This window comes from Andrographis paniculata, unplaced genomic scaffold, assembly GCF_009805555.1.
Source record: "Andrographis paniculata isolate CXL003 unplaced genomic scaffold, ASM980555v1 Contig69END, whole genome shotgun sequence".
NCBI classification, from domain to species: Eukaryota; Viridiplantae; Streptophyta; class Magnoliopsida; order Lamiales; family Acanthaceae; genus Andrographis; species Andrographis paniculata.
The window spans coordinates 2,279,888-2,335,410 of record NW_026137605.1 but is presented as its reverse complement, the minus strand read 5'-3'; the positions used below and the strand labels follow the sequence as shown (position 1 = coordinate 2,335,410).

The 55,523-nt window shown below is 28.9% G+C and overlaps 6 protein-coding genes across 12 annotated transcripts; 3 read left to right on the top strand and 3 right to left on the bottom strand.

The window, feature by feature from the left end:
- Positions 1-897: 897 nt before the first annotated feature.
- LOC127263852 (probable E3 ubiquitin-protein ligase RHY1A) lies at positions 898-3,949 on the bottom strand. 2 transcript variants are annotated; one of them, XM_051293119.1, is made up of 3 exons: positions 3,681-3,949; positions 3,438-3,600; positions 898-1,375 (listed from the first exon to the last, which is right to left on the bottom strand). In XM_051293119.1, the coding sequence occupies exons 1-3, from the start codon at positions 3,868-3,870 to the stop codon at positions 1,090-1,092; spliced, it is 639 nt and encodes a 212-aa protein (XP_051149076.1). In that variant the 5' UTR covers positions 3,871-3,949; the 3' UTR covers positions 898-1,089. The 2 variants fall into 2 exon arrangements, with proteins under 2 accessions (XP_051149076.1, XP_051149077.1); XM_051293120.1 differs by having other exon boundaries at positions 908-1,375; positions 3,438-3,595; positions 3,685-3,949.
- A 16,874-nt stretch (positions 3,950-20,823) lies between these two features.
- On the bottom strand, positions 20,824-21,602 carry LOC127263764 (uncharacterized). Its single transcript, XM_051292969.1, has 2 exons — positions 21,243-21,602; positions 20,824-21,105 (listed from the first exon to the last, which is right to left on the bottom strand). Exons 1-2 carry the CDS (start codon positions 21,429-21,431, stop codon positions 20,986-20,988), a joined length of 309 nt encoding a protein of 102 aa, XP_051148926.1. The 5' UTR covers positions 21,432-21,602; the 3' UTR covers positions 20,824-20,985.
- Positions 21,603-27,777: 6,175 nt separating this feature from the next.
- Positions 27,778-28,452, top strand: LOC127263871 (uncharacterized). Its single transcript, XM_051293144.1, has one exon. The coding sequence runs from the start codon at positions 27,920-27,922 to the stop codon at positions 28,313-28,315; it is 396 nt and encodes a 131-aa protein (XP_051149101.1). The 5' UTR covers positions 27,778-27,919; the 3' UTR covers positions 28,316-28,452.
- Positions 28,453-38,985: 10,533 nt separating this feature from the next.
- LOC127264066 (uncharacterized) lies at positions 38,986-46,584 on the top strand. 4 transcript variants are annotated; one of them, XM_051293424.1, is made up of 10 exons: positions 38,986-39,472; positions 39,692-42,545; positions 42,743-42,936; positions 43,041-43,109; positions 43,244-43,396; positions 43,475-43,638; positions 43,913-44,060; positions 45,752-45,874; positions 46,046-46,133; positions 46,205-46,584. In XM_051293424.1, exons 2-10 carry the CDS (start codon positions 39,710-39,712, stop codon positions 46,432-46,434), a joined length of 4,005 nt encoding a protein of 1,334 aa, XP_051149381.1. In that variant the 5' UTR covers positions 38,986-39,472; positions 39,692-39,709; the 3' UTR covers positions 46,435-46,584. The 4 variants fall into 4 exon arrangements, with proteins under 4 accessions (XP_051149381.1, XP_051149379.1, XP_051149380.1 ...); XM_051293422.1 differs by having other exon boundaries at positions 39,692-42,653; XM_051293423.1 differs by having other exon boundaries at positions 39,686-42,653.
- Positions 46,585-48,715: 2,131 nt separating this feature from the next.
- Positions 48,716-49,474, top strand: LOC127264068 (uncharacterized). The gene has a single exon (XM_051293429.1). The coding sequence runs from the start codon at positions 48,799-48,801 to the stop codon at positions 49,258-49,260; it is 462 nt and encodes a 153-aa protein (XP_051149386.1). The 5' UTR covers positions 48,716-48,798; the 3' UTR covers positions 49,261-49,474.
- Positions 49,475-50,667: 1,193 nt separating this feature from the next.
- Positions 50,668-53,743, bottom strand: LOC127264067 (homeobox protein knotted-1-like LET12). Of its 3 annotated transcripts, none has more exons than XM_051293426.1 (6): positions 53,180-53,743; positions 51,791-51,911; positions 51,512-51,705; positions 51,313-51,444; positions 51,089-51,222; positions 50,668-51,002 (listed from the first exon to the last, which is right to left on the bottom strand). In XM_051293426.1, the coding sequence occupies exons 1-6, from the start codon at positions 53,690-53,692 to the stop codon at positions 50,963-50,965; spliced, it is 1,134 nt and encodes a 377-aa protein (XP_051149383.1). In that variant the 5' UTR covers positions 53,693-53,743; the 3' UTR covers positions 50,668-50,962. The 3 variants fall into 3 exon arrangements, with proteins under 3 accessions (XP_051149383.1, XP_051149384.1, XP_051149385.1); XM_051293427.1 differs by having other exon boundaries at positions 50,668-50,999; XM_051293428.1 differs by having other exon boundaries at positions 50,668-50,994.
- Positions 53,744-55,523: the final 1,780 nt, after the last annotated feature.

Here is a 55,523-nt window from a genome sequence, read left to right as displayed (position 1 = left end):
ATAAAGTAACTTATTATATATTATAAATATTTTTAAATTTACATCTATTTACTCGTAGCAGTGTATTAAAAAGTAGTGATTATAGATTTCTATATCATAAAAACAAAAAAATCATAAATTTCCACCGAACATCATTTATATAAATATCATCATATCAGATTAAAATACGAGGGTAAAAAAGTTTTTGCACTAATAAATATATATTGTTTTCGTCGCAATCCAAATAGTCTTTTGGATTTCTATAGTAGATTAATTGAAGTGTGTTAGATAATTTGGATATCTTTTACTTTAGTACTTTATATATTTATAAAATATATGTGAGATACTTCGGAGTTGGACAGTTATTTAGCAAATTTCCATATGTGGATGAGTCAATATTAGATTATTCAAAGTTGATTAGAAATTAAATAGATTGAATAGATTGCTCATGTCAACAATATGCATATTTCTTTTCGGGAGTCATACTAAAAGAATTTAGAGTTAAGCGTTCTTTCTCTAGAGTAATTTGAGGATGAGTGACCCTGATGTGCGTTAGTGAGGAGAGAAGTGTCCAGAACTTGTGTTAACATGTGAGGGGTCGTGGCTTGCGCCGGTGTGTCATAGTATGTATATGTATAGAGCGATATGTTTATAATTTATGAAAAAATTAAATGATATTTTGATTTCAGTGTGATTATTTTTTTATAATAGAAAATGAATACTTTTGAGACAAAACGACAAAAAGAGTACTTTCAATTGCTACGGATAGAATAATATTCCCTTCGTCTCATAACAAACTATCCATTTTTCCATTTTGGTCCGTCTCATAACAAAGTATTCATTTCATTTTTTAGTATCTGTACTATCTACCTAACATTATAAATACTCTTACAACTTACAATATATTACACAAATATCATTACATTTATATCACGCATTACTAATAAGGTTATTTTAGTTTTTTCTACTTTATTCCTACTACATATTAATATAATACTAATATATCTTAAACTACGTGTAAAAAACAAACGAATACTTATTTAAGGGGCGAAGGGAGTATATTTTATCCACTCACAAAAAGTCATGAAGTACAAATAAACATATTCTAAATTAAGTCGAAATTTCCATCCTACAACATGGACAATGTGCATTCCCGCGGCCCTCAAGCCATGGCATAAGACACTCGGTGTGGAACCGATGCCCGCACGGCACCTGCATTACCGTCGTGTTGCCTCGCCCCCCGCCCTGCAATAGCTCAAGGCACACTGCGCACTCCTCCTGCTCTGACGACGCCGACGACTTCCATCTCGTTAAATTTAGCCAATTTTTCTTCTTCTTCGCCTTTGGAATTAATAATGGCCTTCCAAGATAACTAGCAGCTTTCGATTCCGCAAAGCTGCCAAAAACAAAGGGTTTCTTTCTTTTGATGAGTTTGGAAAAAATTTGGTTTAGGTTTGATATAAAAATAATATTTGATGTTATGTTTTGTGAGATTCTGAAAACGCAGAGTCCAAATAATAAAATTTTGAAAATTTTTGCAAAAGAAACATACCCAAAGTGAAATAATTTTGATCTAATCATGTAGATACATAGAGTGTGTTTGTTTAATGTTTTAAATATGTCGGCAGTCATTGATTTGACCAAATCAGTAAATTAACTTATAATTAATAAATTATTACAACACAAATAGTATATTACTAAGTTAGCGCATTAATTTGAAACAATTAGTAAATTATCACAAGATATATGTTATATGTTGCCTTATATAGAAATATATGTTGTGTGAGTTATATTTTATACTAAAATCAGTATATATTATGCTACATGTAATTGTACACTATACTATTTAATATAGTGTATTAATACTTATTGCGTGCTAAAATCAAAATTATATTTTACTATATGTAAGTTTATAATTTGTTATATATTATATTAATATATGACATTTTTTTCTAAATATTTGTCGATTGAGTTAGAATATATTATATTGAAATCAAAATTATAATTTACTATATATTATATTAAAATATGTGTGATTTTCTTTGTAAATATTTGTTTATTAGAATGCTGATTTAATTCGAGTCTAAATATACACGTGTTTGGTGATTATTAAGAGGAGATTTGTTCTGAATTTGATGAGAAATGAGAACAAAACCCGCCAACAAGAACAATCCTATCCAACAATCGAATGAATGAAAATGAAAAAATATATATATTTGAAATTTGATTTCAATTTTTTAATATACAATTATTGTATATTCTTATAAAATTTATTATCTAATTTCATAAATACTATATTTAAATTACTATTTAAATTAAAATTAAAATCCTTAAATCAACTAAATAAATAATTTATCTTTGTTTACTTATGATTTCAAAATAATTTATGTAGTATTTATTAAAAAATATCTTTCTACAAATTTATAAAATTCAAAATACAAATTTAATTAAAATATTATAGATATGCAAAAATATTATATTTAACACTTAATTTATCCCCCATTAAATACTTATTTTCTGTTATAATATCACTATTTCAAAAAATCCAAGTCATAGGTAAATACCACAACATTTCTAACCACACCTTTTTTGTATAGGAAGTGGTAGGTAATACAAAATTGTTAATGTTTACAACACCTAATAATCCTAGTTAGTGTACCTAAAATGAAATGTTTGACTTATTAATTCATCAATCTTTTTCTACCAATCACTTTTTTTTTTTTTTTTTAAATTATACAAAATTCGGTTTCACGAAATTATGTCAAATTTCTATACTTCTAAAACTGCGTCAAATTTTCTCGTAGTTTCATAAACTTTACGTCTAATCCCCTCGGCGGTCCTTATTTAAGAGTATTTGACCTAAATGAGTCCAAATTGTGAATAAATTTTAGAATTTTAATTTCTAAACCATTAAAATTACAAATACATTATTTTTTTTTATATTTAACCTCAAAAAATAATAAAAATAAACTATTAAAACTTGAAAAAAATAACTATTTTTTAATATATTTATATTTTTTTAACCCAAATATAAAAAGAAAAATGAATATATTTGTAATTTTAGGGGTTTTGAAATTGATATTATAATATTTATTCATAGTTTGAGCGCATTTAGGTCAAATGAAGGGGTTAGACACAGAGTTTTTGAAACCACGAGAGAGTTTGATACAGTTTTAGAAGTATATGGATTTGATGCAATTTGACGCAATTTTGTGCAATTTATTTTATTTTTTATTTTTTTTTATAACGTGGAACCGCAACCACTATCCAAAAAATACGCACAGGGTTAATCTTAGCAGCACCTAATATCATGCAAACTAGGCCCGGCAGGTCTCTACCAATCACTTTTATTTTAAGCAATAATTAAGGTTCCAATAGATTATCAATTTTGGATGGGAAGAAGAAATCACAAAATATGATCATAAGATGAAACCAAATCAGATGAGATGAGTTTGTACCTTTCTGGTTGAGAATTGGAAGATGTGTGTAGATGTAGAATATGTAACCTCTGATCGAGCCTCTTCTTGGCTTCTCTGGCAGCTCCACAAAGTTCACTGCCACTCTCATCGTTACTACTGCTGCTTATTAATGTTCCCTTAGTCGTCGTCGTCGTCGTCTGCACTTTTTCACAGACATCAAATTAAATTAAATAATTAAACACAGATACAGAGATAGAGATAGAGATGTATGTATTTTTGTACCTACCGTAGAGGAATTGAAGGTGAGATAGCCTCTAATGGCGTAGAGGCAGAAAGCAGAGGAGCGTCTGGTGCAGCAGCCTGAAGAAGAAGAAGAAGAAGAAGTAGTTTGGGAATGAGAATGATTAGTAGCAGAGGTGTGGTGGAATCTTCGTCTCCGGGCAGCCTCGACTCCGGGGAGCATTCCAGCCATTGATTAATTACAGACTAGTTAATTTGATCGGCTGATTGAGAAAGTGGTCAGGTGAGACTAGGACAAAACTCCATTAAAGTTGAAGTTGAAGTTGAAGTTGAAGTGTAGTTATAACAATAATTGCCGTTAAGTCTTGTTTGGCTGCTTTCTCTATGATTTATTATTATTAGTACGGCTAAATTATATAATACCCCTTATATTAATATAGTAAAAATGCACAAAATATCATATATTATATTTATAGCATGAAAATTGATATTTGATTTTAAATAAAGATCAAAATTATGCGAATTTTATACAAATAAAAAATACAAAATGTTTTGAATTTTTATAAAATAAATGATTATTTATTTATTTATTTATTTTATTCAAAAAAAATTCAAATAAAAAACATGTCTGATTTAGGTTTTTATTTAAAATCAAACATAAGTTTTGTACAAGGAGGGTGTTTCGTGCAAACTTTAAATTTAACGCAAGGGGGTTTTGTGCATTAAATAAAACATATGGTGTTTTGTGCATTTTTATTCAAACACAATGCGATGTTATATAATTTATCGTCATTAGTACCTATGTTTCATATAAAATGTATTGTTTATTTTTTATACGTAATTTTTTTAATATTAGTATTCCTCCGTCCATTAAAATTAGCAAAATTTGGTCCGACAGGCATGGAATTTAAAAAAAAAATGAATATTTTTATTAAAAAAATGGTAGATAATTGGGGGTAGTTTTAGAAATTTAGTTAAAAATGAAAGTTATTAGAGACATAATTTAATAAAGTCAATGGTATTTGTTTTGAATGGAAGATAATAATTAAACGTTGATTTGTTGACTTTGTCAAAATTAGTAATGACATAAATTTAACGGATGGACTAAAAATAAAAGAGAGAATAAATTTAGTAGACGAAATGAGCTTTATATTAATTTATATTAAAAATGACAAAAAAAACTTCCATTAGTATTGTGTAATACTATAATAGTCTGGGTAAACTTCAAACGAAACCTAAGACAAGTCACGCTAGGCAAATTCTATATAGTAGATGAATTTTAAAACATCGAGAATTTGAATCTATGACCTGAAGGGCGTGCTCAGTGAATTATTTTAACTCCTGTTTGGTTTGATAATAACGTGTAGTTTAAATACTCAAAATTGGTTGTACATTTTAGTGTTAGAATTATTTTTTTTAATTTATATTTTGTCATTTAAATATTTTAAAATTTTAATTTAAATAATATTTAACATACTATTTCATAAATTTAAATAGTACTATATTTTTATTAAAAGCTTTATAAATTGAAGAGTAAAAAATATATGTTTAAAACTGTGTATTTTTATAAAAATATTATTATTCTTATTCTTGGTCTGTACCTGTTAAAAAAGGAAAATAAACCATTTGTGTTTGGAAAAAAAAAAACTAATAAAATAAAATATTATACTTTTTTTCAATTAAAATATTTTTTTATCATTGTTATTTATTACAATCTAAAGTTTTTTTAAAAAAATGTAAAAATAATTATATATTAATATCAAAATATTTTTATTTTTTACATAAAATACAAATAATAAAAATATTAAAATTATTTAACATACTTCCAAAGTATTTTTAAATTTATTACAAAAATCTTAAGAGTACATATAATACAAAAGACAAAAAAACTGCTCCCTCCGTCTCACATTCTAGTCACTTTCTTTTTTTAAAAAAAAATATTACACACTTTAATTTCATTTTAAACATTTTAATTTATTTTTTAATTTTAATTAAACTAATTAGTTATCTTAATCTTAATTTATAATTATTTATATTATAAAATAATTATTTTCACTAATACATTCTTAATTATCTACTAATTACACTCCTCCTAAAATATAGTGTCTACAATGTAGAGTAATAAAATATTACTCTCTCCCTCTATAGTTCAAATTTATACTCACTTTTCTTTTGGATTATCATAAAAAAAAAATATTCTCGTTTTTTTTTTTAAGCAAAAAATTATTATTTTTTTGTATTTTTTTTACTATAAAAAAATTATTATTATTATTCACTTTTATTAAAATTCATACTTGATAAATGACCACAGATTTACACGACGGATAGAGTATTATTTTTTAATATTTATAATTTACTTCAAGATAATTTCTACGATCGATGGTGTTTCGAGATGCCCACCCAAATATTTTGTGAAATATCCTAAATACCCTCCAATTTGAATATATGCTCGAACAAGTATAATTTCCCCCACGAAGGAGATAAGAAAATCATGCCTGTGTGAAAGAATGTGACTGTCGCTATAGTGGGGTGGATGGTTCAGCACCTGCAACAGGGACAAAATGAGTATATATTTTTATTATTTATAAAAAAAAAAAAAAAAAAAATCATGACATACGAATATTGGAACTTATTAGAAATTTAACCTAAGCCCAAATCTACCTTATTGTAATAATTGAGATAAAAAAAAATTAAGTAAAATAAATCTAGCCTTATTCCTCAGCATAGTCTTAGATCTGCAAATAATGGAAGATTTTGTGTTCTTCAAGCCTATGGCGCAACTCCTCCTGAGAAAATCGTTAGGGTTTCTGCCGTTACTCCCATGGTGAGATATGAAACGTAATGGATGTTGCGTCTAGACCTGATATCACAACCATATTTATATCTCTTATTATTAATTGGTCCATCACCCAATTAATAATTTACTGGGTTTTCTGCATATTGGAGGAGGTCTACACTTACTAAATACATTTAAGCCCAATAAATTTATAGATCACTTAATATAGGTTTAATCAAACTGATAGCACAAATAGTTACATTTAACCCACAATTGAATTTTTAATACAACAACCAAATCAAATATTTAATTTATATTTTTATATTATATTAAAATTTAATTTTTTATTAAATATATCACATTTTCATCCCAATCCAAAACACTTTTTTTTATTATTTTTATTTGTTCAATTCACAAATATCGTTTTCACATTTTAGGAAAGTAATAAATATCTTTTAATTTTTACTTAAATTACAAATATATTGTTATAGATACAATTATTTTATACATAAAGTCAAATGGGCAAAAATGTTAAAAATTTATTACACACTTCTACTAACTAATAAAATACTATTATTTTTTAATATATTACAAAACTTTAAATGGCCCCTTTTGAGGGCGGGGGAGTAGCATTTTTGTAACGAAATTTGTAGCGAAATTTTTTCATGCCTAAATCTTTTTTTTTTTTTTTTTTATCCATAAAGTTTATGTAACTAATGTCAACTGTCTCTAAGTTTCATAACAAATATATTATTCCTTTTTAATGTTTATACCGATCAAGTAACTATTTTAATTCAAAAGTTTAATATTTAAAACTCAAACCTAACACCCAAGAAATCCAAACACGTGTTTGATTGTAATTTCAAATTTAAATTAATATAATTCATTCGATACGGTTCTTAGTAAAAATATATTACTTTTTTCTCATAAAATATTTCAATAAAAATTTAAATCAAACACTTAATTTCAAATTAATTTCAAACTAAGATCAAACAAACTCATTATAATTTTAGATTTTTTTGTTGTAAACTATATTAACTGGACAATCAGTTGTTGGACAATCAGTTGTTGTGTTGCCATTGAACCTATCGTCAATTATCAAATTTGATAAATAAAAAAAAAAAAAAGTTTATTTTATATATTTATTTTGATTTAAGTAAAGAATACATAAGAAGACTAGGAAGAAGAATGTAAATTGAGTGTCAATTAGAATTGGTTTAAAAATAGCCAGAAACCAAAAGTAGAAGTAGATGCAGAAGCCAAAAAATCATTATAAAACCAATTTTTTTTATCGGATTTAATAGAATTAAAAAATTACTCAAAATGACATTTTGTTAATATAATTATATTTATCTATAAATCTTACAATTTATTTTTAAATTTTATTAATTATATTTAAATATTTTAAATTAAAGTATAAAGAAATATGTTTAAAAAATTGGCTATTTCTATTTTAAAATATTAATTTAAGGATAATATATAAATTAAAAATAAAATTACAATCTACTATTAAATTATTTGCATTTACAATTTATTTTAGGATAAACTGTTTTTTAGTCTCGTACGTGATCCACTTTATCATTTTAGAACTTTAAGTGGACTTTGTATGAAAATAGTCTCGTAAGTAAAAAAAATTCGCTAAAATGGTCCTCTGGTGCCGGATTCGCCACGCTGTCCCGCCGTTGCTGAGATGACGCTGACGCGGCTGACATGTCATGGCCACGTAGACCCCACATCAGTGCCACGCTAGCAACAGCTGTCAGCTTGGCGAGTCCGGCACCGTAGGACCATTTTAGCTAAAAAAAATTATTTACGGGACTATTTTCAGAAATGGTTCACTTAAAATCCTAAAATGATAAAGAAAGTTAGATACGGAACTAAAAAAATAATTTATCTTTTATTTTAAAATTTTATAAATTATATTTAATAATTTTAATATAAATAAAAGATTTAGATAGTCCTATTAAATTTGGTGTCTCAATTATAATTTTAAATTTTAATTCAAGTATAAAATATAAATTAAAAATAATAATATAATTATATTTTTGAGTTTTTATTCAAATATAATACTATCTCTGTCTCCGCAAAGATGGTGTCATTTGTTTGAACACAAGAATTTAGATAGTATAGATTAATCATTTAATAATTAAAAGAAATTTAAAATATATATTTAAATATTTTTAATAGTTCATCTGTCTCATAACTATATATCTATTTGCTTTTTGCATGGAGTTTTAAAAATATTAATATTATATTAGGATATAGTAAGAATAAAGTAGAAATGACTAAAATGACCTTATCAGTATTGTGTGATATAAATGTAATAGTATTTGTGTAATATATTGAAAGTTGTAAGGGTATTTGTAATATTAGATAGATAGTACATTTACTAAAAAAAAAAATTGATATTTTGTTACTGGACATACTAAAATGGAAAAATGAATAGTTTATTATGGGACGGATGAAGTATTATATTTCAATAAAATATACTTATGTACAATATGAATCTCATTGTAAAAAATAAAATTTTATAAATACAAATAAATAGAAAATATATTTTTTTATTTATCATTACTATAAATTAATTTTATAAAAAATATGGAGTTTTAAAGGTAAATAAAAATATTTATTAATTAAAGAGATATATAGAAATAAAGAAGTTTGGAATGATCCTTGATTCTTCTTTTGTAGAACAAACAAAAAAAAATAAAAAGAGTCGACGAAATGGAGAGAATATATAAATTAATTATTTTTATATTAATAGTATTATATTTATTATTATTATTATTATTATTAAAAAAGTTAAAACAGTAATTTTAATTAAAAAATATTTCTGCTAATTTCAAAAATTACCCTCGTTGTGTTTTTAAATAAAACATTGTTCACACTTTTCAGCTCAAAAGTTGTTTTCTTCTAAAAAAATATTTTTCAGCTCAAAAGTTATTTATTTTTTTGAACATAAGTCAATGCAAATAGGTATAAAATATTTTCTTAGAAGTAGAAAACAAAAATGAATCGAAATGGGATCTTATTATTATAATTTTTTTTCCCAAATTTTAACAATGATTTGATTACTTCTAGATTATTATTTTATGATTTTTTTAATTAATCTCTGTAGAATTTGGTGTTAATTCGTGAAGTATAATATTATATTGTTATTATATGAATTTCTTTTCTTATTATATGAATTTGGTATTATATATTAAAACATATTCTTTTATTAGTTTATATTTAATATATAAATTTATTAACTTTTTATCTATTATATATAAGATATTAATTATACATATTTGAATAATTTTAAATAATTTTAGTTTATTTTTAAATTTTAAATAGTTCTTTTATTTTAAAAATATATAATAATTATATATATAATTTAGTTTATCATTTATTTCAAAAAGATAGGTTTGAATAATATTGTTGTTGATATTTAATAACTATGAATACTAATTAGTGTATTTATATCACTCTTTTCTTATTTACTAGAGTAAAAATTATTTTTGGTCTCATTTAATATTAAAATAATTAATTTTGGTCTCATTCAAAAAAAAATATCAATTTCAGTTCCACTCAAATGAAAATTTTTCAATTTTAGTTCCAAAATGGTTGATTGGGACTGAATACGGCTGTGTTGGCTTGAACACGGCCGTGTTGGATGACTCAGAAGGTGACTGGGCGTCCCAGACAGCCAACACGGCCATGTTGATTACCCTGCACTTCTGAACACGGCCGTGTTTCTGCCCGTGTTCCTACCCGTGTTCTGAACACATCCATGTTCCTGCCCATGTTCTCAACACAGTCATGTTCTAGGTCATGTTCCTGCCCATGTTCTCAACACAGCCATGTTCTAGGCCATGTTCACGACCATGTTTTCAATATAATTATATTGTAAGTTATATTTATTATTTTTTTCACTTTTTGGTTAAAATTATTTGATATATATATTTATAATTTAACAGAAATATTTTTTACAATTATTTTATAATATAAAAATAATCAATATTTAATTATTTTAAAATATTATTATTTTTAATATTTTTAAAATATTATTAAATTTATTAAAATATTAAAATAATTTTTACTCTATTTATTAAATTCGCAATATGAAATTAAAATAAATAATTATTTACTAATTTGAAAAAAATATATATAATAAAAGTAAATTTTCAAAACGCCAATTTTCTATTTTACATTAGTTCATAAATAGCTCAATTATGTCTCATATTTATTTTTTTATTTGATAATAATTCTATTAAATATATTGTTATACAATTATCATACAACATACACTTTATAATTAATTGTTTCAACTCATAATTTTTATTTTTTATTTTTTATATGAATATCAAATTCTTTTCATATTATTAGACAAATTAACCATATTGATTTCAAAATATTTGGACATATTGTATGTAACAATTGCAGAAATTTATGTGAAACTCAATTTACAAAGAATGTATATTTGCATTGTAACGATGTAATTGAAGTATGGATAATATATGATCTATCTTTATAAATAAATACATCGTAAATTTTTATTTATATTTTATATACAATTTTCAATATAGTTATGGTGCTAATTTGCGATGAAAAATGGTAGCGGAAATATGAAATTAAAATTATCACACAAATAATCTTAATTCATCTTTCGATATCAACCATCTTATTTCAAATATTTACAGGATCATGTATGTTTAAATATATAAATATATACATGTATATATTATTTCATTATTAATTATTTTAAAATATTATTATATCCTTTAAATACATAACAAAAAAATAATACTCCATCCGTCCACTTAATAAGTTTGCATTTACATTTTGTGTCATTATACTTAACATTAAAAATATTATTATATTTGTATAATTTTTTGTATAAACGTCTTTCTATTAGTATTATAAGACAATAATAGAAGTATTTTTGTCATTTTTCATTGATTTATACTATGTTTTGATATAATAATTAATATTTAAATATCAATACGAAGAAAAAATGGAAACTTTCAAAGTAAACAGAAAGAGTATATTATTAGTCTTTGAGTTTATTGACACTTTTATAAATTATGCTTATATATTTATAGTACTAACTCTATCTAATGGGCATGACAAAAAAATCAGCCATCTAACATATTTTATATTCTCTTATGTTATTCAAATTTATTTTATTTTATTTTATTTTTTGTCAAATAAATTCACTTTTTAGTAAAAATAAAATATCACCTATCCTACTTTTTCTTTACCCTAAAAATAAATATTTTTATTTTTATTTATTTTTTTAAAATACGTATCCAGCCAAATGGACATATATTTTAATGACAAAATAGAGTATTAATTGTTGTTAGAATTAAGAACATTTGTACATTTTACAAAATATTTATAAATATAATCAATTATTTATCTTATACTATTTTAATAATTTATACAAATTGTGCGCACCGGGGTGCTGCTAGTATAATATTCCATCGGTTTTCATTACGGTGTCACAGTTACTGTAGACACAAAAATTACAAGGGGTATAATTAGTAAATAATTAAAAATATTTTAGTAAAATTAATTATAATATAATAATAATTATATATTACGATTAAAATAACCAATTAATCTGATAAAAATTAAAACAATTATAAATTATAAATTTTAAAATATAATTCAAATGTAAAATACTTTTCTAAAATAAAAAAAAAATAATATAATATGTGGGATGAACCAAAATAAAAAATATAAAATAATATATGGAACGAAAGAAAGTATATATTAAACATTGTATTGTTAAAACTTTGATTGGACAAATAAGTTATGCATAGGAGTTTTGTGGACATAGGAAATATTTTATGTAATAAATTTATATAAAATATTATACAATTTATGTTTTAAATAAAATAAAATAAAAAAGTATTGGATACAATATGTTTTGTATAAAAAATTGATAGGTGTGTTTGGTTTGAGTTTCAAACTTAATCAACATTATTAATTCTGCATAATTTTTAATTAAATTATATTAATTTTTTTTTTATAAAATATTATACTATTTAAATTAAAATTCAAAATAAAACTAAACAAACCTGATATTTTTTATATGAATCCAATATTAGATAGTAAAACATTAGGAAAAGTATACTATATCATATAATAAAAAAATCAAAATTCAAATAAATAAAGTTTATATGTATTAAATAGATTATATATATTTTAGCCTTTTGAAAAGTTCTAAAGATTCACTCATTGATGAGATAAGAAGGATACCACTAATTTGCAACTCTGCCTGCATTATTAAAGGTGATCACACAATAAGAGCATATGACAAATAACCTAATTTTTTTTTTTTATTATTATTATTCAAATTTATTTTCGTTTCATTTTTTTTGGTAAAAAAATACTACTTTTTTTTACCAAAAAAATTGAAAATTTCTATTCTTACATATTTTTTTAAAAAATCCGTGCCCGATCAAATAAGCACACAATTGGATAGCGGAGGGAGTATTAAATTATAATAATCATCGGTCTCAGAAAAAGATATTATTTTCTATTTTTGTCATTCCCAAAATAAGGATATCATTTCTTAATTTAATAATTGTACTAGTACTTACATAACATAATAAATATCATTACAACTTACAATATATTACACAAATGTCATTACTTTTATATTACACCTTACTAATAGGGGTATTTTTATTTTTTAATTACAAACAAATATAATATTAATATTTAAAAATTTACGTGCAAAAAATAAACGATACTCTTGTTGCGGAACAGAGAGAATATATAGTCCATGAGAGAAATAATATTTTTTAAAAAAACATACACATGAAAAATATCTATCAACTATCATAATTTAGATGCGATATTTCATAAACTTCAAGTAAATATATAATCCCTCCGTCTCATATCTATATATCTATTTTTTTTTTTGCACCAAGTTTTAGAAATATTAGTATTATATTAGGATAAAGTAGAAATAAAGGTAAAAAGACTAAATTAACCCTATTAGTATTGTATGATATAAAGGTAATGACATTTGTGTAATATATTGTAAATTGAAAGAATATTTGTAATGTTAGATAGATAATACAATTACGAAAAAAGAAAATGAATACTTTGTTACGGGACGAACCAAAATGAAAAAATAGATAGATTGTTAAGCGACGGAGGAAATATTTTATACGTTTTTGTCAACATTGAATCATATTTCTATCACTATCAAAGATATACCTTATTTCATTTTCTACTATTCTATAACATACCTAATAGATAGAATTTCATAAACTATCATAATTTAGATGAAATATTTCATACCTATCAATTATCATAATTTAGATGCAATATTTCATTAAACTTCAAGTAAAATTGACAAAAATACCAAAATATTAATTATATTTATCAAATCAAAATACAACGTTGAATCATATTTCTATCACTATCAAACATATACCTGTTGAATATTATCTTACCTTGCTAAATGTGTGGAAACTCCCTAGTATATAAGGGTGAAAGACCACTCCACCTATCACTAATTGGTTTTACGTTAGAAGCTCGGATATCTTCTTAACATGGTATCGGAGCCATAGTGCCCGTTTCAAGATTAACAATGCCTTATTTCATTTTCTACTATTAAATAACATACCTAAAATTTCAAAACCACACTCTAGAATTTAACAAAACTTTTCTAATTGATTCTTTTTCAGAACTTTTTTAATACTGTCCGTAAAAAATCATAAATATATTCTTTTCTTTCGTCAAAATTTCGAACAATATAGCACATATATTAGGTATGTTGCTTTTCAATTTCTTATTATTATATTTTAAATAATTAATTAAATGTTATATTTTATAATTTTTTTATAAAAATCAATAAATATACGACAATAAAGAAAATGAAAATAAAAAAAAATTTAAAAAAAAAAAAAAAAAAACTTCAAACCAAGATTGTCTAACATAGCAATTAGCACCTACTAATTATATGTAGGTGCAATAATTCTTTTGCACAATTAAATTGTTGAAAGTATTGGGACCATTTTTTAAAATATTTTCTAAATACTCAAATAATTTCCTTTATTGGCCTCAATATTTTAGGATTTGTTTAGATATGATTTTTGGAAATTACTTGTTTTTTTAGTTTTTTATTTTATATTTTGGTTTAATTAATTATTTAAATATAATATTTTGTAAGATAAATTAATAGTATATTTTTATTTCAAAAAAAAACTTAGGTGTTTTAAGGTTTTTTTTTTAAAAATAATAATAAAAAGCAAACATTTGATTTATATATTTATTTTAAAAAATGATACAATAAATGTATAGTGCCGAAAATAGTTTTTTGAATATATTTGAAAACTATTTTCGTTTTTTTTTTAAATTAAAACATTTTGTGTTGAAAAAATGTATTTTAATGTATAATTTTAAATCAAATATATGTTTTAGATATAATATTTGTTGAATTGTGAAATTTGATTAAAGTTCAAAGTCTTGATGACTTGTGTTTCTTTTGGTAAGTTTAGAAAAATTAGTCACGATTTTTACCACATATTTATTGAATATAAGTCGGTATTGGAATGCAAATTAAATTTTATATTGCAAAATCAGAAGAACAATTTATCTTTTATAAGTTTCACATCTAACTCTACTAATATGACATTTTTTTTTAAGAAGTTCAAAAAAAAAAAAAAAACATCATACGAATTCAATCCAAAACGGATAATATCTATATTAGTGTTGAATTAATTCAGTTTGGTCGAAGGTCTATTAAATAATAGGCCACATAGGCTTCTATTGATCCACTAGAAACTATGCTATTGGCCCATATTCAATACAACTCCATTTCACCATGCATATAATTAAAATTTACAATTTTATTAATATACTTTTTTTTTCTTATGTTAGATTTTATTTGCACTATGACCATAGTTTATTATATATGAATTCAAATTTTATATTATTTATTCTATAAAACCTTCAATTTTATTCTTATGAAAAACACAAGAAAAAAAGTATTCCTTCCTTTTTCACCTACGATTTTTTTTTTTTTTACACCGTAGACGAAAGTATAATTAATGAATAATTAAAAATATATTAGTAAAATTAATTATTGTATAAAAAAATAATTATAGATAAAGATAAAGATAACTAACTAGTCTATTTAAAATTTTAAAAATTATATGTTAAAAAATTTAAATGAGATTGAAGTGCATTACTCCCTCCGTCCCAAAACTATAGTCTTAATTGGGTTTGGCACGAGATTTAAGGAATATTGGTATTATATTGGTAAAAAGTATGGATAAAAGATTTTTTTTGCTCTTGTGAGTGTATTATTGTAAAAAGTAGTGACAATTGTGTATAAAAATGAAAAAGTAAGAGTAGTTTTATGGCGATATGATTATTTATAGAAATAAGACTATTATTTTAGAACGAACAAAAATGGTAAACAAAATTATTGTATTGGAAGGGAGAAAATATTTTCTTAAAAAATGACAAAATATGTAAGAAACAAAAATAAAAAAATAGACACGTGAAACGGAAGAGTATTTAAAAAGTTTGGGGAAATTTGACTATATTACTCTCTCCGTCCTATATTTTGTGTTCAGTTTACCGTAAATATGAAAATTTAGGTAAAATATAATTAATAAATAATTAAAAATATATATTAATAAAAATAATTATTATATGATAAAATTAATTATATATTAAAATTAAGATAACTAAATAATATAATTAAAATTAAAAAATTATAAATTATGAAATTTAAGATGTGATTAAGATGTATAATTAATTATATGTCCTAAAAAGAAAAAGACCAACAAAGTGTGACGGAAATAAAAATAGTTGACGAAAAAGTACTCCCTCCATCCTGCGAAAGATGGAGCCTTTTGTTAGGGAGTATTTTAGATACTATAGGTTATTAAATTATTAATAATAAGTTAAGATAATATTTCATTATTTTTTATATGTGTAGTGTTGTTAGTATTTTAAATATTTTTTGAATTATATCTCAACAATATGAATATCATTTTGTAAACAATAAAATTTTATATAATACAAATGAATAAACAAATATATTTATTTATTTATCATTATCATAAATTAATTTTATAAAAAATGAGAAGTTTTAAAGGTAAATAAAAATATTTATTAACTAAGGAGAAAAATATAAATAAAGGAATTTTGAGTAGATCCTACGTATAAGAGGTTAAAAATTTAATTAAATTATTTTATATTTATTAAGTATGTTTAAAATTAATAAACTTATAAAAAAATGAAAATTGATCATCTTTTGTTTCTATTACTCCCTCCGTCCCAGATACCGTGTCTGCTATACTGTAGACACGGTATTTTAGGAGGGGTGTAATTAGTAGATAATTAAGATTAAGATAACTAATTAGTTTAATTAAAATTTAAAAAAATAAATAAAGTTTAAAAATTTAAAATGAGATTAAAGTGTGTAATCATTTTCCAAAAAAAGAAAGTGACATAGTACGTGGACGGACAGAAACGGCAACGTGAAAATGGTATATGCGACGGAGGGAGTAAAATTTTAAGGGAAAAGTTAACATTTTTTTTAAGTTACGAAAAAATAATAATAACACTAATAAAATTATTATATTATATTTTTACATTAACACAATTATTAGCTATTAAGTCAATATAAATTAAAATGATTCAAACTCAAATTAAGAGGTCTATTCATTTTAGATTTTATTATTTATATGAATTTTATAGGATCGCAAGATATTTTTTTATTAATTTATATAATTTGTATAAATTTATATGAAACATATTTATAAATAAAACAATAAGATAATTAAATAAATATGCAAAAATGTAAAAATATAGATGGAATATTATATTTTTATAAAATAAAGTATATATTAATATATATTATATATTATTAATGATGTATAATAATTATTAAATAATATTGTATTTATATTTTAATATTGTTAATTTTATAAATTTTATTATATTATCATTCAATTAATTGTTTTAAATGATTAGAATTTTAGTATAATTTTATTATATGAGTATATGTATTATTAATTTAATAAATTTAATGTGAAATGTCAATGAAATAAAATATATACGGAGATGAATAATGTCCTTTTGACAAATGACTCGGGTTCAAATCTTCTTCGTATCTTTTTAAATTAAATTTATTTGAATTTTTTATAAAAAAAATTTAATTTAAACTTTTAATTAAAAATATGTCACAATATCCGAACACAAACATTTAAAATTAATAGTATTTTAATATTTATTTTTTTTCAAATATTATGGATTTATTTGTTTAGTATTTTGATTTAAAATAATTTTTTATATGATGTATAAAATAGTGTCGAAAATATAGAAAATAATATTCCTTCTGTTTCATTTAAATTGCCTTTTTTTTCTTTTTTTTTTTTTATCCGTTCCACTTTAATTGATCCGTTTTTATTTTTAGTAAAATTTACTAAATCTATTAATACTTAACAACTATAAATCAATTTAATTAACTTAATAACATATTACATAATACACAATATAGGACTCACTTGAAACTCTTTTATTTGTATCTCTCTCCTCAATCAACAAATATTTTTATCACATTTAAAACTTCTACTCTTTAATAAAATTAATTTTATCTTAATTATAAATAAATAAATATATATTTTTTTATTTTTATTATTTAAAATTTTACTCTCTACAACATGGTATCCATATTGCATATATTTTATTAAGATATAATATTTAAAATATTTTAATACATATTTTGTAGTATTTATTTTAATCATATATATTAACAAAATCAATAATATTACTCAAATTAAAATTTAATAAAATAATATCATAATTCAATATTATTACCTAATTAAATACATTTACCTTAAATATTGTATCCCAAATAAAAAGAACCAACTGATTTGGATGGAGTCATTTTGAATGTTGACTTGAATATTTTATTTTAAATGTTGATTTTTTTATTTTTTAAAAAAATATATAATAAATATTAAAAATCATATTGAAAAAAATGTAAGCAAACAAACCTATATCATACATACATTCAATATATATTTATTTATATTTGAACTTATTATATTTTATAAAAAATAATTTATAGTATTAATTATAATTTTTTTTTATAAATAATATTCTTATTTTATATATTTATTAAAATACTATAATTTATAAACTTTAACATATATTTAAAAATTTGTTGATACTAGTATTATGGATTGAATATTAATTAAATAACTCACCTAAAACCCAACTCGGGTGTGTTTCTACACATAAGTTTTGGCCAAAAAAAACCGGGCCAACAGTAGCTGTACAAGCTCTATACATTGCACAGAACTGTCCTAATTTTTTTTATTTTTTAATTTAAATTATAAATATAAATTTGAATTTTTATAATATGTATAATTTAATAAAATATACTCCCTCTGTTCCAAAAGAGATGCCTGGGTGTTGTTTGACACGGGAATTAAGGAATAATAGATATAAAGTAAAATATAAAATACTAAAATGCCCTTGTTTTTTGAAAAAATTTAAAAAGTATATTAGAGTAATAATTATGAATAGTTTAGAAAAGTAGAAATAATTTTGTTATAAAATGGGGGACCACAATTACTAAATAAAAAAATGAGACAATTGTTTTGGGACGGACAAAAATGAAAAAATAAGACAACTCTTTTGGGACGGAGGGAATATATAATATATGTTTAATTTTGTAGAGAATAAATTTTTTTATAATACAGATAAATAAAAAATTAAATATATAGATATAGATATAGATATAGATATAATATAAATATATAATTAAATTATACAAATTAATACACATTCATATTATTATATTTATTATTCATCAAATCAATCATATCAAAACTCCCCGAATCCTCGACCAAACCTAAACACAAAAACACCAAAATTCAAATTCAAACTCAAAATTTAAATAAAAACCAAATCTAAATTCAAATTTCCCCAAATTCCCTAAAAAAACACAAGAATTGGGATGTGAGGATTTATTTGTTTAATTTTTACACATTTAATTTAATAGTTATAAAATGAAATATATATTAATTAGGATAATTTATTAAAAACAAAACGAAGCTTATTTCAGTAAAATCGGATTTGAACAAAATAACCATTGGATATATAGATAGACAGACATGTTAGAAAATAAGAGAATGTGAGTGATATATATACGTTGGACATGGGTCTAAAAGCACCTGAACAAGGAGACTTAAAGACAAAAATGGTGGCAGAGCTCATTGGCCACGAAGCTGTTCAACACCAATGGAGCTTCAAGCTTCGGAGCCAAAGACTGTTGCCTCCACATAGTCGAAGGCAACAGTTTCCATTGGATTGTGGTGCTTCCACATAGCCGAAAGCAGCAATCTCCATGGACCTTAGGGCAGCAACTCCTTGGACTATGGCGACTTCATCCCGGAACAATGTTTCCATAAGGTCAGAAAGTGTTGTCTCAATTGGGTTGAAAACAACTATTTTCATGGGACTGCGATGTTTCCACGAAACAGAGGAAGATTGTCCCCACAAGATAGAAAGCAACAGCTTCCATAGATCATGGATAACTACCTCCGTTGGCCCTGGGTTAATAATTTCATACTTAACATTAATAGAGAGTCTATGCACTCTCATACTTTATTCAAAAAGCTTCATGGAATAAGCCAACAAGAAGAAAACTGAAGATTCCATTTAACTCGAGACTGTTGGAATACATCCCCGTAGACCGGCTAGGAGTACGATGGAAACAAGTTGGAGTAAGCAGCAAATCTGGTTCAGAGGTAATGGAAAAAGTTTAGAGCAAGTGGAACCCGATTCAGAGACAATGGAAGCGGTTGTGAGCTGATGGAAGGAGGTTACCAAGTGGTTAGGAGCTTATGGAAGAAAGTTATCAGGGAGCTGATGGAAGGAGGTTATCAAATGGTTAAGAGCTTATGGAAGAAAGTTATCAAGGAGCTGATGAAAAGAAGTTATCAGGTGGTTAGGAGGTAGTGGAACGAGGTTACCAGGAAATTGAAAATAGCAGTGGGAGATTACCATGCGGTTGAAAGTGGTGGAGAAATAATTGTAATCGCCTCTTTAGTGAAAGAGATGATTATTCTATTTTAGGATTAAAACTAAAAAGAAAATGCAACACACACGCACAAGAAGATCAACTCGTATTTTTCTCTATTTTCTTTTTATGTTCTAGTTCCGTTTTTAGATATTTTAATTAGAATTACATGGCTTTATGTTCTAGCTTATTTTTATCCGTTTTCCGGTAGATTAATCCGAATTTTAATAGATGTTATTTTAAATCAATCGAAATTGATTGTCTAGGCTCGAAGCCTCGTGTAAAATCGAAAAAGCTGTGCAGCCTCCAATCCAACAACGAACAGACTATTTGGAGTACTTCCGGAACCCACACCAACAAATCGATGAACATTCTTGAAACCTCGTATTTGAGTATCCTGTATATATATGTACAAAGGGAATTAAAGAACAACTCGACTCGACTATCTCTATACTATTCTATTCATCATCAACACTAAAATTGATCTTAACAGATCATCATCACTTCATCATCAATCCAGATCATTTTGAAGAACCCTTCGATTTCCTTTTATCGAAATGCGTTTGCAATCTCAGATCCAATCTCTTCTTAGCCTCTCTGGCTACGGCGTCAAGCTCATCATCATCGCCATCGCCAAATTTCTGCAAATCACACGCACCAATTCGTCAATTTACTCAATCGCGCGCCTAATCAACCATTTCTCAATCACAAATCGATCGATTCCCAAACCCTAGGCCGAAAAAAAAATTAAAACCACAAAATTAGGGATTTGCCGTACCTTGTGCTGGCGCAGATACGGAATTGTGAGAGAGATGTGGAGTTTTTCGAAAGCCTTTGCCGCGTAGAGACAGGAAGCAGACGATCTCCTGCTGCTGCTGCTGCTGCTGCCATCGCTGCTGTTCTTCGCGTCTCGATGGTGAGTTCGTCGCCTTCTCGCGGCTTCAACTCCAGGGAGCATTCCAGACATTTCTGCGGATCGGACAGATTTTGGGGGAAGCTGAGGAGAAGAGGAGATGAGTTGAGTTGAGTTGAGTTATATAAAAGATTTATTAATTATTGGTGAAGGAAGATGGAGAAGCTTCGTGGAGATTTCCATGGCGGAAATTCTGATGTGGGGAGATTTCTGAGAATCTCAAAGGGAATTTCGCGGAAAGTGAAGAGTGTGTGGATTAACATTAAAATCTCCTTTTTTGACTCGCCACTTTCATCTACTTAATTACTGTTCCTTCCTTTATTCGTATGTATTCAATTTTGATGTATAAGTTTAATAAAATAAAATAAATATTTAGTTGATGGTATAAAGTAAAAAATTAAAAATTAAAAATTAAAATATCTTTACTTTTTTAAAAATTTAAAAAGTAAATTAGAATAATAATTAAACATAGTTTGAAAAAATAGAAATAATTTTATTATAAAATAAGGATTATATTTACAACGTAAAAAAACAAGATAATTATTTTGGGACGAAACTAGAAAAAATAAGACTAAATCTTTTGGCGTAGGAAGTATTACTTATACTTTTATTTTATTTTATTTTATTCTTTTTGTGTAATGAGATATTGATACAAATAATTATAATTGAAATACTACGCCGTGAGATTTATATTTTACTTAAAGAGATAAAATTACATCAAATTATTACTTTTACACCAGAAAGTAAGGGTAAAAATAGCATTATACTACTTTTAACTACCCACTATAATTAAAATACTATTATTTCTTAAACACCGCGCCAAAAGTAATTATATATTTTATGTGTGGACGGAGGGAGTACAAATTTTGTATTTTTTATGACAAAAATATGAAAAATTATTGTGTATTTATAATTTATTTTTTTTAAATAAAATATCTTTATTTACCAAAAATTTAAACCGTCATTTTATTTTAAATAAATTTGAAATTACAATAAAAAAATTTGTTGGACAAATTTGTTAAATTAAAATTTATAATATTATTTCTTTTACATCTTATATGTTTGTTTTGTATCTTTGCATGCATGGATGGTATATATAAAAAAGTTATGTTTATAAGATAAAAAATAGTCCATCCATGTCCGCTGTAAATACGAGAATTTATGAGGATATATTTAGTATATAATTAAAAATGTGTTAACGAAAATAATTATCTAATTAGTCTAATTAAATAAAAAAATTTTAAATAAGATTAAAGTGTATAATTATTTTTTTTTTAAAAAAAAAGTGACAAAATAAGTAGGTGGACATGGTAAGTGGGACGCATAAAAATGAAAATATGAATATGATAAGTAGGACCGAGAGAATAATATCTTATTTGTCCAATAATTATATTATTTTTTAATTATCTATTAAATTTATGTATAATTAAAATTTTTATCCATTCATAATTTTATTATTTCTATGTTAACAAATACTCACTCCATCCCATAAATTTAGCTCCATTCTTTTGTATTTTTACAAAAAATTAGAACTAAATTTCTCGAACGGAGGAAGTAGTAATAATCAATTTATTATTATTATTTATTTACCTTACTATTTTTAATTAACTCTTTAATTAATTTTTTTTTTAATATTACTGTCACACCTATTTTTTTTTTATCTATCCCACCTTTTACATTAAGGGTTTGTTTTTTTTCCAAATATTTTCCAACATATTTTTAAAAAATAATTAATATACTACACACTTATTATTTTTATATTATCTATATAATTCTTTATACATTACATAAAAAAAATAAAAAATTCATACCTAAGCACAAAACAAACACACCTTAAAATACTACTTATTCGGTCCTTAATATTAAAAATATTCATATATTTTTATAATTATAATTTTAGCTTTCATACTAGGATATTGTGACATGATTAACTTAGACAAATAAAATATTTTGTATTGAATTATTAATTTTTTTAATAAATAAAATATTATATATATATATATATACGTATTATACTTTTTAGATAATATTATCAATAAACATTAATTTAAGTGAACACACTAATTATATGAAGTATTATTGTTTTTTTTTTAAAAAAAAATACTATATATTTAGTAGTTAATCAAACATAAATGCATATACAAATTAAACATGTGGATGTGGCAAAAATAATAACAGTTCCAAAACTCGATTCGAATTCAGCACAAAAGAATTATATTTGGACCTCCGAAAATAGGTTCGATATTTTTCGAACTGTACCTAACCCGACACACTAATGAACCGGAAATATCCAGGCTTATGAAATTAGGGCCGTTCTTGGCCCGACTTAGTTTATTAAAATTAATATATTTATGTGTATATTAATTAATAAAGTAATAACAAAATTTGAGTTGTAGCTTGATAGTAAAGGCGTTATCTTTTCTATATTTGGTTGCAAGTTTAGTAAAATTTTTATTAAATGAAAAAGAAAGAAAAAAAAAAAGTTGAAATTTTTTTTAAAAAATTAAAATGGATTGGCCTGGCATTGCCCAATTTTAAACAAGGTCGTCCTCGGGCCAAACTTTTCAGGCTCCAGCCCAACATAATTTAGAATCTTATTGGACCGGGCCGGTTCGAATGGCCATTTCTATATAGTTAAATATAGGATGGTTTAGTATGCATATTATTATTCAATTTTCAATAAAAATATATTATTTGTTGTCATAAATATTATCAAATTAATATAAAAACAATAAAATTAAAATCTCAAATTTTAAATTAAAATCAAATGATTTCATTTGTTTACTTTGAATTGCTTTATTTAATTAACTAATGTTATATAATAAGTGTAATATATAAGTCGGTAATTATATATATATATAATATGTATATGTATGTATATTGTAAGTATATATTATTATATTTATCTTTGCATATATATCTAATCTAATTAATGCCGTACAGAGAGAATGAGCAGGAGGAAGACTTGGAGAATTGATTTTTTTTAATACATCGTGGTATATATATATAGGTTTCTCTAACTAATCACAAACATCTACACCTACGGTAAGTGTATGCCAACGAAGTGCTACGTACTGCATTTGTGTACGACAACTAATAATTTTTTATAAAAAATATAATTTTCCTTTTTCAATAAAATGTCATATTTATTGTAGATACGAGAATTTAAAAAAATCAATAATTATAAGTATTAAAAATATATTATTAAAAATAATTATGATATAATACAGATAATTATAAGTTAAAATTAAAATGACTATATATTTTAATTAAAATTAAAAAATTATAAATTAAAAAATTTAAAAGGTAATTAAATATATAATTATTTTTAAAAAAAGTAAAATATATAAATTATATGAAATATAAAAAAAAATAAAAATAATGAACATTTTAAATAGAACGAAAAGAATAATTTTTATTTTTATTTTATCACACACGCCATCATGTCTAAACCATTATTTTTAGAAAAATGATAAGAAAATCAAAATTAAACCTCAAATAAACAAATTCATATCTTGGAGATAATATAAAAATAAAAAGTGTATGTAATGTATTAATTTTTGTAAAAAAAATACTATGTTCGTTCCAATACAATAGTCTTGTTTATCATTTTTGTCCGTCTCAAAACAATAGTCTTATTTCCATAAATAAACATAGCATCATAAACTACTTTTACTTTTTCATTTTTATTACACAATCGCTGCTACTATTTATTATAATACACTCACAAGAACAAAAAAAATATTTTATGCATACTTTTTACGAACTACCAATATAATATCAATATCCCTTAAATTTCGTGTCCAACCCAATTAAAACTATATTTATCGAACGAAGGGAGTATATTGAAAATTTATAAACAAAGTCTTTTTTGAATAATATTTTAGTTTGAGATATTATTTTTAATATAAAGTATGAGAAAATTTAAATAATAAAATATATATTATATTACTCCCTCCATCCCACGAAATTAGTCTATTTTTCTTTTTTTAGTCGTCCCATTAAATTAGTCCACTTTTCTATTTTAGTAATAATTAATAATTAATCTTTCTAATTAAAAAAGTTTAACTATATTTTATTATCTTACTAATATTTTTAGTTTTATTATTCTTAATTATAAATTTAGAAGTTTGACTAAAATTTTGAATAATAAAAATAGTAAATATATTATATAAATAAATATTCATTTAATTTTAAAATCAAATTTTAATGTAATATATAATAAAGTTTGATGTTTGATTTAAAAATTTAAGCTGGAAAATTAATTAAAAATGAGATTTGATATTGATTTTTTTTTTCTTTGTTCAAAAAAAAAATAAAAAATAAAACTTATTTATAAAGCAAAATTATAAACTTATTTTTAATTTCGGTATTTGATGTAAAATATTATATTCTAATACCGTGTATACAATTCAGTTAGAGATGGTTTGAGATAGTATACCGAAAATATCGAAATTTATAGTATACCGTACCAATTTTTTTAATTTTTTTTAAAAAATATCGATATTGTATCAAATAATCAGTATATACAAAAATACCAATTTTTTTAATTATCTATGTACACTGAAAATATCTTATTGTATATTGTTATCATACAAAAAAAGTCATATTGTATCAAATTTTGAAATTTTTTCGGTATTTTTTTTACGAGTATGCATGTTATTTCCGTAATTCAGTATTTTTTATTCGCAAATTCAGTGTACCAAAATATTTGTACGGTACGGTAAAATATCATACCAAAAATTTTGTACCGTACGTATGCAATGTGGTATTAAAGGTATGTCATAACGAACTATCTCTAACAACAACCAAATTCGAAAAAATTTATTTATTGTTTATATAATTTTTTATTACATTTTTTATTGTATAAATTATATTTAAGTTATTAAAATTTTTTTTTTATCTAAATGCACGTATTGATTTACAATAAATACAGTTGTTATTATTATATTTAAATAATATCAATAAATAAAAAATTCAATATTTAAAAATTAAAATAAAAAATATTTTAACTTTTGATTTAACAATTTACCAAATAAAAAATATTTAATATAACACTTCATTACATTCATTAATCAAACTAATTAACTACCTAACACAATATTTCTTAAATTGCATGCCCAAAAGAAACTGGACTAATTTCATGGAACGAAGGGAATATATTATATATATATACATTAAAAATCATGTGAAAATTAGTTTAACAAAGAAATCCGAGAATAGAGGTATACATGATGAGGTTTTTTTTTTAAACACACTCTACCACTATTTCTCCCTCCAATTTATAATAGAAATATATTGCTTAATCAGATCAAAATATTATTTAAATAAATGTTTTATTGAATTTAGTTTAAAAAGATTTTAATTTGAGTTTTATACTAAAATAATTTTTTATGAAATGTTTGGTGAATTTTTTTGATATTTTTTTTTTTAAAAAAAACACATAGTATAAATGTTAAAATTTGAGAATTTTGGGATAAGAAAACCACAACCAATCGCATTATTTTGTGATGAGTATTTTAATCAATCTAATTAAATTCATGTTACAGTATAAAAATAATATAAAAAACAAAAACAAAAACAAAAATGAAAAATCAAAACATAACAAATGACTAATTTTCAAACATATTACATTACTTAATGAAAGAGGATTAAATGCTGAAGAAAATTGTTTCTGAATGAGTAAAAATAATTATCTTAATTTATATAATTAAATAATATAATTAATATAATCATATATAATTAAATTTTAGTTATTCAGCATGATGCTGAAATTATTTTTTTAGCACCGTATCCGTATCCATGTTGTTAATTACTATTGCACTTAATATAAATTATCATTAAGTTTCATTTCCAAATATTGTCTAGAATAATACTCCTTAGTCTCTTAACTTATTTTCATCTGTCGAGTAGCAAATTATTTATTTATTTTTTAATAATTATACTCTCTCCGTCCCAATATAATAGTTTTGTTTATCATTTTTAGTTCGTCTCAAAACAATAGTCTCATTTCCATAAATAATTATATCCCTATAAAATTAACCTTATTTTTTTATTATTATTGCACAATTGTCATTACTTTTTATACTAATACACTTACAAAAGCAAAAAAGTCTTTTACTTATATTTTTTTACCCACTTAAATTCTGTATTAAATACAACCTAGACTATAGTTATGGACAGATAGAATACTATTTATTTAATATTATAAATATTTTTGCAGTTTATAATATATTATATAAAAATCATTAATTTTATATCATATAAATATTAATAAGGATAGTTTACATTTTTTATATTTATTTTTATTGTATTTTAATATAATATTAATATTTTTAAAATTTCTCATAAAAAATAAATAAATAAATAGATAGCAAGTATTTATTAAACTAAATTCAAACTATAGAATAGAGATAAGACCTAAACGTTAAATACAGCCTTCCCCACTCGCACAGTCCACAGCCTCAACCTACCCCAGTCCATGTCCTTTTCCGTCATTTCACCCTCCTATAAATACCGCAGCCGCGAAGGACCGTTCCGCAATGGACTTAAATGACTATTCTACCCCGCCGTCTCTACTTCACAGACTCACGCAATCCCTCTGCTTCTCCTGCTGCTTCCACCGCCGGCGCCGGCGCCGCCACTTTCCTCTCCCCTCCGACGAAAATCCGACGCTAATTTGGATCGAGTGTGGCAAATCCCGGCCGCCGCACGATCATCAGTCACTGTCGGAGATCAAAGAGGCGTGTTGCTCCATCTTCGGAATCGCCGGAGTGAAGAGCCGGCGGTACTCTATGGCGGAGTTCAGATACGATCCGTTGAGCTACGCGCTGAATTTCGAGGATGGATTTGAATTCGACGACGAGGCGCCGTTGAAGAGTTTCTCCGCCAGATTGCCGCCGTCTCCGCCGTTAGCTGAGACGGTGACGGCGTTATGATCGATCCGTTACCGTTATCCCTTTTCCTATTTTACCTACGGAAGGCAATAAATGAATTATATATACGAGTGTGTTTTTTTGTATGAAGTTGAAAAAAAATTGATTTGAATTTTATATGAAAATAGTGTTTGATGAAATATTTTTATGAATATATTTTTTTTAAAAATATAAAATTCAAATAATAAAATTTAAAAAAACTTCTACTAAAGAAACATACTATTAATAGGAGACAAGTCGATGCTAAGAGGACTTATGGTTTGTAAATATCAATAGACAATTTTCTATTTTGTATTTTATTTGAACAAATATTTTGTGTAACAGAGGATTTTTAAAGATTTGAAAAAGTAAAATGTTTTATATATTTAATATAATATTTTTTAAAATATTATTATTGATAAATAGTATCTAAATAATTTATCTATTTCTTTTCGAAATAAAATTATACCAACCAAATAAACAATTTTTTAGAGTAAAAGTCACAAGATAATTTATAGTAGTATAAGTTTTTAAAAAATGAATTCTTTTTCACATAACAATGATAAATCAATATGCTATTCTTTTCTCCAATCAATACATTAGGGTGTGTTTGTTTGGGGGATATATTAGATTTTTACTATTCATCCTATTTTATTCTCCCAAAAATATTAAATCAAACAACTATTTTTTATTTTTTATATTATACTAAAAATTAATTTTATATTCAAAACATCACATCAACACCTATTTATATTACATCATACAACTATTCAAATTCAAAATTTTTACTATTCAAATTCCAATTCAAAATCCAAATCCCCAAACAAACACACCCTAGGAACATACAAAGAATTGCTTCAATTGAGACTGTAATTTGCAGAGTATTAAGAATGTAAGAGATTCACAGCTGCTTTTATAGAAGAAATGCTAATTTAGTGCACATGTTTCTATATTCTGCTTCTGTAGAAGAAATGTTGACAGTGCATTGTTTTTTTACTTTCTAAAAAATACGATTGGTCCCAAAGTGTATGCATATTGAGATATAAAGCCTGATCATATCCTAAAATCTAGAGATATAATTTGAATATTACATTCTAAATCTAGATATATTATTTGAATATTATTGACATAGATTTAGACTATAAATATCAAGGTATTTTCACTTTAACAAGTGTTTTGTATATTCTATTCTATAGTAAAATTTCTGGCTTGGTAAAGCCCCAGACATAGATAATTCTGATTGAATTGGGTAACCAAATTTTTGTGTCATTGTGTTTTGTTTGCCTTCTTGATTTTTTGGAATTTCTGCAACAATGCAATACCCTGTAATTGACTTGTAAGGGTCTACGCAATTGCCACAATCAACATAGCAATAAGTCTCTAATTGTAATGAGTTGTTTGAGTCAAATTTAAACTCATAATTCATTGACCCTCTAAGATATTTAAACAGATGAATAGTTGTCTTCCAATTAGAGTTATAAATGAGCCAAGTTGAGCCGAGCTTGTCATGTTTGAGTTCGAGTCGTTAATGATTCGAGTTTGTTTGTTAAGAGATACGAGCTGAAAATTTTGTTTGAGCTCGGTTAGTTTAGCAATTTTTTTGTTGTATTCGGTTCGACTCGGCTCGTTAAGAGATTTTCTTAATATTTTTAACATTTAAAAAAAATTAAATTAAATTAATAGTTATTATAATTTTGGGAAAAAATCAATTTTGGTCCAAATATAATCAAAATTAATCAATTTTGGTCCCAATATAAAAAACTCATCAATTTTGGTCCCATTATAAACAATTTTTTATCAATTTTGGTCCCACCGTTAAAAAACTAACGGAAATTGCTGACGTGGACATGACGGAGGTGACGTGGCAGTTGACCTAGAAAGTACACGGTCATGTTCAATTATACACGGCCATGTTGTTACATGACCATGTATATTTCAGTGTATAATTATACATGGTCATGTTGTTACACGGTCATGTACAATTATACATGCCCATGTTGTTACACGGTCATGTACAATTATACACGCCCATGTTGTTACAAGGCCATGTATATTTCAGTGTATAATTATACATGGTCATGTTGTTACACGGCTATGTACAATTATACACGGCCATGTTGTTACATGACCATGTATATTTTAGTGTATAATTATACATGACCATGTTGTTACACGACCATGTATAATTCTACACGGCCGTGTATCTTTCTATTTCGGTCTAAAATTTTAATTTTTTGTTATATTTTTATTTTTTTTTGAATTTAGAATAGTTGATATAGTTAAAATGGAAAATAATAATAATAATCATAATATAATTGAAATATATCAATTTTAGTTCAAATATAAGTATTTATCGAGTATGTTCTTTTGGAAGATTTTGTCTAAAATTCTACTGTTTAGCAAAAATATTTCTCTTACAAACATCTAATTAATGTATTGAAATTTTTGCTAAATAGGAGTATAATTTTAGACAAAATCTTCCAAAAGAACATACACAATAAATACTTATATTTGAACTAAAATTGATATATTTTAATTATATTATGATTATTATTATTATTATTTTCTATTTTAACTATATCAACTATTCTAAATTAAAAAAAAAATTAAAAATATAACAAAAAATTAAAATTTTAGACCGAAACAGAAAGATACGCGGCCGTGTAGAATTATACATGGCCGTGTAACAACATGGTCATGTATAATTATACATTGAAATATACATGGTCATGTAACAACATGGCCGTATATAATTGTACATGGCCGTGTAACAACATGGCCATGTTGTTACAAGGCCATGTACAATTATATACTGAAATATACATGGCCATGTAACAACATGGCCGTGTATAATTGTATATGGTCGTGTACTTTCCAGGTCAACTGCCACGTCACCTCCGTCATGTCCACGTCAGCAATTTTCGTTAATTTTTTAACGGTGGGACCAAAATTGATAAAAATTGTTTATAATGAGACCAAAATTGATTGAAATTGTTTATATTGGGACCAAAATTGATAAATTTTGGTTATATTGGGACCAAAATTGATAAATTTTTTATATTTGGACCAAAATTGATTAATTTTAATTATATTGGGACCAAAATTGATTTTTTCCCTATAATTTTTATATTAATAAATTTAAATTGAATAGAATTAAATATAATATTTATAAAGATAAATATACTTATTAAATATAAAAATATTAATTTACTTTCTTAATAAATATTGTTAAACGTTCGTGAATAAACTCGAATTCGTTCGTGAACATAATGAGCCAACATTTATATTCGTGTTTGGCTCATTTAGCTCAACGAACAAGCTCTTAACGGATTCAAACGAACTGAACCGATCTAGTTTGCTAACTATTTGTTTGTTTGACAACTATACTTCCAATGTGATGTTGAGGACTTGTTCACATTCAGCCTCATCTATTGAGTTGCAAAGGCAACATCTGGTCTAGAGAAGTTCAAGTACAAAAGTCTGTCAATGAGTCTTCGATTATCAAAAGGCTCTCCATCCATTATAGACAGTCATAGGTCTGTTAGCAGTGGAGTGAACACAATATTAGTATCTAACATCTTCATATCATTAAGGATGCCAAATATATATTGCTTCTAAGGTAGAGCGAGTCAATCTCTTAATTTTTTAATTTCTATCCCAAGAATAATAAAAATTTTGTAAAGAAAAGATTTAGCTTTTTGAATAAATTGAGATATATAATTAGGACCAACAAATTGGATCCAACATGCTTGATAAACAAACAATGATCATACGGAGATTGCTCATATCCAAAATGAAGCACATTCTCAACAAGTGTCTTGAACCATACACGTGAAACTTGCTTGAGTTTATAAAGAGATTTTCTCAACTTTCACACTTAGGGATGGCAATGAATCCGGGTAGATTCGAGACCCGACCCATTTATCTAGGTCGGGTCCAAGTATTCGGGTCTAGGGTCGGGTCTGGGTCTAATAGAAAATTTAGGGGTCGGGTTGGGTTCAGGGTCTAGCATATACTCGACCTGGACCCAGACCTGACCTGACTTTTAATTAAAAAAAAATTATTTTTCTAATTATATTATGACAACAGCCACCAATTTATTCGCATGCAGAGTCCAAGTATTTCTCCTTACTTTCAAAATTAAGAAAATATAACAGCATCCACCAATTTATTCGCACGCAGGCGACACACCACAACACCGTTTTTTTTTCTTGTCGATTTATTCCATCTTCCTCGCCTAATCCATTCTCCAACTAAAGCTACCATCGTCAAACTGTTGTTCTTCCTAGAATGTAACTTATTGTATAATTTTACTTATTTATTTTTTCTATTATTTGTTGGAGTTTTGGGTATGACAAAGTTAAAAATAAATGAATGAAGAAACAATTATAATGTATTTTTTTTGTTTAGATTGAGTTTTAAATCCAATGGTGAAGATTGAATTTTTTGATTTGTTGATTGATTCAAAACTGAATCGAGATGGTGGTGTTTTATTTATTATATATTTGTATTATTATTATTATTATTATTATTATTATTATTTGTTGGTTGGATATGTGAAATTCTTTGGTTTTTTTTTTATTTTTTCATTTCTTGTTGTTTTTAGGTGAAATGACAGACTTGTTGCCAAAGTGTCGGATTGAGTCTTAGAAAACAATAGGTTTTGCTGTTATTAGAATTTATTTATCCATAATTGTAGTTGACTCAAATTTATTATTATTATTATTATTATTATTATTATTATTATTATTATTATTATTATTGTGAAATGTTTTCTTCTTTTGCCCTGCCATTGTGTTGTTTGTTGCCTACTGCCTGCGTGCAATAGTACTTTTTTTTTTTTTTTGAAAATTTAATTGATCATTTAATAGTTCATAATTTTATTAATCCATTTGGTATAAATTTAGAAATTAATTCAAATGCAGTGATGGTTGCATGTAATTTTAATTCAAATCCTGCATGTAATTTTAATTCAAATCCTGAGCTGACAATTGTCTGCTGCCTATGCAATTTTTCATTTTTTTTTAAAAACTTAATTGATAATTCATAGTTTTCAAATGCATTATTTTATTATTTTGTAGATGGCTTCCGAATGACTGACAATTCTATTTCGTTGGTTAGGAGCATTCAGAAAAATATGAATACACAAGAAACTCTGGAAGGAAAATACTAACAATGATAGTTTAAAAACTAATGACTCCACCGATTGTAAAAGAAAAAAGACATCGGAATGATGAGATCATTTTGAAAGGAAAAAAGATTGATGATGTAATATATGCAGAATGCAACTATTGCAAAGCTCGTCTCAAAGCACCGAGTGGTTATGAAACAACAAATTTGAAGAAGCATTTTGAAAAAAATTTGTAAAAAGAGACAAAGGAAAATGAACATTTGACAAAGTGTTATGATAATGAGAAGAAAAACACTTGGTGGAGGTCAAACACTTGAAACCCGTTTGTTTAATCAAGAAGATTCAAGGCACGATCTTGTAACAATGGTGATTTTACATAACTATCCATTGACAATGGTCGATCATTTGGTTTTCGAAGATTTGTTCGTATTTTTCAGCCATGTTTTAACATGATTACAAAAAATACTTTTAAAGATGACATTTTTAATATTTATGAGGTTGAAAAGATCAAGTGTTATGAGTCCACAACGGACATGTGAACATCAAGCAATAATAAAAAATGATTTATTTCAATTACTGGATATTACATTGATGACTCTTGGACTTTGAAACTTGCTAACAAATTTTTTATTTCATAGGTTTGTTTATGTACCGGCTCTTCATACTACTGAGTCTGATCAAATATCCTCATTTTGTCTTTGATGGACTGGAATATTGATAAAAATATTATCAACTATTAGTATTGATAATTGTACTCTCAATGATTCGATGATTCAACAATTTTTGGGGAAACTGTCATCAAAAGATATGTTGATGAATGAAAATGTACTTTATATACGTTGCTTTGCACATTTTTTAAATTTGATTGTTAGAGATGAGTTGGAAATAATTAGTGGTGCAATTGAAAAAGTCCGTGATAGTGTGATTTATTAGACTACTTCACCTTCTAGAATTGAGAAATTTGAAGAAGTTTCTCGTCAATTGCATATCAATTGTTCCAGAAGGTTAGTTTTGGATTGCAAAACTGGTTGGAATTCTACTTATTTGAAGTTAAAGACGTTTTTAATCTATAAAGATATGTTCCCATGAGTTAAATGCCGAGAGAAAAATTACAATAGTGAGCCAAGTAATGAGGATCGAAAAATTGTAATTAAAATATATGAAAAATTGAAGATTTTCTATAGGTGACAGAGATGTTTGCTGGAGCTCTTTATCCTACATAAAATTTTTATTTTACTCATATATGTGAGATAAAATCAAAATTAGATAAATGGGTGAAGAGTTCAAATGTGTTGGTTCAAGAAATGACGAAGTAAGTGCTTGCAAAATATGAAAAATATTGTAGTGATTGCCATATCATGTTAGGGTTGTTGTTGTATTGGATCCTATGTACAAGTTGAAGTTGATTGAATTTTACTTTAATCGGATATATGGTGATAGAGCAGAGATCAAAGTTAATCAAGTTTGTCAAAATTGTTATGATTTGCTGATTTATTACCAATCTAAAGATACGCCTTCTACATATACGAGCTCGGTGGTTGATGTTGATATGTTGGATTTGGAAGGTGCAATGACTCGCAATGTTGTTTCTACTGATGCATTTGATCTAAATCCATTGAAGAAATATGATCAATTTGTGGCAAGTATGAATGATTTTTCTAGGATTTCTATGATGTAAGAGTTGGATATTTATTTGGAAGAAAGTGTTTTACATGACACAAAAATTTGATATATTGGGTTGGTGAAAGACGAATAGAGTCAAGTACCTTTATTTACAGAAGATGACAGAATATTTGGCTATTATGATTTCTACAGTTGCTTCTGAATCTACAGTCAATAATAGTGGAAAAATTATTAGCCTTCATTGTAGTATGCTTAATCATTATACTTTGGAAGCATTCGTATGTACTCGACATTGGTTATGAAATGAAGCAAATAGTAAGTTAATTTTAATGTATTTTTAATTAATATATTTATATCTTATTATATTGTATGACTTATATTATTTGTTGATTTATTATTTTAGATGGAAATTTGACTTACGGATGCTCAAAAGCACTTGATGATGAAGAATGAGATGACGATGAACAATGAAGATTATTATTATTTTACATTGTGATTGATGACTTACGTTAATGTGTTTTGACTTTTAACGATGAATGCACAAAAGATTGCATGTTTGATTATTTCATAAATCATACTACCTCCGTCCCACATACCGTGTCTGCTACACTGTAGACACGGTATTTTAGGAGGGGTGTAATTAGTAGATAATTAAGAATGTATTAGTGAAAATAATTATCCTATAATATAAATAGTTATAAATTAAGATTAAGATAACTAATTAGTTTAATTAAAATTTTAAAAAAATAAAATTAAAAAGTTTAAAATGAGATTAAAGTGTATAATCATTTTTCAAAAAAAAAAGTGACATGGTATGTGGGACGGACAGAAACGACAACGTGGACATGGTATGTGGGACGGAGGGAGTAATATGCAAGAAGTTAGATTTTTTTTATTGAATTATTATTATTGTTGCTATTGTTGTTGATGATTATTTGTTATTATTTTTTTATAATTATTTTTTAAAAAACAGATAATTATTTAGGTGGGTTCGGGTCCGGGTTTGAATTCGGGTTCTGTTTATATTAAAAATTCTTAATTTGTTGGGTCCATCAGGTATGTCTCAAGTTGAGTCCGGGTTCAATCGAGTCTGATTCGGGTCTTGGGTCAATATATATTTTCGGGTTGGATCTTGGGTTTGGTCAGACCCAACCCAAACTCAACCTGTTGCCATCCTTTTGCACACTTGTCCTGATTTGACAGAATAACCAAGTGGAGGATTGAGGTATAGTTCCTCTTCTAATGTATCATGGAGAAAAACATTATTTACATCCACTTGATGGATGCTCCAACCTTTGGTAATTGCTAAAGTTAGAGCAAGTTTTACTGTCACACTCTTGGGGACAAGTGCAAAACACTTATCATAGTAAATTCCGTGTACTTGTAGGCACTTTTTTGCCACCAACCTTGCCTTGAATTTATTAATAGAACCATATTTATTTATTTTTGTTTTAAATACCATTTGTTTCCTATTGCTTTCGTCCCATGAATTGCTTACAAAGCTTTTATTTTTTCATTCATTGTCTCTATCCACTGAGGTATCTTAACTGCTTCTGAATAAGTAGAGGGTTCAACGCCATCAATTTATATTGCATTGTATGAGCACACATAATCTTTTATCCAACGCGGCTTCCTTTTCTAATTGTAGAGTAGGGGATGTTTCTATACTAGGGGAACCTGAGACAACTTCATTGGCATCCTCTAAAGAATCAGTTCCAAAGATGGTGGGGTTTGATGTTGGTTCCCAATGTAGCTGATAGTAGATGTCGCAACTTAATCGAATCTTCACAAACAACAACCTAGTGTTTGTCTTCCACCCAAATGAATAAAAACTCTAACCACTTAAGCAATTGATAGAGGAATATCACGTTATACATCAACACAAACCAGTTGAATAGTGCACTAATCAGTTGGAAAGATATACAATTGAAAATACACACAACTCTCTCATAGAACAAAAGTGAAGAATAAGGCACTACGCAAAGATCTGAAGATAAAAATGAATCGAGCAGCAATGACGAAGAAATTAAAGAACATAATCAATGGCCACATTTAGAACCCTCAATCAAACGGACATGATTTGATCTCGTGAGTTGGTGGGCCGAGTCGGATTGGGTTAATGATTAGGGTCAGACTCATTGGACTGTACTTGTTATATATTGCATCGGGCCTTAATATTTCATATGCCAAAACTAACAATACACATTAAAAGAATGCAACTAAATGTTTAAAAACAAAATATAAAATATTTTTAATTATCATTTTGCATATAAATAATTAATATAATAAATATAGAATCGAAGTATTTAACAACTAATTTTCAAATATTCCATAAACATTTAGCTTTCAGGGTTTTGTTGGATCAAACCAGATGTGACAATTTTGGACTGGTCTGATCCATTTTATTCGTATCGAGGTAGGCCCATTCTGATTTTATGTTGGGCCTATGAGCCTAGATTTAGGCGCAACCCGGTTCAAACTTTGTTCGGCCAATCTGACCTAATGTTGATAAAGTAAGAATTCAACCATTTACTATATCTTTATTAATGACATATAAATATTTGTTATATATTTATAAACTTATTTATTTTAAAATATATTAAATTTATTATGTTGACACTGTCCAAAGAAATTTAAACCCTATCTTTTAGATTCAAACACAATTTTTTATGTTGAATTTGGATCAAATTTTTTAATGTATCTATTTTTGCCATCAAATTAAAGTTTTGTTTATATTCATCTAAAATTATTTTTATTATTTTATATTTATCATAATATTTTTAAAATATCATATATATATATCCTATATTAAATACTTCTCCGTACCAAATATAGTGTCGTAGTTATTGTAGATATGAGAATTTAAGAGAACTATAGTTAGTAAATAAGAAAAAATATATTAATAAAAGTAATTACAATAAAGTAAAAATAATTATATATTAAACTTAAAATTAAAAAATTATAAATTTGGAAATTTAATATATTATTAAAATTGTAATTGTTTTTTTTATTTAAAAAAAAATAATAACATAGTGGCGAGATCCGTAAAATGAGAAAAAGAGTAATTATTATTATAATTACTATTTGTGTCACAAAACATGTACCAGTAATTTAAAAGTAGAATAAAATACTTGTGCACGTAGCCATAATATGACAGAGACTTCACTAATAATTACTATAAACCATTTTCCAGTAGGTTCAATAAATCTCTTTTTAGAATTTATAAGTTAGTTGTGAAATTTGTGCAATAGATCAATAAAAGGATGGTCCACATTTAATAATTATATTTGCAACCTAAACAAAGATTCACAGTTTTTAAATTTGACTAAGAAATTATAACCCCACACTTAATAGAGACATATAACTGATCAAAACTACCTCTAAAAATCATTTTTATTTATTTTTTAAAGAATTCTTAATGTTTAAGTTTGCGTATTACCAAATATTATGGTTATTTTGGACGTTGATTTTTGGATATTTATACATATTTTTACAAATTAATAAAAAATAGATCAATATAATGTAAAATATGATTTATTATTTTTTATTTTTAAAATATTACAAAATATTTGAAATATATCAAAAAGTAAAATATTACAATATATTTAAAATAAAAAAATAATATTTTTAATAAAAAATAATAAAAAATACATGGATTCAAACCCGAAGCTACTAAGTTTTGTCTGTAGTTGGCTTAGTGTGACTTAGAACCTAGTTTATATAATATTAAGTTCGACCAAAAATTTATAAATATTATAAATAATAATAATAATAATAATAAATGCTTTTAATCTAAAAAAAATAAAAAGGAAAAAAGAAAAAGGGTTACAAAGGCCAAAAGCACAATCAATAAACAATAAGGTACGAAAGAGTAGTCGGCTAAACAACAAACTCCGCAATCTATCTATTCTATCTATCAACTCACCCTCCCTTCCACGTGCCCTGTTTCGCTCACACACACTGCCCTCTCTCTCTCTCTCTCTCTCTCACACATACACGCCAAGCTCCAATTCAATACTCAGAATCTTTCTGGGAATTCTTAAACCGAATTGGCCCTCCTTCCCTCATGAGCAATCCAGATAGAAAGTGACCTCCTTCACCGCTGCCTACACACTTTTTCAATTTCACCCCCAACACCAACAACGCACTCACTATTGGGCCCTCCAAATCCCTACAGGAAAGCAACTCCCGCCCTTCTTCAACACACGCATTTCCATTTCTATTTCCAATTTTATTATTCTTTTATCGGATCCAACCAATTTATGCATACATAAATCCGTCCATGTTCGGTGGGTGTGGTTGGAGAGATATATATGTATAGATTTTGGGGATTTTGGTTCGAAGAATTTTGTTTCTTAGGTTTTAGATAACCCCACCGCCTCGAACACTCACTGCCCATTGTCATTTCCGACTTCGATCTGAATCAGGTAATTCGTCTTTCTTTGACTGAATCTGATCATTATTTCACTAGTGTTATAGTTTTTTTCTGCTGTTCGTCGCTTTGGCTTATCTTACTTTTGCGTTTCCAAATTTTTCGCCCAGTTGAATGTAGACCAACGAAGGCAGCTGTAGTACGCCGCCGTTGAAATAAACCTAATTATCTTTATTTTTTATTTTTATTGGGAACTTAATCTTGGCAGTATTAGTGGTAGGAAGAAATTGATATGGCTTTCGATCAGAGTTCAATCCCCAGTGATTTGCGTCCGCTGAATATCGCAAGGAATGGGCCGGAGGACCAGAGAATTTCTCCGGTGACCTCGTCAGGGAGGCCGCCGATGGAGGGGTTCTACGCTAACCCATCGTCAGAGGTCGGCGGCAGCCCCAGCACGATGCCGCCCACAGTTTATTACCAAAGTACAGCTGCAGATACAGGATTTGTTCCTATAGGGTATAACGCTGCCGTTCCTGGGATTTCCGGCGGGTGGGTTAAGCATGTTGTGGTGCCTCCGCCTCAGCCTCAGCCTCAGCCTCAGCCTCAGCCTCAGCCTCAACCAGGGGTTGTTGGTGTTTCGGTGGTGAATTCGGCGCCTGTGTCTGCTAATAGTTCTAATTTGGGGGCAAAGTCGAGGAGCAGTGTTTCAGATCATACTAGTGATGACAGTGGCCATGGTTCCATCTCAGGACGGAAGATTAAGTTTCTATGTAGTTTTAGAGGGAACATATTGCCACGGCCCAGCGACGGGGTGTTGAGGTATGTAGGAGGGCAGACTAGAATAATTAGTGTTAGAAGGGATATTAGTTTCAGCGATTTTGTTCAGAAACTGACGGATGTATATGCGGATAGTGTGGTGATAAAGTACCAGTTACCTGATGAGGATCTTGATGCGCTTGTGTCGGTCTCATGCCCGGATGATCTTGAGAACATGATGGATGAGTATGAAAAGCTGATGGAGAGGTCTTCGGATGGGTCAGCTAAATTGAGGATATTTTTGTTTTCACCTGCAGAACTTGACAGTTCGGGATTGGTACACCTTGGATACTTACAGGACAGTAGCCAGAAGTATGTGGAAGCTGTGAATGGGATTGCAGATGGCTTTACCGGTGGCGGCGGCAATGGTGGTGATTGTATTGCACGAAAAGAGAGCCTTGAGAGTACTGTTTCTGGTCAAGGTTCAGATTTGAGTGGCACAGAGGGAGCCGACAGCGTAGTTCGCAGCCCACGGGAGATTGCTAATTTGCTACCTCCTCCAGGTGGAATATCTCCCACTGCTACATCCGGAGTCCCCCTCGTTCCACTAGTTAATTCCGGGCCTCAAACAACATTAGGTGCCAAATCCGAGCAAGAGATGGAGAGATCTGTGCCTGCAGCTCTCCCACAGGCATCACCAATCATGAGTTTTCCAGCATCTTCACCTTATGTGCAGAGCTATGTGGATCCTCATCAAGAAGCTTCGAATCGTCCAAATTATGTTCAGCTTCCGTCCCAGATGGGATATCCTCCACATATGTTAGGTCCAGTGAGGCCTGTTTTAAACCAACAGCCTATGAATGTGGGAGCTTCTCCACAACAGTTTACACCTTCTGTACATATGACGATGAATCCCTCTTATTTGAGCATGAAGCCGAGTGTCATTCCCGGGATTTCTCAGCAGCATCATGTTCAAGTGGAGCATTATCCTGCCGAAAGCATGATCCCTCAGAGGAATGCCCCATTTCCTGGTTACATTGCACAGCAATCTCAAGTCCCCACACCTGTGCAGGGAGGGGTACATAATTGGCCACATATTGCACATTCTGAGCTGATACCGTTATCCGAGGGAGGATTACCTCCTCAACAAAGTAAACTTCCTGAAAATATCTCCAGAGTCGAGGGCTGCTGTTTGTGTGAAAAAGCATTGCCACATGCTCATTCAGATACAATAGCCCAGGAGCTTAAGGAAACTCCTAGTAGCGCCATGTCTGATGTGAAACCGAACTATCATAGTCTCCTCTTGGATGATTGTGGACGACCAGTGATGAGACCTGTTGCATCTGGAACTATGACAGAAGGCAATATTGGTGGTTCTCGACTTAGGATGGCAGGTAACGAGGATCATGAGTCCGTTAAAGATCAGACAGAGGTGATAGGGCTTCAACAGCACACAGAAAGGCAGTTTGGAAATGATAAAACTATTCCGCAGGGAGTCGTGATCACGAGTGGGACTCAGTATCCATATGGTTTGTTTGTTGCTAATGCTCCTCAGGCGTATCATGCTAATGCTGCACAAAATTATTTTCAGCCTCAACTCCAAGTAATACACGACACTGCAATCAGCAAACCTTTAACTAGTGATGTTTCGAGTGCTGGCATGCCTTTGCATATAAAGGATTATGTTGTTAGTGAATCTCCAAATGACTACTCTGCTAAAGTTGTTGGTGGAGTTCCTGTAGATGATCCCACTTCAATGGCTGTTAACCATCTGAGGCAAATCAATACGAGGTTAGAAAATCTTCATGTCAACCCGTCTGAATTTATGTCTGGCAATGAGTTCAACCAACCTGGAGTGGTTTCCGCTCCTTGGAGGGAAAATATCCCAGAGAATAGGCAACATCTGCCGCCCGACATGAAACCTTTTCAACCTGAATCCAAGGAGGTGACAGAGCTGCCTCTAGGAGGTGTTCAGAGCCAGTATTCATTGTTTGGGGATAGTAATTTGCACCCAGGTGATGCTTCGGGAAACTCCATCTATTCTGGCGGTGGGCCTGCCCTTGCCCTAAACTCGGAAAAGATCCCAACTGCCAACGGACATCGAGAGAACATTGGATGGTCTCCACCCAAGATAACTGGTGAAACAGAAGGTCTCACTCATGATAGATCATCTAATTTACTGTCTGACAGGGTTGGAGATATCGCAGATAACTTAGCATCGGTCCTTACCAACCAGGATTCTTGGAACATGATGCCCGATCCCCATTTCTGCCCTCCCCTGCCTACCAAACTTCAAACAAGAAGAGACAATGATGGGATGAAAAATCCTGCTGGTGATAGTTGTTCTGTCAATGTTGGTGAAGCTTCATCAGGTAATTTCAAGGAATCACCATTCGAGACTCTTGGGGGAAATGGGGCATACCAGCCCTCTGGCGATCTCAATTGGGATTTCAGTCGTAACTATACTATACCAAATGAAAGTATGGCAATGATTGTTTTTGTTTCTTTTTGGCTCATATGCACTTTAGGTTAATTTTTTTCTTACTGGATTTGCACATGGCTTGTGAAGGTTCAGCTGAGGATCTAATAAAGCAAGAACTTCAAGCTGTTGCTGAGGGTGTAGCTACTTCCGTGCTTAATTCATCTGTTCCATCTAGTTCAGACCTATCAGCATCTGTTTTGAGGACTTCTTCGAATGTTCAACAGAAAAGTGGCGACCAGCAGCCTACCAAGCCAGATACTCAGCATGGCGACACATTCGTGGTACCTGAGTACTCTACTAACTCGCATAATTACATGAATTTGTGAAGTATAGTTAATATTTATTCTGCATTTCATCACTCACAGAGCTGAATTGTTTTGTTCAGGAGATAAAGACAAAGTTGCCGCAGAAGATAAATTTTGGATTCCCTGCTTCTGGCATTGGTCGACTACAGGTTTTTTTTCTTTTTTTTTTTTTTTAAAATATGAATATCCCCAGTTTCATATAGCTTCGAAGATTTGTAATCATGATATTTTTTTCATCTTTCTTTATCATACCTTCCCTTTCATTCTTTTACCTGTGCCGCAGATTATTAAAAACAGTGACTTGGAAGAGCTACGAGAATTGGGTTCGGGCACTTTTGGTACTGTTTATCATGGAAAGTGGCGAGGTACTGATGTTGCAATTAAACGCATCAATGATAGATGCTTTGCTGGGAAGCCTTCAGAACAAGAACGAATGGTTAGTGTCTTTGTTGCTAACATTAATTAATTGTTACATGTTTTTTTGCTTACTGTAGCCTATGCTATATTTAATCAGAGGGACGATTTTTGGAATGAGGCAATTAAGCTCGCCGACTTGCACCATCCCAATGTGGTTGCTTTCTATGGTGTTGTGCTTGATGGTCCTGATGGGTCTGTGGCTACTGTTACTGAATTCATGGTGAATGGTTCTTTGAGGAATGCTTTGCAGAAGAACGAAAGGTAATGGCTCAACTTTAGTTTGATATAACCTTTTATGTATTAAGGCTTGTTTTGATGGTCCCTTTCATCAACTGTTTATGGTGGATGTTATGGGTATTTAGACTATCGCTTGATTGCTTTTAAATAATAGGAAAGTCTTTCACACTAGATGTTAACTTCTTAAGACGTACTTTTTTCATCTCTTCTTATTTTGTGTTGTCATCTGTCTATGATAGTCAGATAATGACATAATACTTGAGATGTGGTTGTCCTTTACACCATATTTCCATTCCAGGAATCTTGATAAGCGCAAGCGCCTGTTGATTGGCATGGATGTTGCATTTGGAATGGAATACTTGCATGGAAAAAATATTGTACATTTCGACTTGAAAAGTGACAATTTATTGGTCAATCTTCGCGATCAACATAGGCCAATATGCAAGGTTAGTTTTCTCATGTAACTACTAAGTTGTCTTTGTGTGTGAGTGTTGTTTTTAGCGTTATTTGGAACTTTGGTACAGTATTATTGTTCATGTTTCTGCTGATATGATTAGGTTGGATATTGAGCATTCCTTATGTAGTATCTGCTAGTGCACATATATGGTTACTGTAAGTATTGAGAATCAAAGATTGGCCAATTGGATCTGCAATGCTTGGGGATGGTTCAGTGTTTAGAATTAGGAAAAAATTGAATTTAAATTGGTTTTTGATGTGATATAATATGAGTTTGATGTTTAGAATTGAAAATAGGTTTTATATGTAATATTTTAAGTCTTTTTGTCAATTTAATCTCCCATCTTTGATTTGATATTATTTTACATGATATTATTCCCCTTTTATATTATACCACCATGGGTTTGTTAGTTGGGCTGCCTGTAGGTATAGGAATGATAAGCTTCACTAGAACTTACTTTGATGATGTTCTGTAAAGTGAGGTGATATGAGTTTGCATGTTGTAGATATAGATGGCATTTAAATGTTGGTTTTGAATTTAAAATCTGGGATAGTTATTGAATATTTGATTTTTCCCTTTTCTTTTTTCAATTTAATAATAATAAAGCATTGTATATGTTCTTATTTTCTCCTTTTACTTGCACGCATCCATGTTTCCATGTGTTATTTTACTGGCCAAGGTATCACTGATAAGCTGAACACATCAGATTGAAGAATAGATAGAGTGGGATTAAAAATATAGCATGTCGGTGTTGATACTTGACTAAGAAACTAGTAGGTAATTTGTGCGGCACAGCTCTTGCAAAGTTGTTGGCTGTAGAATTTTTCTCAAATGTTCTATACTCTGGACAGCCCACAAAATTTTGAGCAATTTTCTTAGGTTATTGATAGTATTCTCTTAAAAACTGTGATTGCAAGATTTTCATCTCCCTTTCTGACTGTTACTTTTTGTTAAATGTAGTGTGGCTTGCAAAAAGATTTTGATATGAGGGTTTTGAACTTTGATCCCTTCTCATCAGCATCCTAGAATTCGTGAGTAGGGGGATAAGATAGAATTTGTAGAAATTAATTAAGTTTGAAGTATAATAGATGGCGGTGATTGCTTGCCTTTGATCCTGCAGTTAAGGGATATGTTCGAACCTTTGGATGTTTGTGCTATTAACATTTATGTATTCATAGAGTGTCTTCTACCTGCATTTGACTTTGAAGGACCTACCCACATGAACAATTTATGTGAACTACGTTGAATCAAGATACAACCAATGAATTAATAAAGATTATAAGTTCTGCTAGCTGACTTTTTCTGTCCGAAGGAGGTTACAATACTTGATGGGTGGGCGATTACTCTATCAAGCCTTACAATCTTGTAAACATCACATCGAGTCTGTTCTGATGTGATGATATGAAGTAGGAAACTTCAAATCTATATATTCCTGCTTGAACATGGACAGCGTAATGCTTCTCTGTTTTTCTGTTCTCTTAAATCATTGCTTTGTTAAATTCATGTATAACTTACGCCATAATTCAAAATTTCTGGAGAGTTGTAGAACATTACATTTAACCAAAATAATATGAGCATTCAAATCTGTCCTTGCAGTTGCACTTTTGTCAGCCAACTAGCTTTTGTGCTCTTCAGTTTAGCTCGGAGCTTGTCTTATTTAAAATCTTTGCAAAACTGTAGGTTGGTGACTTAGGCTTGTCCAAGGTGAAATGCCAGACACTAATTTCCGGCGGCGTTAGAGGAACCCTTCCATGGATGGCACCGGAGCTTCTCAACGGCAGCAGTAGTCTTGTTTCAGAGAAGGTTTGCCCATTGTGTTTTCTTTTCCGTACTTATCTTCCTATCAAGATTTGCGACACTTTTAACTCATTTCTCCGGGCACATTATGGGGCAAAAACACAAAGCAAATAGTGATGAATCTATGTAGTAGGAATAACCTGGATTTTTTTCTTTTGACCAAATTTATTACCTCAGGTTGATGTATTTTCTTTCGGAATCGTAATGTGGGAACTTCTCACGGGAGAAGAACCTTATGCGGATCTCCACTATGGGGCCATTATCGGTATGCTTTCAAACACCCAATCATATGCGAATTACTCTACTATACTATAATCATCTGCTGCTGCACGATAGGTGGTATTGTGAGCAACACTCTGCGGCCAGCTGTGCCGGAGAATTGCGACCCCGACTGGAAATCTCTGATGGAGAGGTGTTGGGCGTCGGAATCCTTAGAAAGGCCTAACTTCACAGAGATCGCAAACGAACTGAGGGCCATGGCAGCTAAGCTGCCTCCAAAAGGACAAGGACAGCAGCAGCAGCAGCCGGCGCAGGTTCCATCGACAAACCCACAAGTCAAAAACTAGAAACCAAATCGCCATTACACATACATTTGATACATTACTTACTACTGCAAACCCCAAAAACCTAACATTTGGGTTATGAGTGAGTGAGTGAGTGAGTTAGTTGGGATTCTGCCATTTTACAGTTGGTATGGATGAATTACTTTGCATAAATATTTTTTAAAATTTGTTTATCCATAGTAATTTTTATTTTTTTTCAAAAATCAAATTAAATGTTTATTTTTTTCTTTTAAGCATTACACACACACATATATATATATATATAATTAATTTGAAGTATAATATGAAAATATATATTTTACCCTGTCTACCATGCCAATTTTTTTTAAAGAAATTTGTCTTGAAAGACTAGTTCGTACACCATATTATTGCGAAACACATTACCTCCCATATAACCTTAGAAAACTCTCTAAAGATGCTTCCAACCTTAGTGATTTCCATTTTATAGTGATTTTATTTGATATATGTTAAATTTATGAAATTGTTACAGTTTTCATAGTTGTTGAAGATGAGTTTTTATTCTTTTTAAAGTTGATTTTTATTTTTCATTGTGTAGTCTCTATTGTTTTAATATAAAATATACTAGTTTACTATTTTATTTTTCTTAAGAAAAAATATTACATTACGCATTTATATTATACTTTGCAAAAAAAATATTTTTATTTTTAAATCTTTTTAAAATAATATTTACTAAACACCTCTTGTTTCAATAAAATAGTGTGTTTGTTCAACAAATTTCTTTAGTGATGTTCATTATTACTATTACTAAAAATAGTTTATATACACATATTTTATATTAGAGATATACTTTATCATAACTAAATACTCTTTTCGTTCCAATTCAAATGACATGTTTTATTATTTTTGTCTATTTCACTAGAAAGTTATTTTTTAATTTTTTTTAGTAAAAGTAATTGTACACTAATTTCAAAATACAATTCACTTTTATTTAAATTACAAACATATCATTACATGTATAATTATTTTTACATAAAATTAAAGAAAAAAATTGTTAAAAACCTCTTATATACTTTCTTTAACCAATAAAGTACAAACAATGGTTCCCATCGAGTCAATGACTCTACTAACACAAAATTCTCATGATGTTGCGTGATGAAAGTTTTCGAAAGGGGAGGGAAAAACATCGAATCAGAAGATAAAGCCGTCTAAATTTGAGTAATTGTTTCTGCTCGCAAATAGGACAGAGAGTATAGTATAAACTTTTACTCCATATATTTCAAACAAAAATACTGACTTTACTTATACGATTCTCAATATATAATATATTTATATATTTTTTTTAAAAAAATTAATATTTAATTACAAATTATTTAAACTTCTTGTAAAAATATACATTGAACAAACACCGTTGTTGTTTTCACTTATTAAATAATTGTTAGATATTTTAGTCCAATTAGATCCATCAAAAAAAATAAGACACACACACTCAATTATGCAGCCCACTTAAACTTTGCCCTTGGCAGCGACCCACACCTGCCAACCCGCGCCCGTGACCCGCCCTCCTTGAACCGTTTAAGCTCTCTTAGTCACGATCTATACCCACTTACCTGACCTGCTTAGGATCTGCGTCCCTTTGCTTAGACGTGATTTGGACCATTGATTTTAAATCTTTGATCTTGGTCATCCATTCTCTTTTAGACCTAAAGAGAGGAGAGAGAGGATCGTCTCACAACTCACTCAGACACTCTCTATTTAACTCACCCTTTCTAGCCTCTCTCTGTTCATCCTCTTCGGCAATTTTTTCCGACAGTTTACGGCGGCGCCTTTCCTCCTGTAATTTATAGAATACCTGTGGTGCGTTTCTACCTGCTGTTTTGTTATTCGTAGTCGCAATGGACTCGTTCAACTTGTAAGCGTTTGTATTTGTTATGTTTCACTTTGTATGTTCTTAAGGGGGCATGTTTGTGTGAGTCGTGATAGTTTCAGGCCCGTTTAAGTATATAGTTGCTAGTTAGGTGTTTTTGTGTGTCGATTTATGGTTCGAGTTGGTTATGGATTGAGCCTAACTAAAACTAATTCAATATTTGATTTCGTTACTCGATTTCGTTAATAAAACTTTTCATCTGGTTATATATTTACAATACAATAATGCTAATAAAATTAAAATGTATAAAGTGGAAAAAACGAAATTTCGTGGACACACGACGTAGAACATTGAAAAATAGTCAAACAAGTTATCCGTTTAACAGTCAAACTTGGACATACAAATACACGCCTGCATCCAATCTATACATATACATATAAAATACGTACACATATACATACACTACGTCACAGATCGACTCTATTTTCCGCCATTGTTTCTTCCTCCTAACAAGGGATCGGATTTCTTCAATTCCGTCGTCAATGGCGGCCGCCGGCAGACCTCCCCAATACTCTCCCATCTCCGAACGCGACAACGAGGGATTCTCCGACTTCGAAAATCCCTCCTCCTCCTGTCTCGGCCGCCTCTGCTTCTGGTGCGTCGACGACGACGCCGACGGCGGCGGCGGCTCCAGCCACAACCGCCTCCTGCACGACGGAGCGCCGCCGCACCGGAGTTCGTGGCTGGGCAGTAAATTGAAGAGTTTGAAGGAGCATTTGGAGCTCGCGGCGGGACCCAAATGGAAGAATTTTATCCGGCGAATTGGCCGCCTGCGCAACTCCGGCCGGGCGGCGCAGTTTCAGTACTCTCCGGAGAGCTATGCTCTGAACTTCGCCGGCGGCGAGCAGCGGGAAGACGAGGGGACTCTTCTGTACAGTTTCTCGGCGAGGTTTGCTCCCCACGCTTTCGTCAACGATCGCCAGAGTACGGCCGCCGGCTCTTGATTGATTTGATCGACGGCTGTGGATGCACGCACGGCTGATCCGACGGTCCCTGATTTGTGTAGGTTTGGAGGTTCTTCTCATTTATAAAATGTTATTATTAATTATAATTATTCATTATGTGAAAAACGGGGAGTCATGATCTAACGGTTACGATTCCCGCACTTTATTGTTTCATTTTGGGCTATATTGTATTTTACATGAACATATTGGGTTATTTGAGATTCATAAAAGTGTATGTGCTATGTGTTAATTTTATGAAATATGTGCTTCTTTGGGCTATATGTGTATTTTCTTAACATAAAAATATGACTAGATGACAACACTTTCTCTAATTCATTGTGAGCTATTAAGATGTTAAATTTAAATTTTATATTTAAATGATATTATAAAGTAAACTGAAAATGAAATTTAAATTAAAACGCGAGGAAGTTTGGTTCCAAGGCAATTTATATTGACCAATTAGACGCCGTAGAAAAAGTCAATGGTTGTTTGTTTATTTGTTACAAAATGCCAAGTACAGTATATTACTACAAAACAATTGCCGGCCGGACATCGTGACTTCCTACAAATACAAATTCGATCCGATCCGATCATTTATTTGAATGCCAACTACTGAGCCATATTTACCTACGATTCCATTTTCTATTTTAAATTACATATTAGAAAATAAAATAAAGGGTAAACTGTTTTTCTTAGTTCCGTAACTGAACCCTCTTATCATTTTAGTTTCGTAAGTGGAGCCTGTCGTAAACTAGTCTCATAAGTGAAAAATTTTCGTTGTTTTAGTCCTCCGACACCGGAGATGCCCGCGTGGCTCGCCGGAAGTGACGTGTCCGCCAAGTGTCGCTGACATGGCGAACACGTGAATTTTTTTTTTAAAATTTTTTTTAAAACTTATTTTTAATTTATTTTAAATTTTATTTGTATATTTTTTATTTTTTTATTTGTTCTAATTAAAAAAATAAAAAAAATGAAATAAATAAATAAATTCACGTGTCCGCCGGATGTCGCTAACCTGACGGAACATCTTGCGGACACTTCACCTCCGGCGAACCACGCGGGCGTCTCCGGCGTCGGAAAACTAAAACAACAAAAATTTTTCACTTATGGAACTAATTTGCGACATACTCCACTTACAGGACTAAAATGATAATCTCCGGCGTCGGAAAACTAAAACAACAAAAATTTTTCACTTATGAAACTAATTTGCGACATACTCCACTTACAGCACTAAAATGATAAAGGGTCCAACTACAGACTAAAAAAACAGTTTACCTTAAAATAAAATAAAATAAAATAATAGTGCTAATTTTTCAAACCACATATAACTGATAACTAATTTTACCATATATATATATATATATAATTATCTTAACTCAATCGAAACAAACTGCTAAGCAAACAAAATAAAAAGAACAACAAAATTTTACCGTTATCTTTGAGTTCTTCTCTCGATTTATTCTTCCATGTACACAATAATAGCTCCATATATGCTACCAACACTCTACACCCACTTTCCTACCCGACGACGGCTCCGTCGCGTCGGCATTTTCATTCCTATTCACTACAGAACTCACAATACCTTAAAACCACCACCGCCACCAGCGGCGGCGGCGGCTACATCACTTACGTCGAGCTTCGATTTCCGGTGTATTTCGACAATGACGACGACTAGGGTGATCCCGAGTCAATCGATTTTTCTTCACACGAATCGCTCATTGCTGTTTTTATCACCTGCACTACTATTCCGTCGAGAAAAGTAAGCACGAATTTGGATTATAAATGTCGTCAATTCGACGAAAAATCGGTGATTAATTTCCCGGCCTACCTCTTCCGCTTGCTCTTCTGCGACGACGACGACGGATTGCTGTGCCAGTTTCTCTTCCGTTGGTTGATGAACCAATTGTTGATTTGCTTCAGCTGCAACCCCGTTTCTTGCACCAGCCGCGCTTTGTCTTCCTCCTACAACATCGTACCATACAAATCTTAACTTTAACTTCAATGCACGATAAATGCAGGGCTAGGGCCAGGACAGGCTCGGATCGGATTTACCGTCGGGTAAGGCCACTTGGAGTGGGACTGCCACCAAGCTTTCAAGACGGAAGTAGTGTCGCCCGGGAGTTTCCCCGCTCGTCGTTTCCGTAAAATTTCTTCTCGGATGTCGACGATCTTGTCTTTATACCCCTGCGAAGAATAAACCGAGTTTAGCGACGAAAGCGCCGCGCATCGTTATTACACGGGACCGTTTCACCTGTTTAAGTTCGTGCTTCAATTCTTGCCTCACGCGTTCCATCAAGGATCTCTCGGTTTCGCTTGGTACTAAGGGCCCAAAGCCCATGCTGTCCGGCCCGTCTAGACTTTCGTCGAACAAGTTCACTTCGCTATCTGCCTGGTCCTCGTCGTCGTCGGACATGGTTGCTCCAGTGCCTTCACCTGGCGCTACGCCTGTCGGGTAAACCATACAAATGTCGATCGTAAATTCAAATTTCGTTGAATCGGAGACACAGAACGATCGGACGGACAACAATACCCGTGAGGCTTTGGAGTGATTGCTCGAGCTCCCAACACGCCATTACAGCTTCCATAGCGTGAACTCGAACGTGTTGTTGTAGTTGTTCTTTGAAGGACGAGAGCAATAGGACATAATGTGTCTGCAAAAAAGTTAAAACAATTTTTGAGCAGCCATCGACTCGACCAGAGGTCTTTGATTGTGCTTAGAATTCATCTTGTTACAATATTCGACACTGTAAAAACCTTCGAATACATTCCTAATCTTTCGTCGAGGAGTTTTGAATATCCAACCAAACTAAAAGTAGAAAATTTAATCGAATGGGACTCAAATTTTTCCAAGTTTCACTCTACTTTTACGAATCAAGAACTGCAATTAACAATACGAGACTACACAGTGTATGTTCGGAAAACTGAAACTTAAACCACATCGAAGAAGCTATAAGATTTTTTCTTCTATCAATTTTTATTTTTGTATAAACATTCGAATTGATCATAGAAGTACATGGCTAAAAAAATAATTCAAGCTATAATCTTCGAAACTTTAAAGACATGATCATCCATAAAATGAATAAAATCCAAGCATGATTTACCGACAATATAGAAGAAAAGAGCCTCTCAACTCCAAAAAAAAAAAAACCCGAAGCTACATCAAATCAACATAGAGATTCTTGAAAGCACTAATTAAAAAATGGAGTTCCAATTATTGGTGCGACGATAACAACAAGATTCCTCTTGTGACAGGACAACCAGATATACCGACGACTAATATTAAAAGGATTGAATTCCTACAAGAATAGAATCATTCCTATGAGAATCATTCTTCTTCTACGTATATGATCAAGAATAAATAAGTATGTGGTCTAAGATGGAGCTCCTCTCAACCATACCAATTCCCATGCTTATTCTTTTCTATCCATTCGATGACAAACTACACTACACAACCATGGATTCTGCTATAACATTTTTGCTGAAATTTCAGACTTGCATAATACAGATTAATAAACAGCTTAATCCAATCGGAAATCAGGACTCACTCATAACAGATTTAGACATAACAGATTTAGATTTCTGAGTCGAAATGGGACTTTCAACACAATCTGAAACAGGGCTTTCAATGGAGCACAATTTGGCAAACTCAATTTTCAATATCAAGCAGGCAAGTTAAGAGAGAAATTGATTCAAGCGATGTCCGTAGAATTGTAAGCAGCAATGGATGGTAACTAACCAAGAACCCTAATTTTGATCATACGGCAATTGAACAGAATTGTGAAGATTCATTCTCCAATTGAACTGACAGATATATGAGAGATTGATAATCGTGTGTGAATTGTGAAGCAGAGATCTGAAATTGGAGAAATATGTAGAGGTGAATAATTTGGGGGAATTTAATCGAATTCAATAATTATACCATGAAATGGTCGAGGTCTTTGTCGTCGAGAGGAGGCTGTTGAGCGTTGCCGAAGACGGCGTACTTGGCGACGACCTGCTGCGACTGTGCGAGCTGAGCGTCGATTCGCGGCAGCTGGTCGACCGGAGTGGCGATGCGGAGGCAGGCGACGTGCGCCGACAGAAGCTGTTCGTACAGAGGGTGGTTGAGGATGTCCGCCTTGCACTTTTCCCTCTCCCAATTGTTGTTGTTGTTGTTGGCGGTGGTGGTGGTGGTGGTGGTGTCTCCGGCGGTGTCGTGGTTGGTATCGGTGGGGGTGGGGGGGCTGGGGTGAGTTTGGGAAGGAAGCCAGTGGTGGTGATGGTGGTTGAGCCAAGTGGTGGCGGTGAGGGGAGGAGGCTTGTCGTCGGGGGAGGAGTGGTGGTCGGGGAGGATGGAGTGGAAGACGGCGGAAGGGTGGTGGTCGGAGTAGTGGGGATGGTGGAGAGGCTGCATTTCCTGAGAGAGAGGAGTGTGGTGGTCCTGGAACGCCATGGAAGGATGGATCCAAGCTTTGCTGAGCTGAGAGATTAACTAATTCTTTCTCACTGTACTTCTTCGTCTTATATAGCACTCTTCTTTTTCCACACTTTTCTTTTACTAATTTTAAATAATGGTTTTATTTTATTTTATTTTATCAATATTATTATTATTATTATTATTATTAAAATTTGTAGTATTATTTATTTATTATTATTATTGAGTTTTGTGATAATTTGATCTTTATAATATTCAAATGAAAAGAAAAAAATTGAAATACTATATGTATATATTCTTTTATATTGTTTTTATTTTTAATTTCGATATTTCAAATAAAATACTTTATATATATATAATATTATATATATAGGTGTTAGATAAGTGAGTTTGTTTGTAAATTTGAATTTTTTAATAATTAATAATTAAATTTAAATAATTAAAATTCGTGTAAAATCACAAAAACATATTTGTTTGTGAATTTAAAAGTTGAATTGTTTTTTCTTTTAATAATATATTATTAAATTAAAATAATTATTTAATACTGTACAAATAAAGAATAATTGATACTACGATAAAAATTATTTGCTTGCGTAAAATAAAGAAAAATAAATAATTAATTTGATTTTTTTAAAAATAATAATAATAAAATTTGAATTGAAACCCAAAATGGAGTTCTATGTATATATATATATATATGGTGATGGTTAAGATGCTGATTTAATTAAATCCGCTTGTTATTAGATTAAATTAGCATATTAGTAGAACAATTAATATTTCATTATAAAATAAATATCATACTATGTCTTATATGAGTTATATATTGTATTATGTTCTATAATACTCTCTTCGTCTAAAAAAAGTACTATTAATTTGGTTTTTGCACGTAATTTTAAAAATATTAATATTATATTGGAATATAATAGAAATGACTAAAATAATCTTGTTAGTACGTGTGATATAAAGGTAATGACATTTGTATAATATATTGTAAGTTGTAAGGGTATTTGTAATGTTAGGTAGGTAGTACAGTCCTTGAAAAAGGAAATGGATACTTGGACTAAAATGGAAAAATAAATACTTTGTTATGGGACGGAAGGAGTATATTTATTGCTATAAAATCAGTATATATTCTGCTACATAAAATTATATAATGTGTTATCAAAATAAATTATATAAAGTATTATTTATTGTGCTAAAATCATATTATATTATACTACATACAATTATATAATATATTATCAAAGTATTATATGGTCCGATAAAAAAAATAATAATAAAAATAAATAAATAAATAAAATTACCGAGTCAGCACCATAACCAAATTGCATATGTATTTAAGGAGTATTTAGTTTTGATTTGAGTTTGATGTTTTAATTTAAATAATATTTTGTAATAAAAATAATAATATATAATCATTAAAAAGTATTCTAACTTTACCATATAAATTTGAGTTTGAAAAAAACAAACAAACAAACAAAATTTATAAATTTAGTATTTTAATATTTCAAATCAAAATCAATATTATTTATTACCTATTTTTAATAAAAGTATATTATTTTTCTCTTAAAATATCATGTTAAAATATTGTTTAAATAAAAATTTAAATTTAATGTTTCATTTCAACACAATTTCAAACCTTAACCAAATAATTTTATATTTTATACTCTCTTATTCCGTCTCTAAAATCATATTTATCTTTTGCGTCGTGCTAATACTAAAACTATTTTTTTATATTTATATAATTTTTTGTATAAATATTTTTCTATTAATATTATAAAACACTAATAAAAGTAACTTTGCATATTTTTTTTTAATTTATACTACGATTTTATATAATAATTCATAT

Excerpts from the sequence above, each read along its gene's own strand:
- LOC127263852 (XM_051293119.1), bottom strand. The coding sequence starts at position 3,870 with ATGGCTGGAATGCTCCCCGGAGTCGAGGCTGCCCGGAGACGAAGATTC. Across the intron at positions 3,601-3,680 it reads CTTCAATTCCTCTACGGTAG|TGCAGACGACGACGACGACG; the intron begins GTACAAAAATAC and ends TCTGTGAAAAAG. Across the intron at positions 1,376-3,437 it reads TCCAATTCTCAACCAGAAAG|CTTTGCGGAATCGAAAGCTG; the intron begins GTACAAACTCAT and ends TGTTTTTGGCAG.
- LOC127263764 (XM_051292969.1), bottom strand. The coding sequence starts at position 21,431 with ATGTCTGGAATGCTCCCTGGAGTTGAAGCCGCGAGAAGGCGACGAACT. Across the intron at positions 21,106-21,242 it reads CGTATCTGCGCCAGCACAAG|AAATTTGGCGATGGCGATGA; the intron begins GTACGGCAAATC and ends TGTGATTTGCAG.
- LOC127263871 (XM_051293144.1), top strand. The coding sequence starts at position 27,920 with ATGGACTTAAATGACTATTCTACCCCGCCGTCTCTACTTCACAGACTC.
- LOC127264066 (XM_051293422.1), top strand. The coding sequence starts at position 39,710 with ATGGCTTTCGATCAGAGTTCAATCCCCAGTGATTTGCGTCCGCTGAAT. Across the intron at positions 42,654-42,742 it reads CTATACTATACCAAATGAAA|GTTCAGCTGAGGATCTAATA; the intron begins GTATGGCAATGA and ends TGGCTTGTGAAG. Across the intron at positions 43,110-43,243 it reads CTGGCATTGGTCGACTACAG|ATTATTAAAAACAGTGACTT; the intron begins GTTTTTTTTCTT and ends CCTGTGCCGCAG.
- LOC127264068 (XM_051293429.1), top strand. The coding sequence starts at position 48,799 with ATGGCGGCCGCCGGCAGACCTCCCCAATACTCTCCCATCTCCGAACGC.
- LOC127264067 (XM_051293426.1), bottom strand. The coding sequence starts at position 53,692 with ATGGCGTTCCAGGACCACCACACTCCTCTCTCTCAGGAAATGCAGCCT. Across the intron at positions 51,706-51,790 it reads ATCACTCCAAAGCCTCACGG|GCGTAGCGCCAGGTGAAGGC; the intron begins GTATTGTTGTCC and ends TTTACCCGACAG. Across the intron at positions 51,223-51,312 it reads CCAAGTGGCCTTACCCGACG|GAGGAAGACAAAGCGCGGCT; the intron begins GTAAATCCGATC and ends ACGATGTTGTAG.